Source organism: Rhea pennata, unplaced genomic scaffold, assembly GCF_028389875.1.
Source record: "Rhea pennata isolate bPtePen1 unplaced genomic scaffold, bPtePen1.pri scaffold_32, whole genome shotgun sequence".
NCBI classification, from domain to species: Eukaryota; Metazoa; Chordata; class Aves; order Rheiformes; family Rheidae; genus Rhea; species Rhea pennata.
In genome coordinates, this window is record NW_026907679.1 from 2,658,500 (window position 1) to 2,727,908 (window position 69,409).

The window sequence follows — 69,409 nt, forward strand, 5'->3', positions numbered from 1 at the left end:
TTCCGAAGAAACCTCCTGCGGTTTCTTAGGCACAAGCAGCAGGCACCTGACTTCAGGTCTCTCCTGAAGGCTTGCACCTCCTGAGCTGCTGTGGAGCTCTGCAGCGTGCAGGAATAGGACGACACAACGTGGCTGCAGACAGACAATTTCAGCAGGTGCCACCCCCAGGGCCCCCACCTGCTGCTCCTGCAAATTCACTCCAAGGTCAACAGCCCGGACACAAAGGACTTTGGCCCCTTCTCTGCTGGAGCCCCCCTGCCCCCTCTCACAACTGCTTGATTTTGCCTGTCTTCACAGCATTTCCTGATTCTCTCTGCAGTGGACACTGAGGATTTCTTCTGCTACTCAAGACCTGTGGCAACAGTTTGGGAGCTGATGAATCAGCAGGTGTCACCGCTTGCAGGCAAGAGTGGGCCTCCTGGATAGCACAGCCCCGATCCCAGCAGCATGCGCTGGTGCCTCCCACCAGTGGGGAACCTCTGGGGCGCCTGCGGCTTGAGGCACCACACTGCAGGGCTGTGACGGAATGGAGTGATGAGAGATGAGATGGCACTGCAGAAACTCTCACTGCTGGTAGAACAGTGGGGAACTGAGTGATGGAAAGGAAACCAAGGCAGTTGTAGGCAAGACTGAATCCTGACTGGATCAACAGATGATTGGGCTTGCAATTGGTTTAAGCTGTGACTTCTGGGGAGAACAACAGTGCGAACTATGAAAGATTAATGCCACCCCCCAAGGTGTGGACCCTGCTCTGGGCAGTGGGACTTCCCCCAAGATTCCACCCAGTGAGAAGTGGATGCCTGCACCGCAATTCCCCCGTGACTGATGGGGCATCTTAATTCAGCCGGCTGGGAACAGGAAATTTGTCCTTTGGCTTCTAATGGGTCTGCAATCATGTATGTGGATGCTTCACTTATATTTCTTTATTAATCATGGACTACTGCAGCAGCAAGGTGCTCCCCAATTAAGGGAGGGCCCTGTGGCAGCTTACAGGGAGTTTATACAGGATGCCTTTATCCAGAGAATGTTACTTTTTTAAAAAAATAACAACACCTACCATTTCATTATCAGGGATAGGAGTACATAATACTCTTACCAACTTCTCTACTTTGGTTGCTGTAAACTATGTCTTTATTTTAAAATGTTCTCTCTGCCAAGGACCTAACATCTGTGTCTTCTTAAGAAACACCTGCTGCAGGACATGAGTTCCACCAAGGACAGGCATTTTGCTCTACTAACTCATCACAAAGGTATAACCCTAGACATCCCCTTGTGCATAAAGGCTGCAGAGAGAACAGAAGTTGCATTGTGCCTACCACCCCCAATCCCGTGGGGCTGCAGCAAGGAGAAACTCCAACAGGAGAACCAAACTGGCAAAGAGCTGGGCAGAGACAGGCCTGAAATGGCCCGATGCATTACCTCTACCCAGGAGAATGAATACTACTTTGGAACCACTATAGAACTATAGGAATTAACTAACCTCCCAGAGCTTTACCTTCTCTGGAGCGCTTTGTGCCTTATTTATCATATTCCTCACTTGATGGAAGCCTAAATGCTAAGCTCTTCAGAATGCTCAGACTGTTTTGTTTTTTGGTTTCTGTTTTGAGTATTGGCCTTAGTAACTGTGTAGGTGTTGGTTCAGTTTGACTCAGGCTGTGCAAACATTGTTGTGGGAAAGGAGAGAACGAGGCAGAATACAAGCAGGGGGCCGAAGAATGATGCTGAGCATATTAAAGGAAGAAGGAGAGGAAGAAGTGCTTGGACTAGCAGTGTCAGAATTTAATTCCTGGAGAAGAATCCTCCCTTTGCAGTGCTGGCAGCTTCAGCAGGTACCTGGAGCTACAGACCTCTGGCTTTGCTTGGTTCAGGTGCGGAAAATGTGGGGCTGTCTTCAGCCACAAATCTCCCAGGGGGCCTTTTCCAGTGAACCAGCACTCCTAAAGGAAGGGGGGGAAAAGGCACAGTGAGAGCTGAGAAGAGCACGTGACCTCCAGAGCCATGACTTCTGCCTGGGAAGGCAACTAAGGCCTCTCTCAGCAGCTTGTTGCATCCATCAGCCAATGAGCCATGCTGCCAAAACCCCTCAGCGAGCAGAAGGAGAGGCAAGGCCAATTCAGACACAGCACACGTTGACCCTGGCCTCCCAGAGCTGCCTTAAGGAGCAGGGAAAGATTCCACTTCACCACTGCTCTGCCAAGTAGAGATGCTGCAAATGAGCAGCTGCAGGGCATACTGCTTCCTCACGTACCAGTCCAGCCCCACTTGGCAGAGAGGGATCACAGCTGTCTCTACCTTCCTCTTGAGCGGGGCTAAGAGCACCTACCAGCTCTCACAGGACTTTGAGCACATGCCCCTGAAGCTCTCGGGGGGCTCTCTCTGGGGCTGCCTGCCACAATACAGTGCGGCCCACCTTCTGCTACAGCAGGGTCAACTTCTGCCCAGGAAGCAACTCAAAGGCACAGGTGAGTAACTTACAGTGCTCATCTCCAGCCAAGTCTTCTCCAGCAGGTTGCCATGGTCTTCACAGGCTTGGAGGCCCTGGTTGAGGCACAGCAGGCTCTGCTCTTCATTCCCCAGCATCAGGAAAATGTAGGCTTTCAGGTGGTAGACTCTGGGGTAGAAGACGGGGCTTGTGGAGCACCGAGAGAAAACCTCTTCGGCAAGCTGCCGAGAAAACAAGAGAGGTACATCAGGAGAAGTCAGAGAGCCCAGCGATGGCTTGGCACAGAGAAGGGCGCCAAATCCCCAAAGAGAAAAACCAGCCACAAAGAAAGGAGGAGTGCACAGCTAGCAAGGCTGAGGTACCACACAAATCTCTCCTGAGCCCTAACACCTCCTATGGAGCAGGCATTTCAGCAGGGCTCACTAGCTCATGGCTGAGCAAGGCTCTTCTCTCCCGTTTGGGCCAAACAGTCCCGCAAGGGAATTCTCACACGCCCAGGAAGACTGCCTTCACCCGACTGCCTTCTCGTCCCCCTCTTGCTGACACCTCTGTTACAGGAGTCTTTAGCCATGTTGCTCCCTAAGCCGCTACCCTCTGGCACTACCCTGACTCCATCCTGTCGTGGCTGCTTCTACCTGCACAGGTCAACCCACTGCTGCTAGCAACACAGCTTTCCCCAGAGGGCCCTTGCAGCATGCCCCTCCCCTTCCTCCGCATCCCTCACCCTTAGAGCCCTGCGGCAGCTCTCACGGGCCCTCCACGAGCCCTGCTCCATGTCCTTTTTCAGCACCAGGCTATGGCACTCCAGGAGCCGGCTGCACGCTTGGCTGGCCACAAGGCAGGCGCCAGTGCTCTTCAGCAGCCTCTTGGCCTTTTCAAAGGGCTTCTGGAAGTTGTCCCACTGCCCAAGCCTTGCAAATCTACATTGTCCAGAGGAAAAGAGGAAACACAGACAAACACACACTCAGGCACATTTTGTAGAGATGAGCAAGTAACCAAGAGGTCTCCTAGGCTATAGGCTCCAGCCCCAACCTGGCTTCCAGAGGCAATGCATCCTCTAGGACAAGGAAGCTACTGGGGGCGTGATGGGGGGCTGAACTGCGGCGTGTTGTAGCTGCTCCTGATAAGCATCACTGAGAGCACTGTATTGTAATCAGGCAGCAGTAGCTCAATTCCTTCTCTCCCGCGTGAACTTGGTGTTCTCGTCTCCCTGCTACATCACAGCTGAGCAGGAATCTACTGCTGTCCCTCCCGACAGGGTCCTCTCCGCTCCCCTTCCCTCCAGTTTGCTTGACCTCTTTATAAACGTGTGCGCATGCATGTCTGTTTGTGAGCCAGCGCCACTCAGCACTCCCCCACAGTGATGAGCGAGACCACAGGGAAACTGCAAGGACTGGAACCCAGTCCCTTGCAGGCACCCAGGAGACACAAGCCATGCTAGGCAGGAGACTGGGACAATGGCTGCCTTCTCCCACAAACACAGCATTGCTCCAGGCCCTCGTGCCCTCTCCGAGCCAAGCTCTTGCACTTAGGCACCATTCAGCCTGCATCGCTTTCCTGCGCTGAGAGAGAGCCACACCAGTCCCCCCCCAACATTCAAGGGGAAAAGGAAGGCTGTGGCTGAATGCCGCCAAGGCATCCTTCCCTGGCAGGCCTCCACAGCAGCACAACCTGGGCCTCCTTGCCAGCTTGTTCATCCTGCGTGGCCCCCTGGCCCCTTTCACCACCGTGCTCCAGAAGCAGCCGCCTTGGTGGACATGGGATGGGGGCATGTGATGAACGCAGAGCTCCCCCTTTCCCGGCCACAGCCACTGCCTGGGCCTCTCCCCACTCAAAGCAAGTCTCCAACTTACCAAAGAGCCAGGGACGAATACAGTCCAAGCAGGATGCTGCTCTGCGCCTGGAGAAGGCAGTTGGCTTCGTTCTGCTCCACGAACCTCCTGCACTCTTCAAAGGACTTATACTGCCACCCTGCAATACAAATGTCTCTCAGAGAAGCAGCAAAGTAGCACCTCCCTCCCTGGTCTCACCGTGCCTCAGGCATTCAGAGCAGCAGAAAGCTCCAGCGCAGCTGGCAAAGTTCTTGGCAGGCAAAGCACTCACAGAGCAACAAACCTCACAGGAAGCAGGCAAGGGCTGCACTTCTACCCTAGCTCCTCAGGGCTGTTCAAGTGCACGGAACTGCCCTTGAACGCAAGGGCAGAGAACATCAGGAAGGAAGCAAGAGAACTCCCAACTCCCCTGACACCACGTCTTGCCCTTGAGAAATCTGCAGCTTTCTAGCACTGCACAAAGGCACGCTGCCACTGAGCAGCAAGGACAGCGACCCCAGAGCACAGGCTCTTAGGTGCCTCCTGCTCAGGCACATGCCAGCACTGCTGGCCCTGCTTCCTGGGGAGCCAGAGCAGAGCGAGGTGGAGAAGAGCTTTCAGAAGGGGCAATCTCAAAACACAGCTAGGAAAGAGCATAACTAAAAGCACTGTCAAATTACTCTTGGCTCCCATGTTAGAAACGCAAAAGGGGAAAAAAATGACGAGGATGCAGGCGAAGAGAGAAATGCGCACAGCGGAAAGCTCTGTGGAGGAAATATAAGGATTGCTGGAGGCTCTGGGGTCATTGTTCTCTCAGGAGAAAAACTGCTTTGGCCAGCACAACTGTTTCCGTGTTTCCAGAGGACAGGGAAACCTGGCAGAACTCTTGTGTTGTCCACTCCAGTCTCTAGAAGTCTTGTATTGACGGTGCACTTCTGCTTGTGCTGGGAGGGCTCTGCCTGTTTATACCTTGCACAAAGCCCCCAGCTCTGGCCCACAGGTCCAGGGGGGCAGCATTGCCTGCCCAGCAAACAGGCTCTCGGGGGCCCTCCTCACTGAGCACTTACCAGCATCAAGCAAGAGGTCTAAGCAGCAGCAGAAGAAGCATGCCTGCCCAACGATCTCATCTGCTCCAGACACCTGCTCCTCTAGCCTGCGCAGCACTGCCTCACATTCCGGGTACCTGGGGAGGAACACGACGAGCCTCCAGGGAGCCTCTCCACGGGCTGGGAGCCCAGGCAGCAGCTCCAGACACTTCCCACTCCCCTTCCCAGCACCTCTCTCTCCCTCGTTTTCCCTTCTTTGCTCTTCCTCCCAACTCCGTCCCACTTTCTCCAGCAGGCCTGTTCTCACCCAAAGGTCCCTGACCCCTGACACTGCGCAACCCCCACTCTCTCCAGCACCCTGATTACCTCATCTGCAGAAAGAGTGCCGTGAAGAAGGTCCTGAGAACCACGCAGCCCAGGTCAGGCTTCTGCAGCTCCATGCAGAGCCTCTCAGCACGATAGCCTGGGAAGAGAACAAGCAGACTTGCACCGGCTCTCTCGGCAGAGATGCCTTCTTGCAGGCGGCGGGGGCAGTACCTACCTACGTCGACGGACAGAGGCAGATTTCCCAGGCTGAGGGTCAGATGGGACAGGGCCTGGGCAAAGCTGGCTGTGTTTAATACCCCTCCTCCAAAGAGCTGCACCTCAGCGCTAAGCTGCACGGCCGCCCGCCCGTATTGCAGCCACTCTTCCCGGCAGCCCAGGTTCTGGCAGCACAGCGCATATTCCAGGTAGGACAAGAGGACCTAGAAGGGTCCAAACACGACAATGCACACGACTCTGTCTCTCCAGGGCAATTCCCTGGCCTGGAGGGGACAGGCCACAACCCAACTGCCAGCTTCTCTCTTCCACTCTCACAGCGCGCACCCATACGACCAACTCTTCTTCCTCCTGCCACTGCTAACTGCAGCCGTGCCAAGACAGGGGCCCCCGGCCTTGCACACCAGCATTATCAAGAGCCACGAGGAAACTACAGAATACACACAGTGGTGCTGCCTTAAAGCCAGAACCACCTCCATGCTCACAATTAGGAAACAAATCCAACGCGAGGGACTACCAAAAGCAGCAGCAACCCACACCCTCTGGAAGTTCATCCAGAAAAGGGCAGGCATACGCACATCTTTGGGCTCTTCTTGCCGGGGGCAGGCCCTGCTGGTACTCTTGCCAGGCCAGGGAAAAGGAGCCGCGTCAGGGCGGGTCTGCTGCTGCAGAGAGAAGGCAGTCACGTGACTCGCATCCTCGGACTCCTCGGCCGTGTTCACCTTCATGAGTGCTGCCAGGCAGGAGAGCCTCCGACTGCCGGAGGTGCTCTCCAGGCTGAAGAGCTGCCGCAGTAAGGACAGGCAGTGGCTTTGCCGGAACAGCCAGGGGAGCCTCTGCCTCCTGCCACACAAGGGAAACTGCTGGGCCACAGCCGCTAGGCGCACTGTGCCGAGTCCCACGGGGCGGGGGAAGCAGGTGGATGGAGGAGACGGCTGCACCTCCTTGCAGAAGGGCAGCTGACGCAGGCACGGCCGCAGCGATACAAGCGGCAGAACCAAGGAGCACCACCCAGGAAACGTGACTGCTAAAGACGGTGTCTTGGCACTACAGCCTAGGCAGGCCAAGCAAAGCTGGCCTCCGGGAGGAAAAGGGGCCTTGCACGGGAGGCCTGCGCCTGGCTACAGCCTCTGAGCTTCCTCCCTCTCACAGCTCACCTCCACTTACGCCGACAGGCCCACCTCCTGCTCCTACCAGCACACTCCCTTCCCCTCCCCACACTCTGCTCCCCACTAACACCTCCCTGCTCTCACCAGCACCATCCCCAAGCCAGCACCCCAGTAGCTGCCCAATACAACCCACAGCTGCTCCACCCATTAGCCTCCAGCTCCCTCAGCAGCTTTCCCTCTGCCTAGAAGAGCATTTGCTTTCCCTTCTGCTTCTTACCCTGCCTCCTGAGGAACAGAGCAGTCTCTGTTCTTCTTGTGAGAGGCATGCTCTGACTTTTCCAGCACAAGCTGCAAAGCGGCGCCAGTGGAGGTCATGGGGAATTTCCTCTTCAGCAGGCTCAATGCCTTCCTGATCGTTGTCGTCGCCAGCTCCGTTTGTCCCATATGGTAGCAGACCTGCACAGCAAAAGGGCTTTGAAGGCTGTCCCGTTTGGCACAAAAGCTCATCCCCAGTCCATCAAGCAGCCCCAGGCACAGCTGGGAATCCTGAGCCTCCCAGCTACTGGGAACGCTAAGAACAGGGATACTGGGAAGGCTCCCAGAGGGCTCCGATTCAGCACATAACCAATAGCATGTCTCTGGCGGAATCAAGGCCAGGACCTCAGCTGGTTTTGGCCAGGGGACAAAGGGGCCCCAGGAAAGCAGGCTGAGAGCAGCCACAGTTAGGTGGGCCAGGGAGAGCCTGCCCCACCCCACCCTACCCCACAGGAAAGCATTCAACTCCACCCACCGGGGGAGCCCACCAAAACCACCCTGTCACCTTACCTCTCCTTTGAGGCTCAGCAAAGTGGCTTCTTCAAAGCAAGCAAGCGCGTTTCCCTTCTTAACCACCAAGGTCCTCAGCACTTCTGCTTTCTTCAGGTTCCAGAAGGCCTTTGAACAAGCACACAGAGAGCAGCTGAGCATCGCTGCCAAGCCTGTCCCCAGCCCCAGCACTCCCAGGTGCCTCACCTGCATCTGCCCCTGGTGATGCCCACCCAAGCACAGTCATGCTGCATCTCACACCACACGCACAAGCACTCCTTTGCACCACCTCCTGGGAGGTGCACATTGCACCAAGGGGCTGCTTCACGGCCCCGTCTCTCTTGCCACAGGAGAGGCAAACAGGAGGCAAACGCTGGGTCTCCCTCCCACCAATTCATCCCCGAGTCCCCACAAAGGCAGGCCCCCAGGCAGGCCCTATTGCAGTGGGGAAATGGGCTTGCCCAGGGCAAGGCACTTGAGAGGACTCCACGGGCAGTGGGCTCTGGCAAGCACGGCAACTCACCAGGTAGTTGTCGGAGACGTGCAAGTAGGCAGCCGCACCCTCCAGCAGATAATAAAAGGCTCGGGCGTCATTGCCCACTGCCATGTAGTGCTGAGCCAAGGGCACAAGCACCAAGTCCACAATGGCCTTGCAGCTGCAGGAACACTCCACACCCTGCATCCAGTGGGTCTTGCTGGGCACCTTGGGCATCCATTCGGTCTTAGCCAGAAACTGCTTTGCCGCTCTGGAGACAAGATCACGGAGAAAGAAGACACCAAAGCACACACCAGCGTCACCAACACCGCTCCTTCAGCGTACGTTAAAGACAGGTTCTAGCACAGCACGAGGCCACACGCACGAAGGCACCATGCGGGAGCCGTGTGTTGCACAGCCTTCCCAGGCGTGCTGAGGGAGCTCGCTCAGTCCTTCTTTCTACCCCACACAACAGTGACCTGCACCCAGAGTTCCCTGGGCCCTCCCAGCTTACAACTGACACCACTGACTCCGGAGCAGGCTGCAGCCCCCCATCATTGCTATGACTTCCCCCTGTGCTCCTTCCTCCCTTCCGCTCTCGCCTTCCCTCCTCCCTCAAGACCTTTGGCTCTCCCCGCACGGCAAGCAAAGCCAGGACAACTCACTCACACAGCACGCTTTGGCAAGATTTGTTCCCTGACATTGCGGGCACATTGACCAGTATATGCTGGGCACTCTGAGGAGCCCTGGGGCCCCAGAGCACAGGCACAGTGGACTCAGGCAGGGCAGAACCGGCACGAGAAGCAACAGCTCCCCTTTTCAGCAGTGGCAAGCCATTCCGTTGGCCATAGCTGTAACAAAGCGGCAGGAGCACCGATCCTGTTGGCGCCTTTGCTGCCCCGGCTCTGGAGGAGCACTGCTCTTTCAGGCAGGCAGAGAGACCAGCTGGCATTTCTGTCCCCTTCCACAAGCCACCCTGCCTCCAGGGGCTGCTTTGCCCCTGCACAGCTTGCAACACTGCTCTCTAACAGGTAGAAAGCCAGGGCTGCTCCCCTCCAAATCACCATCAGCACTGGGATCCCACTGGCTTCCCCAAAGATACGCATCCCCATGGCCATCTCAACCCAGCTGCCTCTCACAGGCCTGCTCTTGCCAATGCTAGACTCACAACGGGCAGCCCAAGCGGGGAACTCTGCTTATCTCCTCTGCACACCCTCACCCCACTGCCCCCCAAAATCATCTTCAAAACCTTGGCTCCTCACCGAAAAATCTCCTCCAAGCAGCTCTTCTCTTTTGGTACACCACTTGAAGCATCTGCAAAGAAAGCATGGCATTAAACACCTCCTCACTGCACATGCCGTAGAGCTGCTTCTTGCCATTCTGTAGCACCAAGGGAGGAAGAGCAGAGCCAAAGGCTCTGGCGGCAGCTCCCTCTCCAGCTCCTTCCCTGACATCTGCCTTCACTGTGGGGCTGAACTCCAGACTTAACCCAGCTTCACCAAGTGTACTAGACACACTAGCTAATACACCTCAGCCTGCAGAGCCACGCGTGCACCTCTGCCAGGAGACGGGCTGCCCTCCCGTAATTCTGGGAAAATGCAGGTGGACACACAAGGGGAGAGAGGCGCTTCGCTGTGCACAAATCATCGCTCTCATTGTGGAGCTGTGCTCAGTGGAGAAATGAACTAGTCCTACAACAGTATCCGCCTTGCACTGGAAGCATCCCCACGCTTGCGTGAAACAAATGTGCGGTAGGAGTGGGCAGGACCCAGGCTCCAGAGCAGGGCACACGGCATACCCGTAGAGGCGGGGAGCTCGTCCGACTTCATCTCCTCGCTGGTCACCAGGGAGGCCTCCCAGTTGCACCAGTAGCAGTCGCTGCCATGCTCCTCACAGCTCTCGGCCTCCTGCGTGCTGCCCAGGGCCAAGCGGTGGAAGGCAACAAAATCGCCTCCCCCGCAGCACTGGCACTTGTGCGCGTGCCTCTCCAGGAAGGCCACACACTTGTGGTGCAGGGCCACCCTCTGTCCCTTCGGCCACAGCTCGTACGCAGCCTCCTGCAGCAGCGGGGCGCAAAAGGCCAGCACGCCAGACTCCAGCCTCGCCCTCTGCTTGCTCTCCTCCACGGATGACTTCTGGGCATCTGAAAGGCAACGGGGCTTCCCATCAGCCAGAGTTGGGGCCAGAGCTGGGGCCAGAGCTCATGCATGCCATAGCTGCACCATGAAAGACAGGCCTTGGCGTAGGCCCTTGGCAGGAAACCAGCGCTCCTGCATTCAGAGCCTCCGGGCCAGACAGCAAAAGGGCCCACCTTGCCTTCCTCACACTAGCACGGCCAGCGCAACGGGCTGCTGGCCTGCTCTCCCTGCCAACAGGCTGTGCAGCTGCGCTCAGGCGGCAGCTGGGGATGCTGCCAGCAGCAGAAGCAAGACACAGCCAGCTCTTTCTGCCCACTCTGCAAGACACTCCCAGCCTCCTACGCTCCCCCGGCGCTAGGGGACAATAAAGATCAACGCACACTAAATCCCTCATCTGCACACAGCGGGAGGCTGGGTCAGCAGGTCCGGGCTTTCGTACTCCCTCTCCTACATGGGCTATGAGCCGCGCTTGCAGGCAGGGCAGCGGAGGGACTCGCAGCACCTCACTGCAATATTGCCCTCCAGCACAAAGCACAAAGCACAGGCTCCTCAGAAATGGACTTGTCAGAGCTTTTAACAACCCATCCCTAACTCCCCGGGGTGCCACGAGCATTACACACCTCCTCCAGGCAGGGAACATGCTCTGGGGAGCCCCACCAGGGACACAGACAGCGGCAGCAGCAGCCTGCAGTGCTCCCAGGCTCCCCTTACCACCTCTTACCGCTCTCCTCCTCCAGAGAGGTGCCTGACCCCTCGGTGGGAACACTGCTCTCTTCTGCCCCCTTGGCAGCATTCAGCCACTTGAGGATGTTGCATCTCACCAGGGCATTCAGCGCCTTGTTCAGCTTGGCCCTGCTCCACCCGGGAAGGATGTGGAACAGCAGCTCCGTGCTGAACAGCGGCCCTAGGATGGCTGCACATTTCAGAACCATCTGCTCCAAGGGCTTCATGCTGTCCAGCTCAGCCAGCGCAATCCCTGCCAAAAGCAAGCCACACGTCTCTCCCTTGCCCACTCCCCACCATCACAGCCTGCATTAGCTGCAACACTCGAGAGGGTAGATTCTTCCCTAGGGACCCAGCCCCTTGGACAACTGCAACCCAGGGCACGTGTCTTCAAGATGCCTCTGCTCCTGCTTGACTCACAGGAAGCAAGGACGCGGGAAAGCAGAGATGCTCAGACGAACGCTCCCCCACCACGGATGAGCAGGGCAGCATCCAGCACATGCATATGTCCGGGCATGCAGCTTGCCAGCTCTGCGCTCTATTTATGTGCACAGGGCACACAGACAGAGAGCTTTTCCTGCACCGCCGAGGCCAGCTCAGAGCTCCCCACAACCCCGCATTTCCCTTGGTCACACAAGACTTTCCCCTTCTTGGGCAAAGCAGCTCCTTCAAGAAGAACACTTGGACACGGGGGACATTTCTGCCACCTGCATTCGGCCAGGGCTCGGCTCGAGGGCAGCCATGCTCATTCACAGCTTCCCATCCAGCACCCCCTAGAAATGGGGCGATTTCTGGGCCAGCCCAGAAAACAACAGGCAAAGAGAGATTCGGAAGATGGATTTGCTTGGGCTTCAGTGCCTTGAGGCCCGCACGAGCAGGAGAAATTACAAACAGAACAATGAGGTGCGAAGCCTAGTTCAAAGCTCAGTCGGAGCCATGACAAATATCCCCTGGAAATGCATTTTCTCTTGCTGAGAACAGTCTGCTCCCAATACCTTCCTTTCTCCGCCCCCTGCCCACCCCACCCCACTCAGCAGACAACATGCAGGTTTCTCTGCGGACAATCCCACGGCACCAAAGCAACCTGCCCAGCAGAGTCCCAGAGGGGAGAGGCTCAACTCTGCAGCACACCAAGGTCCACACTCTCCAGCTCATGCCCTGGCAAAGGCACCCAGCACTGCTGCCAGGTGCCGCAGCGCGGCTCAGCCCCTCACCTTTCAATGTAGGGGGAAGTACAGTGTTCTGCAGGGTCACATCTGCTCTCATGGTGCACACCCTGCGGTCCTTCCCCGCGCTGGAGCTCCGTGCTGCTGCGGTGGTTGAAGCCTCCGTTACAGAAGCTGAGCGGCACAAGGGAGCAGGAGAAAGCGATTAGCAAAGGGAGACAATTCATGTCATGACTTCCTGCTTGCAAACACTCCAAAATCCTCCTCAGCGGGAACAAGGCCTGCCTCAGGTGGGCTGATGCACTTGGCCTGCACCAAACATGCTCGCTAAGACGAGCAAAGCACTTCCCTTGCATACCTTTGTTTCATAGCCCTTCCCTAACATTAGCTGTTGCCAGGCAGTTTCCCCAAACACTCCCAAGTCAAAGGCTCCAGACCTCCTGACTGGGGAGGCAACGCCTCAAGACAGAAGGCAGCAGTGTTGCCGTCATCCCAGAGGCAGGCACCTTGCCAGTGCAAATGCAAAATCGGGGGTCACTCAGGGCTGCTGCCAGAGCCATGGCAAGCTGGTTGGCATTCATCCCTAGGTCGTGTTACCACTGCCACCTTCACTTAGTAGCACCTTTGGGGGCTTTCACACTTTGGCATTCAAGTTCCCAAGGCCTGTGCCTCGCCTCTGCTGGGTTTGATGTCAGACTTCTTGGCAAGTGACCTTCTTTGCCTTTTGCCCAGGGAAATACACGCACATTCCAATGCCTCTTAAATAACATGCCTACATCGGCTAGAGAGCAGAGTTCTCCAGGGCATCCCAAGAATTTGGGCGGCGACTCAAAGGGCCAAAGAAGGGATTTTCCACAGCAGCACCTCCGACGTCCCCATGAAAATCCACCCGCGTGGGGCATGCTAGAGGCAGAAGCAGCATGCCCCGCTTTGTGCCTAGCCGGGGTCTCGTGTTTAATCTCTCGCTCTCTTTAGCCAGAGCATGCCCAAAGCCAGCCTGCGGTCAGGCTGCTCTGCGCCTGCCTGCCCTCGCCCCGCACATGGAGCTTCATAAGCGGCTGTGCTCAGGGACAGAAATTGCTCTTTCCCACCCCTTCAGGCAGGCTTCAAACTACGCTTTGGCCTATAAGGCAGAGGAGAAGGACAGCAGGGGCTCACAAAAGCCAGAGTCCTCAGACCACCTGCTGATGAAGAAGTTTCTTCTAACCAACAAACGCGGTGTGCGGCAGGAACATAAAGTGCACCAATACCATGTACCCATATAGGGAAGAGCCTGGCCCCAGCAGGAGCTCTCCTTGAAGCAGCAGACCAGGCGTTGAGGACTCCAGGCATCCATTTGCCTTCCCTTGCCCTCAAGTGTTTTCGCTAACACACTCAACTCTTCAGGCCCTCTGTCTGGTCCTCTAAATGCCTCCCACCACACATCCCTCAGCTCCCTCCAACCTCAACCCTTCAGCATTCACCCCTAGCAGGCCTTACAGCACCTGGCACCATGTGTCACTGACGGACTCAATCCAGCCCCGTGGCTGTGCACAAGGAACATTCCAGCCACAGGACTCACCACACTGGCCCAGAAGAAGCACCTGTGTGCTATGAGTTCACGACAAGACCAGCACTCATCTGAGTGCCAGGCAGCGGCTCTGCTCCTCCTTTGAAATTGGCTGCCACGGCACCCTTACTTGTCCTCTCAAAGACACCAGAACTCCCCGGCCTCGGCTTGGGCTGTCCCAGCAGCAAGGCCTGTACAAACCCACACCTGATCCACACCATGCTCTGTATGGCTGCAAGAGCTGACAGTGCCAAGTTCACAGGGGAAGCCTCGGGCAAGAATGCGCTGGGGAAAATGCACCACAGCAACTAGGCAGTCGGCCACAAAGGTGCTTACTGAAGAGGCTCTCCCACTTGTCCTCTCGTTTCTCATCCTTCCCCAGTGGGTGGAACAAGAGCATGTCGTGGCCAAGAAGGTAGCGCAGCAGTTCCTCACAGTAATAGGGGATGCCGTAGCTTCTTTGTGTCAGCAACCTGCAAAGGAGCACATCCAGCACTCACTGACACAGGCAAAGGCAGGCGCACACGCACACTTTTCAGGTGGGCGCTGAGCCACTCGGGCAGAACACAGAAACCAATGTCTTCACCACAGCTCCACCTCACTTCTGAAAGGGCCACGACTCCCACGGGCTTTGGGGCCTGAGTCACCCGGAAGATACAGCCTTTGCTGGAATCCTCGGGAAAAGCAGTGCAGATAGAGCCCCAAGCAAGCCTTGTCCTTCGTGTCCCCAACAGCCTAGATGCTCTCCGGCACTGGTGAGAACCTTTGCCCCGGTGAATCACCCCACAAAGCCTCAACGCGCAGACTAATGCCTTTGCCACCCCTGAGCCATGCCAGCGTGCAGGACCACTTCCTTCCTGCCTTCCAGTGCAACACAGAAGGCTGGACACCTCCCATGCTCTGTGCCTAGGCAGCTGCCCACTCGCAGCTCACAACTGCCAGTATGTCCCACTGGCTAGAGGCACTGGCCCTCCTATAAGCTCTGCACTGCCTTTTCTAGGGCTTCACTCCCTTTGGCTCTCTGCACAGCTTCAAGCCCTCAGCAAGAGCTCACAGGCCCTGCCTGTGACTTACGTCTCTAGATCCTGGGGCAGGCTGACAACTCCAAGCGCCTGGCAGGCTTTCTGCACTACAGCAGAAGGCTTCAGCTCTCCCAGATGAACACAACTGGTTTTCGGCAACTTCAGGATGTCTACGGCAGCTTGGCAAAGCCTCTGTCTTCTGCAGTGACTGGCAGTGAAGCTCATCACCATGAAGATCGAGACATCCCTGAGCACGCTCCACATAAGACTCCAGGAGGGAGAGTCGATGCAGTGGGCGTTGTCGATGACAAATACAACGCCATCTTCTTCAACAGTCTGAAACAAACAGCTTGCTCTGGAGGGGTTGTGATGGGTTCTCAAGTAGCTTCCATAGCAGCAACTTTGGCCTCTTTCTCTCCCTCTCCAGACAGAGGGGGAGAGAGAGAGACAGAGAGAACGCTCTGAAGCCTCTTTCCTCTCCCCAGCTACTTAGGCATTCAGAATCTTACTGACTTGCACTTTCTCTGAGACTTTAAGGCCTCTTGTGCAAAGTAGGACAGAAGAACCTTGTTGCTCCTCCCGAGCACGTGCGCACCAACTTTATGGGAGGAAAGGTATCGGGGGTATGGGCAGGGGTGCTTGGGTCTGAAGGGTAAGGACTCAGGTACATCGTCCTCCCGCCAGCTCCCACCACTCTCCTCCTGAAGCCTCCGCCTGTGGCATTGGTGTCTTCCTCTGACCCCCGAGGGAGAGAAGAGCTCACCTTCTGGAGCACTTTCTTCAAAACCAACTCCAGCTCCATTTGCCTTTGAGTGCCACTCATCTGGGAAACTGCCGTCGAGAGGGGAAACTGCCCAGAAAAGCACAGTCATAGAGAAACAGCCTTCCAGGGCTTGCAGCACACCTACCCACCACACAACACCAACCCAGCAAAATGCCTCTCCTGGCCTCACCATCAGCCCTCTCCCCAACACAGCTGCAAGGAGAGAACGCAGTGCGGATACCCCGGGGAGCTGAGAACAGAAGCCCTCTGCTTATTCGCTTGTGATGGCAGTCCCGGGAGACAGCAGACCACTCACACAGCACTCAGCTCAACACAAGGTCATCAGCCCCATCTCCAAGCTGCTCTTCAGAGCCTTTTGCCCACCGTGCTCCGGAACAGAAGCCTGCGCTATATGCCCCTGCTCTTCCCTCCAGGCAGCCAAGCGACTCCCCACCAGAGCCTCCGAACTACAAAAGCTCACAAGCAGCCCTTTGCCAGGGCCAGAGAGGGCCTCGCTCTCACCTTAATGAGGAAGACGTCGTTGAGGAGGCAGTAGCTGCTCTCTGCCATCAGCCCTTGGAGCTTTGCCTGCAGCACAAGCTGTCTGGCACTGCACGATTGACATGCCTGCAGGCCCAGAGCCATGGCCAGCACCATACGGAGGGCAGAGTAGACCTGCTTAAGGTTTAGCTCTGTCAGTTCCACGGCCACCACCCTGCCACGCAAAAGCAAAAGGGACCGAGATTCAGAGAGCAACGCAAAGAGCTGCAGACTTCCAAGGCAAAACTGTCAGAGAAGAGACACATCATCCAGGGCTGTCTGCAAGGGAGCTCTGGACATACAGCCCCAGACGGACTGTTCTTCCGCACACCTCCAAGTGCTTCACAGAGGGCCAAGCTTTTCCCCGCTTCTTACAAGGAAAAGCCACAGAGGGGCAATTGCTGCCAAGCCCCTGGTAGAGCCACCACCACACCCGGTGTCTCCACAGCTCTCAGCACCTCCCCCTGCACAGCAACTTGCCAGCTGAAGAAGCAAGGACTGAGCAAGTTGGGCCTTTGTGTTTGAATGCCACAGCTTTGCCATCTGCCTCCTATACTACGGGAAGCCATGGCTGACGCAGTGGCCTTTGGGGATAAAGCCCAAGGACAAGCAGCCTTTCTCTGGCAGCTCCACCACACCACTCCCGCCTCCCCCAGCATCTTTCTTCTCCTTACTCTCCAGCTGCATGAAAAGCACACAGCTTGGGCTCTTGCCAGCCCTTGCAGCCTGGCCTAAGTTTGCAAGAGCAACAGCCCTGGCTCCACAAGCCACTTCCAGCTCCCGCGAGACCTAGTAGGAGAGCGTGCAGCTGCTCCATACCAGCGGCTCCAGGAGGCTTTTCAGGGATGCTGCAGGCCAACGGCCAGCAGCACTAGCAGACGGGCTCAAGGATGCCACGAACATCAGTGGATGGGCAAGGGAAGTGTCCCACATGTAGCGCTCCAAAACACTCACCTGTGGCCAGCAGCCTGGCCCAAAGATGCCAGCTCAGTGAGTAAATGGCTCTTTCCAGAGCCAAGCACACCCTCAAACGCTAGGATGCTGCTTTCACGACAAGTCCTGTAGGCTTTCAAGGCACTTTCAAAGAGGGCAATCTCATTCTCGCGACCTGTGAAGGCAGACAAAAAGCAAGCTGCTGTAGCGAGCTCAAAAGCCAACAACCTTGGGCAGCCTCCCCTCTTGCTGCCACTGCACCTTCCCTCCACCGCACCTGCGAGCCTGCCCGCACCCAGGGCTCCTTCCCACCCCAACAGCTACAATTCTGCAGCTAGGACTGCCTTAGGGCACTCACAGCCCCACCTTCCTGCTGGAGCCTGGGAGCAACTGCGTTCTTGAAAGCTCCTGACACGCAAACAGTGCAGGAAGGCAGGAAGCACTAGGCGTCTCACTCTGATTCCCACCTCCACTTCTGGCCCAACTCCAACCTTACGAACGAGCTATGAGCCCAAACCTGATGGCCACTGCAGGAAACACCATCCCTTGCAAAAGCATCTCCATTCCCAGGCTGGTACTAGCAGCTACCAAGGGCAAGAAATGGGCATACACAAGAGCAAGGCATTCACCTACCGAGCAAGGGGCCGTACTCTGACCTCTCCTCCATAAGATCCAGGCCAAACATGCTAGCAGGGGGAGAGAAAAACAAAAGTCAGTGAAGGAGGCAGAAGCTGGAGGACAGAGAGTCATGCATGCAGCTGAGGACACACTCTTGCCTACCCGCTCTTCTTTTGAGCATAATGGCAGCCTGCCCACGCTCCCACCACCAAAGTTCACGCTCATTCAGGAGAGCAAACACCTGAATTCAGGAGAGCTCATTCAGGAGTTTGGTGCAAACACCAAACAAGCACAGGGAAATCTTCCAGCACATGGAGCACAAGGGCTTCTGACCACACCGGCACAGCACACACTATCAACGTGCAAGCAACAGAGGCCAAAACATCATCCAAAGAGAACCTACAAGCCTGGCCCAGAGGAACAGCTCCAGTTTCACCAGCAAGCAAGCAGGAAGACAGGCCCGGCCACCCACACTTTCCCAGGGGACCAGCATGGACCCAAGTGATTTCCAAGAGCTTCCTGCTCAGAAGCAGCCGAGATAATACCCCCTGGGTGGGTCACAATTGCCACCGCATTGCCACGTGCATGTCAGCAAGCAAGCACAGGGCAGAAAGCAGAGTTGCAAGCCCTCTGGGCCTACGGACTCCCGAGAGCCCTCTCCACCCCTACGCCATCACTCCCACTCTCCCAACAGCAACAGGCACCAAGGGGGACAGGCAAAAAGCACAGCCGTGCTATGGCTTTCCCTCTTCCCAGCCACAGCGGTGGGAGGCCTGGGGAGGGCAGCAGCTTGGCCTCTTTCTGCACAGCTCCTCTTTTTGCCCAAAGCTGCACCCTGGGTGCCTCCACGCCCCCAGGGAGCCTGCTCAAAGAGCACACTCACAGCTTCTGCGACATCCCCAGGTACTGATAGACAGTGCCAGGATCGCCAACCCCCTTCATCTGGGCATTCGGCAGCTCCTTGAAGTAAGACCGGGGCAGCCGGGACGCTGCGTAGGTCGCCACATCGCAGGACACCAGCCCCGGGTAGTGCTCCATCAGCCGGGCAGCCAGGTTCACCTTCTGGCCCATGACTGCCACAGAGAGAGAGCACGCGTTGACGTCCTCAGGAGAGCAACCCACACCACCCTTCCAGGCTGCCGGCTGCATCCCCCGCAGCACAGGCCAGCACAAAACCCTGCTGAGCACGAGCGAGAGCAACAAGGAGGCTCAAAGCCCGTCCCCCGTCGTACGGCGGGACCCGCTCCGCCTCCGCCGGTCCCGACGCGTTGGCGCAGGCCAAGCCCTCGTCCTGGCCCGGCGCCCAGGGCCCACAGCTTCTTCCCCGACACTCTGCCTCTTCCTGTCAGAGACGCGGCCCAGGCACCCGCTCCGCAGACGGACACCTCGTACCTGTGTACTCGTGCCTGACGCGGTGGCCGACGACTCCGCAGAACGCCGTCCCGCTGGTGACCCCCACGGACACTGCCCTGAGGCGCAGGCAGAGCAGCAGGGATCAGCAGCGCCCGTGCACAGTCCTGCCTGCCCACCGCCGCCCCTTCCCCACGTCCCCGCGCTCTGCCGTCTGCCCCGGCAGCGCAGGCCTCGGGGACCGGCAGAGCCTGGCAGTGGACACGCCAGCTTGAGCGGGCTGCGCATGCAGAGCAGCCAGGCGCTCTGGCACCCCTCCGCACCCCCCGCCCCAGGCCGTCCCAGGCAGCACGCCTCCCCACTCACTCGATTTTCCCCAGCCTCCTGGAGCAGGCGGTGGAGATTTTAATCGCGCTTTCCAAGGCGCAAACGCTCTCGCAGGGCAGCTTTCCTCCAGGGAGGCCAAACACACACAGCAGCGTGCAGCCCTGCCGAGGACAGAGGCAGCACACCTTGCCGCAACGCCTGCACCAAACCCTTCCCGCCCTGAGACTCCAGCCTCCGCCGACCGCAGCAGAGCTTCAGGGCAGCCCCAGGACACAGGGTACCGCTCCCAACGCCGAGGCAGAGCTGCTTCCCCTCTCCCCACCGTGCGAGAGACAGAGCCGCTTCCCTCCTCTCCACCACCACCCTCGCCCTCGTGCGCGGGGGCACTGCTCCTCCACGCTCACCTTATCAAACATGGAGATTTTGTTGATTTCGCCCTTGTGAGGACGGAGGATCTCCGAAATCAGCACGCTGCTGTCCTGGATAGCCTTGCAGATTTGCGTTAGGTTGACCTTGGCAGCAAACTACAGCTTCACAAAGAGGCAGGTGACCAGCCGCAGCTCGGATAGGCACGCCAGGGGCTGTCTGTCGTCAATCTGGAAGACAGCAGCGGGCCACCTCCACCAGCCAGCTCGCCCTGGGCGCTTCCTGCCTGCAGCAGATACCAAGGCAGAGCGCACAGAGCGGCAGCAGCGGGCGCTCTCAGAGGAATGCAGAAAGCCTCCTCGCAGTGCAAAGCAGGCGTCAGCCTGTGCGAGGCAGACACGCAACGGTGCAAGGCGGCACTGGGCATGGATGGACACAAGGGGCCACGCTCAGTAACGCTGTCACCGCTCCGGAGGCATCCCTCTCTTACCCCGGGGCCATGGCCAGAACAACATCAGTGGAAAATGCAGAGGGCAATCCACCCCACCCTCACCTCCGGCGCTCTCTGCAGGAGCGCACAGTCGGCAGGTTTCTGGCCCCTGCAGCACTCCTTTCCCAGGTTTTTGCATACGGGGGCATTTTCTTTGCCTTTCCTGCTGCCTGGAGAACTGCCGCTCTGCAACACACATCTCCTTCTCCCCTCCCTCTCCCCCAAAAGGCACCTCCCAGCACTCGTGGCCATACCTTGCGCAGGACACTGGCTGGGATGTACTTCCTCAGCACCTTCCCCTGAGCACGATGAGGGGCCAAGGTAACCGCAGGCCTCAGGACACCTACGCAAGGAAAATACACGCGGTCACTGGCAGCAGGGCGCTACGAGCCTGGCTACGAGGGCCTCGCAAAGCAGGGGCTGGCACTGCAACTCGGGGAGCAAGATCCTCCGCCCTTTGCCCGTGTGTTCCTCTTGCAGGTGCTCAGCCACAGCAGTCCCCTGGAAGCAGCCAGTGCCTCTGCTGCAGCGCAGCTGCGCCCCAAGCACAACCACTAACTAACTGCAAGGGGGAGAGGGCAGAGGCCAGGCCCCAGCGGCCCCTCCGCAAGCCAGTCCCCATCTTTCTGGGCAGGCACAGAACAAGGCAAAGCCGGGGCACTCACCTGGCATTTCAGGAGAACGGCAGTTCAGCTGGGCTCGCGTGAACTTGGAGAAAAGGTCTTCGCGCTCCGACACAGACATCCGCTGCACGCCTGTAACCTGGAGGCACACGCAGCAGAAGCACTGCCATCGGCCTCCCCAGGAGTCCCAGGGCATGCTTCCTACCCTCCCTCCATCCCGCCCTCGCTTCCCAGAGAAGAGGAGGAGATCTCCGTGTAGCAAAGCCACCTTGCTGGATTTGCACCGGGACAAATGCTGGCATCAGCAGCACACGAGCTGTGCAGCCATCAGCCATGCACCCCCGACGTCTACAGAACACCGCCATGACCCCAGCAGGGCCAAACCCTGACACTCCCTCCTGACCCCACCGCAAACCCAGCAAGCACAATCCACAGCTAACCCTCGGCTGGAAGGGCAACAGCTACAGCTCTCCACCTCCGCTTTACAGCTACAACCCCCACAACGCCCAGCTCCTCAGCCTTCGCACACCTTCCTCCCCCACCACCAGCTCCAGGTGCCCCAAACAGCTCTAGAGGCCATCTCACCCACCTTCACAGCTCCTTGGCCTTTCACTCTCTTGCTCTTCACCTGGCTCTGGTTACAGAGCTCCCAGCAGCTGGCTGACAGGATAATATCACTTGCACTTGCAAGGTTTTGTGCCTGCCAGACTTTACCCACGGCCTTGCCAAGGATCAGGAAGTGCTGCTCCTTGCGGTCTCCCACAGTCAGCAGCGACATGTGCCCTGCAGAGATCCCTGGGGAGAGACAAGCACGACTGAGGCGCAGAGGCTCCTCCTCTCAGCTGCTTCAGCTGGAGGCACCCGTCCTTCATTACGGAGTCCAGCTGGAGTGTCGATGGGGAGGGGGTACAAAGCGGGGCCTGCCAACAGAGGGGCCTGAAACGGGTGCCTAGAAAGAGGCATGTGAAGCTGACACTGACAAAGTCTTCACAGCCACAGCACGCCAGAGGCCCAGCACACCAGCACCTTTGCTGGCCATCTGCTCAGGGTGCTCAGAGCACACAACAGCCTTCCAGGCAGAAGGTTTCCACTGGCCCCACAAGGGATCACCACCTCTCCCCCAGGCGGAAAAGCACCCTGTGGCCCTGCACAAGGCCATGGAGCCACACACGGCACAGCTAGTCCAGCACACTCTGTACCTATCTTCAGTCGGAGCTTCAGACCCACGTCTGTGTCACGGACGCTGTACTTCTCCTGGATTTGCTGGCAGCACTGCAGCACCAGGCTGATGGTGTCTCTCAGCTGTGTTTCCCTCACTCTCCACAGCACCAGTACAGCATCCCCTGCAGAAAGCAGGGGAACGGGGGAAGGCTCTCGTGAGACCTGACGCTCCCTGAGCTGCACCCCCTGCACGGACAGCAGGAACCGGCAGGCGTGCTGAGGAAGATGCACTCGTCGGAAGGTCTCCTCCTCAGCTACAGCTCTCTGGCACAGGGATGCCTTCCCCTCGCCCAGGCCAGCTACAACAGCAGCCATGCCCACAGAGGATGAAGGTGCACAGTGTGGCTACAGGAACACGGGCACCTCCGCAGCCGGTCCCACTCAGGGCAGAGATGAGAGGCCTCTCTCATCCCCTCCTTCCTACCATGCTGCCTCAACCCCCAAGCTCCCAGGCTGCCTCCCCAACACCTCCACACCAGCCCTGTCCCACTGCAGCTTCCCACTTGGGGCCCGTGATGGCAGCTCCCCAGGAGCACCTGCGTGCCAACAGAGCCTCCCCTCTGGGCTTTGCCAGCTCACAGCTCACTCTGTCCTCTCCCCTAGCATGCATCTGCAGTGGCAGCAGACAGAGATAAATTTCATTTAGAAATACATACCTGCAAACTTCAAGATGTCTCCTCCAAAGCCCAGCAGCTCTGCAGGCGAAAGAAAGCAAGAGAAGAGTGGCCTCTACGCCTTCTCCAAGCAAGCCACAGAAGCAGCCACTCTGCCGCCCAAGCAGCAGAAGGGCAGTGGTGCCTGGTGGGGCACCATTCAGGAAAGCACAGCTCCAGCCCCGCCTCTACACTGCTCACAGGCACCACAGCACTGGTGCCTACGGTACTGGGCACTGCCCAAAGGAGCTAGTGAAGATAACACACCCGTTTCTCAGCACCAGTGTCCCCCATCACAAGAGCCCAGCTGCTCTCGGTGGCCCTCAGCACCCACAGAAACCCCCAGCACACGCAAGGAGGCTGCCTAGCGCACCTCTCTGCTCTCCCAAAGAGCAGCCTCATGGCACCGTCCCAGACAGTCCTGCAGAACGGCACTTACCCTCCACAATGTCGCCCATGTAGTCATTGAGCGTTTGCGTTAGCTCGTCCGCACCCCGCTCGAGGCTGACGCTCTGGCTAAACTTCTCCGTCAGAGCAGTGAAACCTCAAAGAGGCACAAACAGGCAAAGAGGAATCAGCAGGTGCCTACATGGCCACCAGCTTCACGCTCCCACCTCAGAGAGCGTGCGCATTACATCGTGCCCTGACCTGGCTTGTGACAACAAGCCCGGACCACCCAAGAGAAACCACCACTCTCGCATTGGCCACTGCTCCTGGCAGCGTGCCTTCTCCCACACCACACAGCCTGGAGCAGGGGCCCCTGGCCCACGCACTCTTGCAGCCTGTGGAGGAGTGCCTAGCACTGGGTACCTCTGCTGAGCTCAACTAGCAAACTCCCGGCCTCTTCCAGGCCTCCCCTCTTTTGGAGCCCCTTGTTCCTCCTGACGTCAGCCACCTCTGAGCTCTACTTCCCCCAAAGTGGAAGATGGCAGCAGCAAAGAGGCCTCCTCTGATGCATTCTCCACCAGCGGTGGCACCGGGGCTCCCAAAGGCCCAGAAAGTCCCAATGCCTCATGTCTCTGACTTCTTCTCAACCCCCGCCCTTCACAAGCCTTGGACCCACCTGAGACGTCCGCAAAGAGCAGTACTCCATGAAAATTCTGAACGCAACAGGCTTCGTGCCTCAAGTCCTCAGATAAAATGAGGTCGGGGACGTAAGCAGCTACTTCCCCGAGTTCTGAGCAGTGCTTGGACCTTCTCTCCCAGGCACAAGACATCGTCAGCGCCCTTGCGGTACACAGGGTACCTCAGGAGAAGATGACCGTGCCCAACCGGGAGCAGGCTAGCACAGCACCGCGCAGGGTTGCGCAATAACCCGGGGCCTTGGGAGGGGCTGCTGGCCCCCTGCCACCAAGGGGCAGGTCACAATCAGCCGGCAGTGACATCGGCCACACGTCACCGATTGCCTCTGTGCTGTCATCAGACAAGCGAGCCAGCTAACAGGGACAGCTTCTGCACGTCATCGCTGCCCTAGCAACTGCAGCACGCAGCGGGGCACGTCCTAGGTTGTTATGTTGTGAAGAGCAAGTGGGTCTTTTCCAGAAGGTGGGGGACAGAGCAAACCTCCAGGCACAGGGCTCCTTGGAGGCCAGGAGGAGATGGACAGGGCTGCACCAGCAGCACAGCGGACGGGCATGTCAGAGAGGGGAGGAAAAAGCTGAAAGACGTGGCAGGAGGCAGCTCCAGACCCCTGCTATGTAAAGCTTCCACGCCGCAGGGACACCCCCTCACGCTGGGCACCCCAGCTCACAGGCAGCCCAAGGCTCACTGCTCCTTATGGGAAGGTGAACCGGGGCTGAGGCTGACACCCTCGCGGGCGGTGCCCTTGCCCTTACAGAAGGCCTCTGGGTCACACAGAGGGTATTTGTGCTTCTGGAGAAGCGTCAACAATTCGAATATCTGTGCACAAACATGACTATCACAGACAGAACTCCCAAAGCACAAGAGCTGCTTGAGAAAAACAGGAAATCATTTGTGAGGAGAGATGGGCAGCTCATTCCTGCTGAACTAGTACCATCCGAATCAGTTTCCTCACTGCCTCCTGGAGCTCCTTGTCCCTCATGCTATAAGTGAGGGGGGTCATGTTTTGAGACACCAATGAGTGCTGAACAGTCAAGATAGAGGAAACAGCGCTCAACAGCAGGTAGAACTGAGTACCAAATATACCTTGGGGCTCAATCAAATGCAAAAAATCCTGATGATCCTCATCTCTCCCTATAATTTTCTACAAGTCTTGCATGGTTAACTGAGTAAGTTTCAGGAGCGTAGCTGAAAGATGGAGATTTCAATAATATACATGATCTTTATGCTTTTAAAGTTTTTTTTATGATTATCATTCTTCAGCTTCCCAATTCTGTGTTTGATCTAGAGTGTCTCCTACTGAAGTCAGGGCATGTAGGAAAAGCAGTATCCCAGAGGTCAGGCACTGCATGGGCAATCTTCCTCCCCATCTCCCAACACTGCCATTGCTCTCATCAGCTACCTGAGTCTTACATCACTTGTCTTAAAAGCTAACCTTCTTCCACGGAAAGCAGCAGCTGAATATTACAACTCATATGCCTCATTTCCCACCTGCTTTCCTTAGACAACTAGCCACATATAGACACAGATTGTTTTTTTCATTTAATTGCAAAAATATAATAAAATAAAGCACCATACAATTTCATTAAAAAATAATCAACAGTATGCTAAGTCCAAGCTGCCTCTGAAGAGGTAAAAGTTACACAAGGGACAGAGCCCTACTAGAAACATTTTGGATAGATGAGAATGGTAGATAGAGACACAATGCCAAAATACAGGTCCTGAGGCATTGCACAGCCTTACGGGCTCTGCATGGAGCCTGGGCAGCAGCACTGCAGCGTGGGGGCATGTCCTGAGAAGCCCAGGGTCAAAAAAGTGGGAGATGCAGGGAGCTGCGACTGTACAGCCCCCCTGAAAGAGCCAGGATGCTGGGGGGGATCCTGGGTCCCAGGGTTGCACGCAGGGGAGAAGCATTGCCCTGAGGTGATACTGAAAAGCCCACGGACCTACTGAGGTCCAACATGAGAAATACCTTTCCACAGGCTCAGTCAGAAGGAAACCTGGCCAACATTCATGGGAAATGGGAAAATGTCCCCTGGTTTGCTGCCCAGGGTCCTGAAGAAAGCCCTTCAGAGGACGTGTGTTAAGGACCTGTTTCCTCTTGTCTGGCCTATCATCTCTCTCTTAAGTGCCTCAGACCCAGAAACCTTGCTGAGGACTTCTAAAACCAAAGAGCCTGCTTTGGTGCCTAATGGAGGAAGACGATATCCTACCCCATATTATCCCGCATTCTACTTCTACAAAAAGAGCGACCCACAGCAGAAACACATGCCTTTGATCTTGTCCTTGAAAAAGGCCAGACCCCAAACCAATCCCCAAGGCCCAGGGAACTGCACAGGTCTCCCCAGTGCAGTCACCTGTCAGTGCAGGGCCACAGAAGTGACCTCTCCAGTGCCCCACCTGAGAGATTTCAGAGCCTTTGGCATCATTTGGAGACGTTCCTGAAGGATGTACTGGAAATTTTTGGAACATGACTGGCATGAGGAGCAGTGACTGATCCAGAGGACATGAGGGGAAATGTCTCAGCTCTCTCCCTGGCTATGCCATCTACATGGCAGTGACCTATTAAGCCCCCCCAAATGATGCAAGCAGGGGTCACAGCGGGATATGCCAAATCACAGGGAGGTCTCCCCAGTGACACAGCCATGCCCTCACTTCCCACATGAGCACTGCTCATGTGCTCCCCACTGCTGCCTGTTGGAGCTGGTCCAGGGTTAAGGAGGGGGAAGAAGATGTACATTGGGCCTCTTGTTGACAGTCAGAGGAGCAGGGATGTATTGGAGAGGATTTTGGGGTGAGGAGACAGGAAGGGCGACCTTTTCTCCAGCTGGGCAGATGAGCCAAGGGCAAGGGGGCAAGCAAGGTGGAGGACCCAGCCCATCAGCCAAGACCACTTTTCCTTCTTCCCAATGCTCCTGTGATTCTCCACAAAGGATAAGGGCATCAGGAACTGCTGCCCCAGGTTTTGCTCAGATGGTTAACTGCAAAAAATGGCTCTTGCTCTTGAGCTGTGGGAGTAGCTGGACAGGGTGTGGATGCCACAAGAGCCCTGCCTGAGGGTCTGATCTGTCTTAGGGGACAAGGTGGCAGCCAGGATTCCTGGGTCCTGTGGCTGGAGATGCCCTGAGCCCCAGGGCTCCTGTGGGGCCAGCTCCCTCCTCTTGTGGAGGGTGGGGAGCAATCCATGGCCAGGTTTCCCTGGGAGTGGGTCTGCCTTTGGGATCTGGCTGTGGCCAGTGTGGTGGTGGTGGCGTGTCCTGCAGCTCCTGTGGAGATCTCAAAGCATAGGCCGAAGGTAGTCCTCTCTTGGGGTACTAACTGGTATCCGAAGGGTGTTTTGCTGCCCTATGAGCATTATGAGGCCAAGAGGCTGTTAAGGAGCTGATTGAGCTACAGAGGAGGCAAGGGGAGCTGCAGGCAGCAATACCTGTGTAACCAGGGTGTGGGCAGGGAGGTCACAGCTCTCTGCCAGCGCTATGACAGAAAATAACTAGTATCAAATCAGTTCTTTGGCAGCAGCTGACAGGCCAGCTGGAGGCACATGGCTCCACTCTTGATGATGAGGTCACTTCTGCCTGAGTACCTGATAGGCCAGCTGCAGGAAGAAGGCTTGGCTGGTGATGGTGAGGTCACTTGTGACTGCTGAACTGATTGGATCACAGCAGAGCTGTGCCTGGAGAGGGGACTGTGAGGTGACTTGCAAATGAGCAGCTGATGGGGCACCAGCAGGTCCATGGCTGGCCATGTGCTTTGGAGCTCATTTCTGCATGAGCAGCTGAGAGGTCAGCATTTGTCTCACAGAGGGGGAAGTTATCGTGAGGTGCCTGCTGAATCAGAGGCTTGTTGACCAGTGACAGAGACATGTCTGTGGTGGTGACTGTGAGGTCATCTCCTTCTGAGTCCCTGAGAGGCCAGCAGCAGGCAGGTAGGTGTGGTTGTTGATTGGGAGGTCTCTTTTGTCAGAGGACCTGCTAGGCCCGCAGTAGCAAATGGCTGGGGAAGTTATCTTAAGGAAACTGATGACTCAGAAGCCCCGAGGCCAGCAGCAGGCACCTGCTGGGAGTATGCACTTGTAAGGGCATGTGAGGCAAAAGAGAGTCAAGATCTGGCATGGTGAGCCTCTGGGAGAGCTCTTGCTCTCTGCTTCCTGGCAGTGGGAAGTGGGCAGGTGCTCGGCTGTGCCTGGCAGTACATAGGCAGCACCTGTTGCAAGGCCTTAGAGGACACAAGGGGAATGGAAGGTCAGGAGAGTTGGGCTTTGTGTGTGTTGGGGCCCCTGGTGGGTCAGCTGCCTGCTGGCATGTCTAGTCCTGTCTCTTCTGTGTCCCTGCTGCAGAGGCACATGTTGGTTCTGTGTGGCATCAGAGGGTGCAGCATGTCACAGTGGTGGCGTTCCCTGTGGTGAGGATGGAGGTGTCCCCACTGTTGTGCTGCTCTGATCAGGAGATGTCTGGAGAGCGCAGTGCTGGGTTTAAGGAGCCCCACCAAGATGGGGAGATGGGAAGTGCTCCGAGGTGAGATGTGGGGGGAAGCTGGGAGCACCCCACCACACCAAAGCCTACTGCCATTTCCCAGCAGTCTGCATTCCTGTGCTTCAGACTGAAAGGGAGGATGTCAGGACTTTGAGATGAGGCCTGCTTGGGCACCAGACCCTGAGGGACAAAGCCTCCTCTCACTGCTGGGGCAGGGTTAATTATGGTGGTCTACACTTATCTCCTTCTGTCAGGACCTTGGGAGACAACACCTGCTTTCACTGCTGGGGCAGTGTTAATCCTTGTGGACTGGAATTAACTCCTCCTTACGCCAGCTGTGGGCTCTCTCCTTGAGACCACCACTGCAAGAGTAAAGCAATCATTCGCAGTCACTCAAACTCTTTACTTCAGGGCTGAAGAGTGCTCAAGGCTGCTAGCCTGCCGCTGGGGATGTTCAGCCACTCTCCCCACCCCATGACTATGAGTACGATCATTGATGGAGGAGAGTAGAACCGTGCAGCAGCCAAGAGCTGGGGACTGTGACTGCATGAAGAGAACTGCAACTGGTCTAGCAACTCCCCCTCCACCTCCACCTTAAATGGGTTGGCTCCAAAGGCCGTCTTTGACTCCTCACTGGTGACTGTGAGTCTGTCAACTTGTGGAACCGCTCGGGATGGGGACGCCCTCTGGCAGTTACTCCCTTGGGACTCCGTGTACGTTGGTCGCTGAGGCAATGCATGGGTAAGATCAATTACATTTGTTTTGTCTAGTTCATTTGTTTGGGTCGTTACAGTTAGTGTAAATGAGCTAGCTTTGCCTGTTTATTAAGTAGTTACCATTAGTATAACTTGTAGTGTAATTAGAAAATAAGGATTCTAGTTGAGCTAAGTTTCTGTTAATAACAGTTGTTGCTTTGCATCACTGCAACTTGTGCAGTAAATTCTGATGCTTGAAGCAATCTGTGGAGTCATGCTGTAAATCTTCATCTCCCCCCTCCTCACCCCCCTCGCTCCACCCCCACCCCTTCCTCCCCATGGTCTAGGACTGTAGTCAGTTGTCTGTCGACAGTAGAAGAGATGGGTTTCCCTCTCCAGAAGAGCAATGGAGCGGAGCTTTCCCTGGGGGAGTTGGAAACACAGAACAGCCCTGGGTGACACTCAGCAGGCAAGCCCTCTGGAAGAGCATGATTTGGATAGACTGGTGGGCACAGCACACGTCTTCCAAAGAAGCCCCGGGAAGACCTTCCAAGTGGGAGCACAAGGCCTCCCCAGAATATTGCCTTGCAATGCCACTCTGCTTTGTGGAGTGCCTTGTGCTGGGCAACATCCAAACAAAGAGGTCCACAGCTGCACTAAGCACATCCTTGGAATTCTAGAGCCACACAGCTTCTCAGGGAGTCAGTGTTTGGTTGCTGCTGAATTACAAACAGCACCCTTGGACATCAGCATCATGAGTAAAGCCTTCTATCCCTGTGGTGCCATGGCCAGGGTGGCAGATGAACAGGGAAGGTTGCTTCAGATTAATCAAGTCTTTGCAAGCGTTTTTGCCTTTCTTCGGACAAGCTATCCAATTTCCTGGGTCATCTGCCTCATCCATTCTCCTACCTGGAGAAAGGAGGTGCTCCACAGGAAAATCCCACACAGCTCCTTGAAAGACCCAACCAGTTGTGCTCCAGCCCTGAACAGTGTGCTCCCTCCAAGCTTTGCACTAGCACCAAAATATGGCACCATGCACCTTTACATCAGCGGGTCCCCGTTGAGCTCTCATGCACCATTGTCATCCTGTGTGCAAGCCACTTTGTTGTGCAGCTTGTTGCACAACTCTGCAAGAGCTGGACAAGGCATCTTCCTGGCCCTCCCTGGTGTCTTGTCAGGAGACTCAACTGGATATGTGTAGGCCCATTTTCTCATTGTAGCTCTGCCATTGTCAGGGTACAGCAAAGGCCAGCTGTTCCCTCTGGGACTGGGAGCTGGGAACCAAAAACAGTCACATGGTTGGCATGGCAGGGACATCAGCCGCCAGGGCCTCATCCCACAGTACCCACCTGAGGCGAGCGAGACAGGCCTAGAGATGGTAGCCAAGTTCAAGCATGTGTCCAGATCATCCGGCGTGTTTGTGGTGATGAGACAGGTTCAAGATCAGGCCAGGAAAGCAATCTGCAGGTCAAGGTCAGGATGAGGTGTGATGAGGGTCATGAGGGTTGAACCCTCATGGATTCACATTCCAGTAATCTGTAGGTAGATCCCACATCAGGCCAAGAGGTCTAGCTATGGCTCAGAGTCCACAGCAACAGTGTCCAGGGCCGGGCATAGGATGGCTGTGGCTGAGCAGAAGACTTGCCTCAGTAGTAAGCAGATATGCCCAGCTCTGCCTGCAGGCCATCAGCTCAGCTCTTTTGAGCCTACAAAAGGCTCAGATGTACTCTAATACTGTCGGTCAGCACCTGGTGACCCTGCATGGCATGCACCTTTCGTGTTGCACTTTTGATGTCACCTGGGAGGCGTGCCATTCTCAGTGAGGCCTTCAGCCTGTGGATGGTGCCCAAGGGAAGGTGAGGAGGTGATCTAAGAAGTCTGGGAGATGTTGAGACCAGAGAAGGCTGCAGAAAGAAGGAGGGCAATGTGTTTATGACAGGCTGATGAGGCAGGTGCAGGCACTGGGAGCAGGAAATAGGAGGAGGTGGGAGTAGAGGTCTAGACTGGGCGTACAGGAGATTGGGCAAGGAAGGACAGAGAGGGCAAGGAGGCAGTGGCAGGGGTGAGGATTCAAAGGGATGGCAACTTGGAGAAAAGGGTAAAGAGGAAAAGAAGGTGATGACAGAGAGAGAGGACTTCTGTATGGCCACATGTTGGGCCATCTGCTTCAGGAGGTGCGGACCACCTCTCTTATCCTGGCCGAGTCATGCCAGAGGAGAGCTCCAGCCACTCTGATCCCTGCCCTGGACCAGCTCAGATCCAGGAGACATGAACATGCCTTGGACACAGTCTGCTGAGACACCCCTGCTGCCCCACGAGGTAGGCTTGGGGAAAAGACCGACCCTCCGAGCTCTCCAAAGAGCATGACAAGCCCCGTAGCCAGGAGGGTACCGGCACTTCCTGACCGTGCAGATGCAGGGCCAGGCTCTTGGGCCACAGCCAGCACATGCAGCAGCACAGCTAGGAGAGGACAGCCCTGCACTTTCATTCCATGCATGCAGGGACAGCTGACAAGTGGCAGCTCCTGATGGAGCCTCAGGCCTGCAGCCTTTCCAAATACACGTTGCTTTGCGCAAGCCAGCACACACTGGGGATACAGAAGAGATGGAAGTGCCTGAGCTCCTGCTGCAAACATGCCCCAGGGCAGAGAGACAGTGACCTGCAGGGCACAGCTGATGTCTTGGTGCTGCAAGTGCAGGCGGTCCTGGCCTGAAATGGCCCAGAGGAGTCTCAGGAACAGGCTGTGCTCAGTGCTACAGGGGAAGGCGAGAAAGCCCCAGGGACTGCTGCCAGTCTGTCCCGGGGGAAAACTCCTTCCTGACCCCAAAGCTGGTGGTCGCCTGTTCCCTGTGCATGTCAGCTAGGTCTGCTTTCCAGCCAGCCCTGGGAGGGGGCCAGGCCCACCAGGGGACAGCAGCACTGCCCAACCCCTTTCCTCTCACAACCTGCAGCCACCTGAGGGTCTTCAGAGAATGGGGGAAAAAAATATCCCTCAGACATCATAGTGCTGGGGGGAAAATAAATCTTTCCTGGACCTGGCAGGAGACCACAGGGTGCTCCAAGGGGTTGGCTGAGAGCTATGACACTGATGATGACCTTTTGGAATATCTTCACATGCCATTTATTGCAATGTCTGGGTGCTGCATCTGGCACCGAAGGAGCTAGGTGTGAGGAGCTTTGGAATGGTCACCAGATACCGAGAATGGATGTCCTTGTTCTTTATAGGCCATTGAGTCAACCTTTTCCACTGTTCTCCAGCTGAAAAGGCCTGGTACCCTTTGGGGCCTGTAGGTGGGTGGAGCGCTAATCCTCCTGCTAGGGGTTTGTGGCAGTCCTAGAAGGACCAAGGTTACAGGCAGCTTTGAATCTGAGCCTGCTCGGAGCAGGAATTGGGTCAGACAACCTCCAGAGAACTCTTCCAACATAAATTCCTCCACCATCCTGTGGCTGCACAAGGGCTGCATCAGTGGTGAGATTCAGCCTGTTGCTTTCCCATCAGGAAATGCCTGATGGCAGGAAATGCCAGTCTCTGCTCCCAGAGGAATGGCTGCTGAGAGTGGTGGGAGGTGTCCCTGTCCTTTCCCACTGGAGGCAGGCACAGGCCAGCAGTGCCCAGCAGTGCGACGCGAGTATGGGAACAAACCTGTCGTCAAGCCTGATTGCCTTGACCTCTTCGGATCAGCTCAGTGGATGGGGCTTAGAGGAGACCTGGAGCTGGAAGATGCTGACCTTCCGCTGCTTCTCTGAGAGTGAAAACACTGCCATTGCTGTCACTTGGCACTGCTGTCTATGTCTTTGGTGGCATCCCAGGCAGAGGAGGAACTGCATCAGCAGCCTTTCTGAGGTGCAGACAGCTCAAAGGCCCACTCTTGTGGCAGCTGCTGGGCACTGCAGCAGGACTCTTGCACTCCAAGGGTGTCGTACCCCACAAAAAACCTTGCTGGCACCTTGCCTTGTCTCATCAAGCTGCAAGTATATCCTCTGAAGAAAGGATGCTCTCAGGGCCATATCAGCAGGGGACCTCTCCTGCACCCATCTTGCTGCAGCCTACGACCAACACAGACTGGTGGGAGATGTCAAGCACAGGTGAGGAGAACTGGCACCTTGAAATGTCCCTTGTCCTCAGGGGGAACATTCGTGCCGTAATGGGGAAGGTCCACCAGCTTCGCAGCTGCAGCAACTCTGTGAAGCTTTGCCAGGGAGCTCAAACCTCCCATCTCCATCAGCCACTCAGCAGTCCTCCTCCCAGGGAGGCAAGGACTGTAGCTGCATCATGTGGGATAACAGCCATTTCCCGAGGCACTTTCAAAGACCCTTCTTTGCTGTCAGAGGTCAGACACTGAGGGCCACTTGGCTCTGCATGCTGGAAAACGTGCAGCACGTGGCACAATTAGCACAGGCCACAGTGTGGCCACATGCCACAAGGATCAGAGGAACTGCTCTTGCTAATTTTACTGAAAGCAGGAAACACTGCCTCAGAACACGCAGCATTAGACCTGTGGCAGGCTCCTGCCTCTAAATCTAGTCCTGCAACAAGACAGCAGATTCCTGGGCACTGCAAGCTTTATCCCAGTGGTGGCAACACTGGCCAGTAAATGGCTTCAGAAATAATTAGATGGCTCCTGGCTTTTCAGAGTCCGTGGAAGAGATGGGTTTCTGTCTGCAGAAGAGCAGTGGAATGAGCTTTCCCTGGGAGAGCTGCAAGCACAGAATAGCCCTGTGTGCCCCTCAGCAGACAAGCCCTCTGGAATAGCATGATCCATCCAACTGAGTAAAGCCCTCTGTCCCTGTGGTGCCATGGCCAGAATGGCAGACGACCAGGGGAGGTTGCCTCAGGTTGACTGGGTCTTTGCAAGTGTTTCTGCCTTTCTTCAGACAGTCTGTCCAATTTCCTGGCTCATCTGTTTCCTGCTGCCCAGAGGAAGGAAGTGCTCCACAGCAAAATTCTGCATAGCTCCTTCAAAGACCCAAGCAGTCCTGCTCGAGCTCTCAACAGTGTGCTCCCTCCAAGTTTTGCACTAACACCAGAACATGGCACCACGTACCTCAACATCAGCATGTCCCCCTGACCTCTCCTGCAAATTCCATGGCCACAGCTCCAAAGATGCAGCAGCCTCAAGAGAATTTCTCCCAGGCCCTTGAGTGCCACCACAGGTGGGAGATCGGGAAAAGCTTCCAAAGGGCAGCTCCAGACACCTTGCAGCACACCCTGAGGCAGCACAGCGCAGGATAAAACCAGCTGCTCAACTCCACAAAGGCAGTGTTCTCTCCACCTCAAAACCATAGTACAGCTTTGGCTTTGTCTCAGCCCTGCTGAAGGTTGTCAGGTTTTGTGTGGAAGGAGGCTGTTGTCAACAGCTGAGCTGATGGTGAAACAGCTGGGGAGGACTCTTCTAGCAGGAGTGCCTTGGAGGAGGGGGTGACTCCAAGAAGAGCGGGGAAGTGGTGGCCTGTGATGTCAAGGAAAGTTGCTGGGCCATGTGGGGGAAAAGCAACGTGGGCGAGAGAGCAGCAGGAATGCAGGGAGCTGTAGCGTGGGCTGCACAAGGAGCCAGTGGAGAGAGTTGGGGTGAGGATTAGCAGGCAGAGCAAGAGGGGTGGCCTTGGAGTGTCTCTGTGCTCTGGAGTGCCTGAAGAACGGCAGCCTGGAGAGCTGGAGCTGGAGAGAGGAACCTTGGTGGTGCTGCCCAGCTCTCAGCTGCCAGGCAGGCTCCAAAGCTGAAAGCAGAGGCTTGGAGGCAAGGCCATGGGGATGGGTGTGCCCATTGGGACTGCCAAGGCGTTGTGCTGGGGGTGCCGCCAGCGATCCCCGGGGCTTGGTGAGGGCTGTTGCCACGGTGAGCAGCAGGGCTTGGTGATGGTGGTGGCATGGTGCCTCCAAGGCCCTGGTGATGGGGCGGTCTGCATGGGGACTGTGTCCCTGCTTGGAGCAGAGCCCCTGGGGTCCTCCCTCTGAGGAGAGCCGCTCCCTGAGGAGGCAGCAGCTGCCCTTGATGCCGGAGCAGCAGGTCCCCAGCAGAGGATCCTGCAGAGGCACCAGGAGCAGCAAGCAAACGGCTGCTGCCAGGCTGCACACGCACTGCCAGGCAGGCCAGAGCACAGGGGTGAGGTGACCCATGGGGCTGGAGGCAGGGGCAGGCAGCAGGCATGGGAGCTGCCCGGAGAGCAGCCAGCTGGTTTGGCAAAGGAGCTGGGGTGAAAGAGGCAGGCAGGAGCTGCTGCGGCCAGGTGGGAATTTCTTGCTGGCCCTGGGGATTTTCCCTGGGACAAAGCACAGCAACCTGCATGCTCCAAGGCCCCCATGGAGCCCGTGAGCTCTGCGCTGAGGGGCAGAGAGCAGCTGTGGGCCCAGCTCAGCCAGGCCGCGTGCAGCCAGAGCTGCCCTTGCACACAGGCCTCAGGTTTCCTGCTCTTCAGCAGCCACTTGCACCAAGACAACCGCCTCCACCCTGTGAGTCCTTCTGCCCACAGGTGGCCAGCAGCAGCTGCCCGCAGCAGTGCAGCACAGCCGGAGCCCAGCTTGCTCCCACTGAAGGCACAGGCTGCCTCGGCTGCCCAACGCACGGGGCTCATGGGCTTCTGCACATGTCCCCGCAAAGGTGCAGAGCTGAGCCGTGACGCTGGCCTTGAAAGCCTCTGTCTGAGTCCCTGAAGCTGCTGATAAGCCAGTGGGAAGTGCTGGCCAAGCGCAGGAGGTGACTGCCTGCCGGTTTGCTGACTGCATGCTCAGCCTGGCAGCCTGCAAGGACATGCCTGGGGCTGTCCAAGGCAGCTGCCATTTCTATGGGGCCTCTCAGTGACTCCACTCTGACGATGCTGGTTAGGGAAGAGCCAACTGGACTAGCATGATTGCTGCTGACAATCCCTCCCTCCTCCTTGGATCTGTGAGTGTGCAGGATGGACAGAGCAATGACAGGGCATTTCACAGAATCACACAGAATCACAGGATGGCTGAGGTTGGAAAGGACTTCTGGAGATCGTCTAGGCCAATCTCCCGGCTAAAGCAGGGTCAACTAGTGCATGTTAGACAGGATTGCGTTCAGCTGGATGTTGAATATCTCCAGAGAAGGAGACTCCACAACCTCTCTGGGAAACCTGTTCCAGTGCTCTGCCACTTTCACAGGAAAGAAGTTCTTTATGTTCAGGTGGAGAATTTCACATTGCTCAGGATATGTTCAGAGGTGTCGTTAGACCCAGACCGCTCCCTCTCCTGAGAATGAAGAGCCCTGATTTGGTGCCTTCTTTGGTTTGGCAATTTTCCTTTTATTGACTCCAGTTGGTTTTGAGAGTCTCCACTCCCTGGACATCCCAGGCATACGCTGTCCCTGAAGATGCCCTCTGCTCTCCCAGTGGCTCCATACTCCCTTTCAGAAGAAGGCATCTGTTATCAGCCCTCTAATATGTGGGACAGCTGCTAACAGAGACTTCTTTGACCGTTCACCCTCTCCAGGGACACTGAGCACCCATAAGTGAGTGCTGAATTCAGCCCTCACTCCCTCACATATCACTTGAAAGATCTGATACCCCTTAGTCCATGGAAAACCTAAGCACAACAACAGGGCCCTTCTGGGTGCAATTCCCTGTGAGCATTCTTGGCTCCAGCTTGGGATGAAGAGCCCAGCCTTCAGGCACGTACTAAGCAGATCTTTTACTACAAACATGCTACTTGGGAGGCCAACGCCGACACAGTGACACAGTGATAGGCCAGAAGGCCTCTGGATCAGAGACACGGGATTTGTGTTCCTGCAGAAGCAGATGAATTCAAACATTCATGCACAAATATGACTATCACAGACAGAATTTCCACAGCACAAGTGTTCTGCAAGACAAACTGGGAATTGCTTGTGAGGAGACATGAGCAGCTCCTTGATGCTAAGCTTGTACCAGCTGGAATAATTTCCTCCTGCCTCCTGGAGCTCCATGTTCCTTATGCTGTAGATGAGGGGGTTCAGTGTTGGAGGGACCACTGAGTACAGAACAGCCACCACCAGATCCAGAGCTGGGGAGGGGAAGGAGGGCGGCTTCAGCTAGGCACAGATGACAGTACTAACATACAGGGAGACCATGGCCAGGTGTGGGAGGCACATGGAAAAGGCTTTGTTCCAGCCCTGCTTGGATGGGATCCTCAGCACAGCAGTGAAGATCTGCACATAGGACAGCACAATGAGAAAAAAAAAAAGGACCTAAAGACAAAAAAGACACTAACCACAATAAGCCCAACTTCCCTGAGGTAGGAGTCTGCACAGGAGAGCTTGAGGATCTGTGGGATTTCACAGAAGAACTGCTCCACAGCATTGCCTTGGCAGAGGGGTATTGAAAATGTATTAGCAGTGTGCAGGAAGTAGGAAGAACTCAACTCTTTTCCTTTCAAAATGAAGATAATATAGAAAAGTAAGAAAAAAAGGAATGAACAATTCATAGCCGTGACCAAAAATACTCTAGGAATGATGAAATAATGCACATGGGATGGTTCTTGGTGCTAAAACTGCACCCGTTGAAAAAGTTTTCTCAATGCATCCTGGAGCTCCTTGTTCCTCATGCTGTAGAGGAGCGGGTTCAGTGTTGGCGGCACCACTGCGTACAGAACAGCCACCACCAGATCCAGAGCTGGGGAGGAGAAGGAGGGGGGCTTCAGATAGGCAAAGATGACAGTGCTGACAAACAGGGAGACCACAGCCAGATGTGGGAGGCACATGGAAAAGGCTTTGTGCCGGCCCTGCTCAGAGGGGATCCTCAGCACAGCAGTAAAGATCTGCACATAGGACAGCACAATGAAAATGAAACACCCAAAGATTAAACAGCCACTAACCACAATAAGCCCAACTTCCCTGAGGTAGGAGTCTGTGCAGGAGAGCTTGAGGATCTGGGGGATTTCACAGAAGAACTGGTCTACTGTGATGCCTTGGCAGAGGGGTATGGAAAATGTATTAGCAGTGTGCAGGAGAGAATAGATAAAGCCACTGGCCCAGGCAGCTGCTGCCATTCTGACAGAAGCTCTGCTGCCCATGAGGATCCCATAGTGCAGGGGTTTGCAGATGGCAACATAGCGATCATAGACCATGACAGTGAGGAGAGAATGCTCTGCTGCAAATAAGTAGACAACCAGGAAGACCTGGGCAACACATCCAAAGTAGGAAATGGCCCTGATGTTCCAGAGGGAATTGGCCATGGATTTGGGGACAGTGGTGGAGATAGAGCCCAGGTCAAGGAGGGAGAGGCTGAGGAGGAAGAAATACATGGGTGTGTGGAGATGATGGTCACACAGTACAGCTGTGATGATGAGGCCGTTGCCCATGACAGCAGCCAGGTAGATGCCCAGGAAGAAGGAGAAGTGCAAGAGCTGCAGCTCCCGTGTGTCCATGAATGCCCGGAGGAGGAACTCGTTGAGGGAGCTGCTGTTGGACATTTGCTGCTTTGGGGCACAGGGCAACTGTCCAAGGGGGAAAAGACAGTGAGCACTGGTTGTCTCTGACAAAAACTTTCAATTTTTCTTAGAAATACTACCCCCTTAGCCACCCACCCCACAGTATAGACAAATTTCTTTTCTCCTTCTCAGGAAGACCTTCGTTCAGCTCCTCAGATTCAGCTCCAGCTGAGTGTGCTGAGAGGAGCAGAAGTCTGTCCTACTTTACACCAGGCGGTATATGGGGCTGGTTTGTGATATCTCTGATTTTCAGAATTGATGTCAAAGAATGTCGACCTGTAATGAAAAAGATCTGTTAATATCCTCACACACAGTTCTAAAGAGTTCATGATGCAGCAGAGAAGTTTAGCATCTTTTACAGTTATTTGTTTGCAGATTTTTAGATTCTTCCATCACATCTGGTTAGTGGTCTTTTTAAGGATAGATGTTTTTCTTGCTGCAAGGATGAACATTAGAAGACGAGAGAGGAAAACGGGCTGTCTGCTGCTTAATGCTGGGTCAGGAGTGCTGTTGAGTCCACCTGCCTTGCTCTCAGCTGCCCTATTCTCCACTTGCATTACCCAAAGGATTATTTCACCCACAAGTTACTCTAAAAAAAGACATTGAACTCTGACGAGATCAGGGGAGGCTGGTTTCAAAGCACAGATCTAACTCTGCTCTCTTTCGCAGCACGAGGTGGAGATGTGATGGAGAGAACAGAACGTTGCTCCTGACATACCTGATTCAACCAAGGACTCTGTGAGCTGACTGCCGAGAGTGGAGGAAACTCTCAACACTTCCATTCTAGCCGAGGAAACGCTGGGTTCACTTCAGCTGCACACATACGAAGGTGCTCAGCAGCATTTTCTGGTGTTAGTACCTCCTGAACTACTTGAAAGGGATCTCCAGCATTGCTAAGATCCAGTGGGAGAGCTGTGTCCTTCTGGAGGGCAGCTTCCAAACCCAGCAGGACACCATAAGTACTCGCTCACATGTCCTGAGAACGGAATCTCCGAAAGGGAGAGTCCATTCATTCCCCAGACCCTCAAATCACATTTCCCAGCACCCTGGGATGAGAACAGGCCATGGGCACCTCAGCCCTCTGCAGACACCTCCATGGGAGGACCTCAGGGTGGGTGTCTGAATTTGTAGCTGAACCTCCAGCTGACAGCCATTACAAGAGCAGAAAGGGAGAGGGAGGACCACGGGAGAGTTGCCTGAGTCCAGCCTGCCACAGTGTTTCTGTGGGCACTTTCCTCACATTCCCTGAGCATCTCTCAGCCGCCTGGAGCTGTCCCCACTGGAAGCTCTTCCTTTGTCCCCACATCTGTCCCCTGTCAGTGCTCCCTGACCCCATGCCACCCACGGGGCATTTGGCTCTGCCCTACAGAATCCTTCTGGCCAAAGGGCCCAGCCCAGGAGCATCTCTGTGTGTGCAAGACCTAAGGAGCAGGTGAGACTAAGCATGATGAGACTGGTGAGGGCTGCAACGGAGATATTGCTGCTGCTGGCAGGTGAAGAGGTGGCTGAAGGAGCTTTCTGGGGTCCTTGTAGACCTATTGGTCCCTCACAGGAACACTGCAGAACTCTCTTCCAGTCACCTAAGCCTAAACCGTCCCTCTCAGTTTTTGCTCTGCCAAAGATATAAAACAAAATCAGAGCCTCCGGAGAGTGCATTCCCTTTCAGGCAAGCCTGCCATGCATGTTAGAAACCAGGAGAGTGATCCGTAAAAAGCCTTCCAGGCCCAGGATGGGCTGGGTTCAGAAGACCCCTCCTGGAATCTCAGTGGTGTTGTCCTGCAGCCAGAGACTTACCGTGTCAAAGGCTGTGAAGATTTTCCCACAGTGAGCTCTCCTCTGGCCTCCCACTCCACACTGCCTTTCACTTCTCATCTCATGTCCACAGTCAGTGCCTACAGCCTAGAGCCCTGCTGCTCTTGGCAGAGGAGCTGCTCCTGGACACCGCTGTCTCTCAGTAATGCTTCCAGGTTGCCATGGGCTCCCTCTGTCCCAGGAGCCCGGCCCCACTCAGGAGCAGGGGGCAGCTGAAGACATGAATTTCTCTGTGCCTTGTGCTCCATTCTCTTGGGAAATCATCCCTGAAGTAGATTGAAATAATCACCGACGGTCCCTCTCTAAGCCCTAAAGGAAGAATGATTCCAGCATTACAATTTATTTCATCAGAGAATGGTTATCTGCAGGAGATGGAAATCTCCCACTCGGGAAGCCCCTGTTCTGTCTCTTAACTAGGCAGGACACCTAGAAAGGGGCAGGAAGGGAGCTCGTTTAGCCATGGTTCAGGTATTGGTTCTGATGAGTCTTTCAGGGCATCGCATGTCTGTTTAGAAGCCCCTGAGCTGCAGTGGGACTCAGATCCTTCCCATGACCTCCACAGGCACAGAGAAGGTGGGATTCCCCTTGCCCGAGCAGAAGTGTGCACGACAGAGATGTTTGCCTATGAACTCCTTGTCTGAACTGCCGTTACAATCACTGGAGATGGCGGGTGGGAGTCAGTCCCTCACCCACAAACCTCTGGTGTTAATTAAACAGACAGAGTTAAAGAGACAGATAAGAGTTAAGATGACAGTTGAAGTATCTGTTTGCTCTGATGGAGCAACTATGAGAATCACATCCTTCTGGAGCATGAGGTGGGGGCCAGGTGGGGAATTTCCTTGGCCATGACACTGGATGTCTAATGCTGCTAGAGCCCCACTCACTACAAAGCTGAGACACAAGCCGACCCCTACAGTGCAAAATCCTGATGTGATTCAGTGCAGACTCTTGATTTAATGACGTAAAATAGGCTGGCAGGTCCATACCGGATGCCTGGGTTGTCCAGCACCACTGTGTATTTCTCGCAGATACAGCGTGGCACCTACAGGAAAACCATGCCCCTTTGGCACGTGTGCTGGGCAAGTGCCCCAGGGCATCTTGGGCTTCCTACCTGTGCCCAAACAAATGAATACTACCTCTGCCCTTAGGCACAGTCAGTATTGTCCACATCCAAGCGTGCTGTGTAAATGGGAGGCACATCACACCGGGGTCTCCACTCCAGTCTCGGCACTCTCACATCCTTCTAGCTCTCCTGTCCCTGAGCCTCTTCTCACCCACCCAGATGATATGAACAGGGACTGGGCTAATGATCTCCCCAAAGTGGCTGGATCATGGGCTTTCCAGGGCCTGGGAATTCCTCAGTAGCACCCTGTGCTTCCTGGAGATCAGTTCACCTCTGACACAGGTCCCACGATGCTGCAGAGTCAGCTCAGGCAGCAAACCCATTCCTGAACAGCCCAGCTGTGTTTCTCCCTGGCCTCGGGCACTGCAGGGTTTGCTCTCTTAGTGGGAACATCCTTTCACCATAACATTGCCACCTGCTTTGTATGCCAGCATGTCCCTGCTCTGAAGTGAGACCATCACGTACACTGTGTCCTTGGCCCTTGATAACAGGTTTCACCATCACAAGTCTGACTGAAACATTGCTAGAATGACTAAGGTGTGGTGAGATCACCCGCATGACTGAAAGGAAGCAATTGTAGGGTAGAAGGTCTTCAGGAGAGAACAAGGGAGAAGATGAGGAAGGGGGATGTCCTTTGTGTGAAGGAGCAGTTCACATGTGTGGAGCTCTTCCATGGGAGAGGCAAGTGTTTGGGTAAGCACCAGAGTCAGGGTGACATTGTGATGGGAGCTAGACCACCTAATCAGGGTGACGAAGTCAATGTAATGTGAGAAATTCTGTGGCTCACAGGCCCAAGTGATCTTGTGGGACAGGGAGGGAGATGGACTTCAATCTCACAGACATTCTCTGGAAAGGTGAATAGCAGATTGGAAGCAGGCAGGGAGGGTTCTGGAGGGCACCAGGGACAGCTTCTTTGCACAGTTGCACAGTGGACCAGTACTTGTATTTCCCTCTGTCTGCAATTCCAACGGGGAGGAACTGATCAAGGATGGGACAGTCAGTGTCATGCTTTCCTAGAGTGACCATGAAAAAGCAGAGTTCTATGTCCTGAGCAGAATGAGGAAGGATAGCTGCAGAGCTCAGAGCCCGGACTTCAGAGAAGCAGACTTGGGCCTGCTCAGGGGACTGGTGGGGGGCCAGGAGCTCAGGAAAGCCAGCAGGTCTGTAAGGACAGCACCTGCCAAGCACAAGAATGGGCCATAGTGATACTTAGTAAAACTAGCAGAAATCTTGGGAGACTGGTTTCGCTATGCTGGGAAATCAGGACTGAGCTCCAGGCAAAAAGGCCACACGTAAGAATTGGAAGGAGGGAGAAGCTAAAAAAAACAAAAAAAAAAAACAAAAAAAAAAAAAGAAGAAGAAGAAATCAGAAAAATTGTCCAGCAAAGCAGGGATGGTCTTAGGGAAGCCAAAGCTCTGCTAGAATTGCACTTGCAAGGTGCGTCAATGGCATGAAGAAGAGCTGCTACCTCTTCAGTTACAGCAAAAGAGGGAAAAGGAAAATGTGGGCTCACTGCTGGTTCGGGCAAAGAATCTAGTAACAGAAGATGCAGGTAGGTCTGAGGAGCTCTGTGCCTTCTTGGCCCCACTCTCCACCAACAAGGTCTCCTGGGCTGTTTTGCCTGGAGTCAGGACTTAAGAGGAAAAAACAGCCAAGGTGGAAGAGGGTTCAGTGAGCTATTATTGGGAAGAACTCAACCCCTACAAGTCTCTGGAACTGGATGGGCTGCATCAGAGGACACTGAGAGGGCTGGCCAATATTGTAACAAGGCCAGTCGTTATCCTCTTTCGAAGGCTGTGGAGATCAGGGGAGGTCCCAACAACTAGAAGAAGGAATATGCTGTGCCCATCTTCCAAAAAGGCCACGAGGACAACTTGGGGAGCTGCAGTCCCTTCAGTCTCATTTTGGTGAAGAGTGTTTCGTGGAGTGAGTCCTCTTGCATCACATTCCTGGGCATGTGAAGGAGAAGGAGGAGGAGGTAATGGATTTACTTAAGAGAAATCATTCCTGAGCAGCCTGGTTGCTTTCATGAGAAAAGCTCTGTACTTGTGGAGGAGAGGAGAGGAGAGGAGAGGAGAGGAGAGGAGAGGAGAGGAGAGGAGAGGAGAGGAGAGGAGAGGAGAGGAGAGGATGTTATTTGCTGTGATTTAACTAGGCGTCTCATGGTATCTCACACTATTTTCTTGCATACAAGTAAGTCATTACACTCCACTGGGTAGACAGCTGGATGGGTAAAAAGCTGTCTGGATGATCAAGCTCAGAGGGCTTTTGTGAATGGGTTTGGCTTTACCTGGAAGCCAGTGACGAGTGAAGTATGCAAGTGTCCATACTGGGACTTGTCCTGTTTAACAACTTTGTCAGTGACCTCGAGGACACAACTCTCAACACATTTGCAGATGGCACCTAATCAGGAAAACGGTCATAAGCTTCAGGGCTGCCATCCAGATGGATCTCAGCAGGGGAGAGGAACGGGCTGCCAGGAACGTTGTTTTGACTGTGGAATGGAAGCTATGGCCATGCACAACATCATCATTTGATGTCATTCATTCTAAAATAAACATGAATGCACGTTGAAACCAGGTCCAAGAATCCTTTCCCAGGATGCATTTCTCTGTGTGTCTGATCAGATGATCGACACTCAGGCAGTTCTGGTCCTCCCCCACCCCCAACACGCACACGTGAGCCAATGAAGCCCGGACGATTAAAGAAGTGAAAAGGTGCCTGTGTGCATCTTTCTCCAGGGGACATGGTGCTACCAGACAGAGCCGACAGGCCCAGGGAAGGAGCTGCCAACTTCTCCAGAGCATGTGTTCCTGCAAGGTCCAGGAGAGACCTTTGCCCGTACCCTGGCTCTCCAGCTGCAGGCTAGACAAACCCATAAGAATGTTTTTTGTTTGTTTTACCTAAAAGGATGGACAACACATTTCCTTGATTTTGAGTCCCTTAAGGAATACTTTTAAATCAACATGACTGAATCTTGTTGGATCTTTCTGGTGGAGGCTCAGTCCTTCCATTTGACCAGTAATAACAACGCACTTTATTGGAACTCTAGTACTGAGTTTCAGCTTTGTAGTTACTTCTTCCATGTACTGATATAACCTTCCCTCCATGAAGAAATGTTTCTCTACCGTCTTTTATCCCAGCCCTCATTCTTAAAACAGTCAAGGCTGTTTACAAGGACCCAGCAACTTGAATCCAAAGGACACTGCAATTTACCTGTTGCAGTTAAGAAAAGTTTCTTCTTGTCTAGTAGGCATTTGATGAGGCAGTTCATCCTCAGAAGCCTGAACGTAATTACTCATCTTTCTATATTGCACCCTCATTTAAAATGTGGTTAATGCCATCTGAAAGACAAGATCTGTTTGTTAACTTCCCTGCATAGTCCATGTTGAAGGTACTTGCACTAGCACAGCCTCCAAATTTGAGCTGAAAAACATTCTCTTGCATTTTGTGATTTAATGGGAACACACTATATTCTTGTCTTGACCTTACCACACAGCACAGCAGAATGAACGAGTATCTACAAAACTCTCCTGAATATCCTGATTTGGCTGAGTGTAACTCTCCTGTGGTGAAAATGCCTATTATTCTAAGAATAAATACAGATGATGATCAGGAATGCCTTCTGCAGTGCAGAGATACCCGAACAATACATATACTGTATATATGTGTATACAAATATGTGTGTGTGCATGTGTATACATACGTACACACATACACACACAGACACACACACATATGTGTGTATATGTGTATTTCCTGACAGGGCACTTGTGTAGAGTAACAGAGTCCCCACACAAGTGCAGGAACTGGGTTTTGGTAGCTCTGTGCTCTGTGTGGTTCATTCCTGCCAGCTGATCAGTGTTTCTATGTGCAACAGCAGCCTCTTTCTTTCAGGATCCAGAAAGTCCCAGAGAAGCCAGCCAAACCCCTACTTGCATGAACTCAGTGCTGAGTCTATGCAGTGGACTCCTGGCACCCTCCTAGATCCACAGCAGCAGGAGCCCAGAACAAGCCCCTCTGTCCAGCACAGCCTGGGGGTGGCTCAGGCCTCCCTGGAGAGCCCCAGCCCAGCAGTGAGCAGCCCTGCAAGGCCACCACATTTCTGGCCTGTCATCTTCAGGGACAGGAGTGTCCTCCCCAGCCATTTCACAGCCCCGTGGCTGCTGCTCAGCTGCTCGGGCTGCAGTGGCCTCACAGCTGCTCTGCTGATGCTGTTCCTGCTGCTGGCCTCTCCGGTGCTCGGGCAGAAGTGACCTCGCAGCCTACACCGAGGCCATGAACCTGCTCCTGGCCCAGCAGCAGCAGAGACACAACAAGAACATCCATGAACCAGGAGGCTGCTGGTGGCACAGAACCTCCAGAGCAGGAAGTGACCTCACAATCGGCAGCATGGCCGTGTCCCCTCTTTTGGCCTATTAGGCACTCAGGCAGCCGTGACCTCACAATCTGCATCCAAGCATTAGGCCTGTTCCTGTCCACTCAGCAGCAGAGACTGAGGTGACATCACAAGGACCTCCCTGAAACAGGATCCTCCTTCTGGCCTATCAGCTCCAGAGAAACATGTGACCTCCAATGAGAACCAAAGCCTGAGAGGCGTTGGCCTATCAGGTGCGCAGGCAGCAGTTACGCTGCAAGCACAAACTCCAGTCACATCCCTGGCCTGGTCTGGCTTCTCCTCACACAGAAGTGACCATGTCATTGACCCCCAGGGATGTGGGGAAGGTTTTTTCCCAGGATTTCCTTGCTTCTGCACTGGCTTCTCAGAGCTGGGAGAGGGCCCAGGAGGTAGCAGGGCCTTGGCCCCAGCCATGTGTCAGCACCTTCCCCTCGTGAGCCATGGGGCCGGTCCTTCCTCCTGCCAGACCTTTGACCAGTCAACTGGTCTCGAAGAGAGTGACAAGAGCCTGAGGTCTCCTTGACCATCCTGAGGACATGCTCCTCAGGGACTCCCAAAAGCACTGCTGGCCCCCAAGCACCTGGCCCAGGAAGTGTGTGTAGGGGCACTGTCACAGCCACAGCCGTTGCAGTGCCATGAGGATCCTGCCAGGCCTGTTCTTCCAGCACTTCCTCAGACAACAGGCTTGGGAGGACCAGGAAGGGCCACGTCCCACGTACGCCCATCCAGGTGGCTGAGGGAGCACCTTGGGGACTTGGTTTCCTTCAACACAAGGACATTCTGGGTGCAGCAGTTGAGCTGGCATTCGCTGGTGCCTTCCCCATGACTTCTGGAGTCGAGACCTCTCCCCAGTGCTGAGGAGCTAAAAAGGAAAATTTGGTGCACAGAGAAAAGTAGGGAAATACTGCAGGTCTCACTGAGGCCAGATGTTACGGGATCTGCTTCTGAGGGTGTTTCAGTGGTGGCTGTGATGTCACTCAGGTCCCTTGTGAGCCATATGTTGGAGGCATCTTGTAGCCTTCAGCCACCCAGGATTTTAAGGTCTCAGACAGAAATCTTTCTTTCAACACCCAGAAACACCCTCTTGTCTGCAAGGGATCTCTCAAATCCTGCTGCCTTCCATCTCTGAAGGAGTGTCAGGAGAAGACTCTCCTTCCCCCAGGTTCTGCTGGTCATAGAAGAAATGGCTTTACCAGAGAGGGAGTAAATCCACCCCTATTTGCAGATGTTTACTGGAGGGACTCTTGGCCTGAATCCCCCCTCTTTTGATTAATTTCTACTTTCTTCCTTCACCTCTCCCACGGAGATTTATCTTACTGTGTGGGATGTGCCATGAGTCCATGGCATGAGCAGAGGGAGCCATATCCATCCCCATGGCTCAGGGCTGGGATCCGTGGCAGCTCAGGAGGGTCCCTGTCCCTTGTTTTTTCCAGGCCTTTGCTGTGAGGCCTCGTGCACACATTTGCTTTCTCAGTGCACTCCCCTGGCTGCCCAGATTATCACCATGGCGTTTCCCTGCACTCAGCTCTTTCTCCATGGTCCTGGACTGTTATGCAAGCGGAAGAATGAAGTTCACAGTAGTCTGAGGTGGAACCACAGGAAGTATCACTGGAGAGCAGAGAAAGGTTCAGGTAATATATTGTCCCTCTCAGGACACTTAGTCCTAATCTCTTCTCTTTCAAACCAAACTAAGGCTTCATCCTGCAGCCACTGAAGCCAATAAAAAGCCAGTGCATCCCACACTAGTGTGCTGGAGCATGAGTGTGAATCCTATAAAAAATTCAGGCTCTCAAAAACATGCCCTATCACTAAATAATCATAATCCTGGCCATACCATTAGAGGTAGAGTAAATCAGGACTACCCCTCCCCCAGAGCTGTTCCCACTCTGAGCAAGCCTGGGCACATCTGGCTCCATCCACTTGGCAACTGCCAGCCAGGGGCTGGGCAATGGGTGTGGGGATCTGCAAGTTCCTGCTGCACCTCTGGTCCTTGGGGTGTGGGGAGAGGGATGGGAGATGGAGCAGCACATGGATGGTAGTAGATCAGCAGGGCAGGGGGCAGGGGACAGTGGGGGCTGCAGCGCAGCAGCTGTCATGTTCGTCTCACATATGAAAGTTGTGCACTGACCCCAGGAAGGAACAGGCCATTTCCATGCCATGGTGGCCATACCATACTCCCAGCAGGACAGGGACATACAAAGAGGGCACTCTGCTTGTCCTGCTGCTCAGCCATGAGGCTGGCACAGCTTTGCCTGAGGGACCTCTTGGTTCTCGGCCTCTGCTCTGGGAAGAGCTCATGGGGCAGCAATGGGAGAGCTCTACTGGGAGTTCCTCTTTAGCAGAAGAACAGTGGGGAGCATCGTGGTTCCCATCTGTGCCCATCCCTGCACCTGCACACGGCCCCATGGCCCCGCTGTGCAGGCACCACACTGGGTAGAGTGTGTTCCGGTTTGACTAAATGTCCCCTCCGGCACAGTTCCCATGACAGCCCTTGGTGCCCTGTCCACTCACAGCCCTCCTGGTTTCCCAGCCTCCCCCAGCACCCGGCCGCCTGCCTTTTCCCAGCCATGTCCCACATGGGGGTCAGCACACAGCCATTTCCCGGGGTCTGCCAGGGGCTGGACTGGGAGAAAGACCAAGCAGAGCTGGTTGTTCCCCTTGAGGCAGGCACAGAGCCCAGCAGGACAGAGCTGGTCAGGCAGCAAAACACACCCAGCAACCTGGGGGGTGTGGCCAGTGCTGGAAATGGCAGATGTGAGAGGCCAGTCTGTGACAAATGCCCGAGGGCACCTTCCTGGGGGGTCCATGCAGCCAAGCGCACAGATCAACCTCTTCTCTTTTGCACCTGGCTCCTCTCCTGGACCCTTTCTAGCCCAGAACAGCCCTCCTTGGCTCTCTCCATACCCCTTGCCCTTTCCACAGCCCACCTGGCAGAGCAGCCCAGGATGGGGGTGACCTCCGGCAGTGCCTGCTGGAGCGGGCTGCAGAGCCCTGGGTGCTAACACCAAAGCCACAGCCCACTGCAGGCACAGCAGCTCCAGGGGAGCAAAGGAGGAGGTGTCAGCCTCCCCACCATCAGCCTCCAAGATGGCACTGAAGCTGGCACTGGCCCCCAGCACAAGGACACAGGTCCCTTGTTCTGGTGTTCAGATTCCCTAGCCCCAAGCTGCCTGCAGACCCCCATGTCAGCCCCTCTCTCCAGGACAACACAAAAGCCCCCACCCTGGGGCTCCGCTGGCAGCTCCTGCTGCCCCAAATCCACAGCAGCCTGCCCTTAGTTGACATACAGAGAAACAGATTTATTTCTCGTTTATTCCTCCTTGACAGCACACAACTGCTCCTTTGCTCTTCTCCACTTGTATCCTTGCCCCTGCAAGAGTTTTTCCCCAGGTGAGTGCATCAGTTCTGGCCATTCCTGGACCCTCCCCTTGCTTGCTACAGAGCCCTGAGCTGGTAATGCTGCTCTGCAGAGCAAGCAGCCTGTGGGGACACAGGGCCTTGGCGGGGGGGGAGGGTCTCCACACTCACTGTGGTGGTCATGGTGGGAAGCAGACCTACCAGACAGGCATCATTGCACCTGATAACTCGTACCTAGGTGTCAAAGCAACAAAGCTCTGGTCACCAACAGAAGAACCCTGAGCCCATACTTTAGACCCTAGCAGATCACTCCGGGACTCTGATCTCGTCCCCTGGATACCATGGAGTTCAGAAGCAGAGCAGCAGGCCCATTTGTGTGGCAACCTCTTGTACATATTTTTGACTCCATCTTCTGCAGAGAGGCCAGACTTCAGAGATGTCACAGAGGAGATGTTCTTTTATTAAAGAAATGTTTTTCTGGAGCGCATGTCTGCCATAAGAGTGCCCATTTCATGGTCCTGTCTGTGCTCACAGGAGACATGTACATAGAAATACAGCTCTGCAGCCACCAGGTTATGAGAACTCCTGGGCCATATGCACACACCAGAGCACAGCAGGACAGTGTGGAAATCAGAAGCACCCCTGAAAAGAGAAAGAGCTGCTGCTGTGTGGATTTGTCTCCAGGAATGCTGCAGTCTCCACTCAAAGGCTGCAGTGAGGAGATGTCTTCTGTAGTAGTGTGGAGACAGTCCTGAGGAGCAGAGGGCTTGTCCCTACAGGCTGTATCCAGACTCTCCTCCCCTCCACTCTCACTCTAGTTTCAGTTTTGGAGCACTGGAGAGGGAAGGGATCAGCCCACAGTGACAGCTGGCTGATGCCCTCACAGGAGAGGGGTGTTGAGACCCCCCCCGTGACTTCAGCCAGGGGAGCTGAGCTCTCCTAGTGGTCATGAGGCACATGGTCTCAACCCATCCGTACTCATCTGAGATGGACTCTGACCCCTGAGCTCCCTTGATGTCATGCTGAAAGAGACACTGTGAAGGGAAATTCTCCTCATTCCATTGGGGGCATCCGGGGGAGCTCAGAGTAGCTGGCTCTGAGGTTCTCCCATCTCTGCTGATGGAGAGGGAAGTCTGTCTTCCTGCTTCAACGTGGTCTCTGTGTCAGACACAGGAGAGGGATTACTGAGGAGAAACAGGGTAAACGCAAACATTTTCCTTCCAAAATGAATATGATACAGAAAAGTGAGACAAATAAATGAACAATTCATAACCTTGACCAAAAGGAAAAAAATGGGAATGATGAGATGATGAACATGGGATGGTTATTGGTGCTGACACTGAACCCATTGAACCAATTTCCTCAGGGCCTCCTGCAGCTCCTTGTTCCTCATGCTGTAGATGAGGGGGTTCAATGTTGGAGGCATTACCACATACAGAACAGCCAACACCAGATCCAGAGTTGAGGAGGAGAGGGAGGGCGATTTCAGATAGGCAAATGTGCCAGTGCTGATGAACAGGGAGACCACGGCCAGGTGAGGGAGGCACATGGAAAAGGCTTTGTGCCGGCCCTGCTCAGAGGGGATCCTCAGCACAACAGTGAAGATCTGCACGTAGGACAGCACAATGAAAATGAAACATCCCAAAGCTAATCCAACAGTAACCACAAGAATTCCAGATTTCCTGATGTAGGAATCTGAGCAGGAGAGCTTGAGGATATGGGGAATTTCACAGAAGAATTGTTCTACTACATTGCCTTGGCAGAGGGGTAGTGAAAATGTATTAGAAATGTGTAGGACAGCACAGAGAAACCCACTGGCCCAGGCAGCTGCTGCCATTCTGACACAGACTCTCCTGCCCATGAGGGTCCCATAGTGCAGGGGTTTGCAGATAGCAATGTAGCGGTCATAGGCCATGACAGTGAGGAGAGAATACTCGGCTGAAATGAAAATGACAAAAATAAAGACCTGGGATGCACATTCTGAGTAGGAAATGGCCCTGATGTCCCACAGAGAACTAGCCATGGATTTGGGGACAGTGGTGGAGATTGTACCAATGTCCAGAAGAGAGAGGTTGAGGAGGAAGAAGTACATGGGGGTGTGGAGGTGGTGGTCACAGGCTGCGGCTGTGATGATGAGGCCATTGCCCAGGAGGGCAGCCAGGTAGATGCCCAGGAACAGCACAAAGTGCAAGAGCTGCAGCTCTGGCGTGTCCGCAAATGCCAGGAGGAGGAACTCATTGAAGGAGCTGCTGTTGGACATTTTGCTCCCTTTGGACACGGTGGACTGCAAAAGCAAGAAAAGACAGGAGAAGTCAGGAGAGAATTTTCTGATCAAAAGTCCCTTTCTCAGCCCCACCAACACAAACACAGACACACACAGACACACACACACACACAGAGAAAGAGAGAGAGAGAGAGAGAGAGAGAGAGAGAGAGAGAGATTGCTTTACTGCTTCTCAGGAGGACCTTCATTCATCTCCCTGTCTGGAGCTCCAGTTTGTGCTGGCTGAGTGTGCCAGGAGGAGCAGGGACCTCTGCCCATGGGCCCCCGAAGGATCAGTCCTGCTATAGTGTAGAGGGGCAGTTTAACATCACATCCAGTTCTGAGCCATTTTGACCACAAAAGCAATGGTTTCATTTTTGGGGGGCTTGTTTGTTTGTTTGTCTGCTCTGCAGGGCAGGAATATGCAACCTTTCCACTGCTCTCAGTGTGAAGAATGGTGAGTCCTGGGAGGCAAAAGCTCTCCCTGTGCCCTAGGACAGAGCTAGCACAGCTGCTCTCCAGCTCAGTCTCCACATCAGTCCCATTCCCAGCTGCCTTGGGCATGCAGCTCTCTCAGCTAAGGGACAGTCTTGACTGCAAGTTACCCTGTAGGAAACTGGCCTGTGCTGACAGTGGTGTCCACTTACAAAGCGGAAATCTCCAATCTCCCCTCCCTTTCTCAGCTCTGCTGATCTGAGAGGAATGGAGAGAATGTGCCATAGCACATGGCTCTGATGCTCAGAATAAGGACTCTGTGATGTGGCTCTGGTATAGAGCAAGAACTCAACACCCAAATTCTAGCCAAAGACACATAGTGCTTATTTCCACTGCTCACATGCAGCCACTGCCAGCAGCATTTCCATTTCCTGAGCCCCTCTGTGGCTTCTGCACAGTACATTCAGTTGTCATGAATGTCCTACAGAAGAGCTATGCCTTTCTGGAGGGCAGAACACAGCCTGGTAGCATGCCCCAGGGAGTGGAACATGTCTTAAAGGCATGGTCTCCTGCAGGACTGTCATCTTCATTCTCCATTCCTCTGCTGGGAGGGAGAGGAAAGATGAAGGAGGTTTACTCAGGGGAAAGTGTCTGCCCTGCAGGGGCTGGCAGAGAATTTTCTGCATCCCAACCACAGTTTTCTCTTGCTCTCTGAGCATATCTGTGCTGCTTGGAGATGTCATTGCTGGGAGCTGTTCATTTGCCCACACCAGACACCATCCCCCCCACTGTGATCTCAGCTCTGCCCTACAGAAACCTCCAAGCAACAGGAAACTGCCCAGGGGCATCTCTCTGTTTGTAGAGGCTAAAGAGCAGACGAGAAAATCTCCAACGAGACTGACAAGTTGATGTTAGTGCTGCCTGTAGGCTGAGGAGTGGTGAAGGCGTGTGCAAGCCTATTCATCGTTCAGTGGTGGTGAAGGGGCTTAGCCCCTTGTTTAAACCTGACTGCTGCATTACCATTCCCACCATGCAGAGACAAGTCCTCTTGAAAACTCCACTCTCGGAATGTCCTCATGGTGAGCTAGAGCTGTGAGCAGTCTTGACCCATGCAGCACCCTCTCAGCAGGAGAATGAGCCTGCTCTGCCAGAGGTCATGCCTCTCACCCATAGCTTTTCCCCACAGCACTGTGGGGAGCTCCCCAGGCAGGCTGAGTGCTGACCCTTGCAGGTGGCAGAGCCGCTACCCCAGGCGTGCAGGACCCTAAGATGCAGGGACACTGCTCTGAATTACAGTCCATGGAGACATGTGTGCACACACTGCCTTCACACCCCTGCAGCCATCCATGGGAGAAGGTAGCAGGGCACCCTGTCCCTCTGAGGCTGTGGCAGGGAGTCCCTGCCCTGAAGCATCTTCCCCTCCACCTATGCACTGGAAGAACCAGGAGAGAGATTCAAGGGCTGGGCTGGGTTCAGAAGACGCTCCCAGGAACCTCAGTAGCATTGCCCTGCAGCCAGGGACTTACCATGTCAAAGGCTGTGAAGGTTTCTCCCACAGTGAGCTCTCCTCTGGCCTCCCACTCCACACTGCCTTTCACTTCACTCTGCCTTCTCTCATCTTGTGTCAGCCGCAGCAAGCGGTGCCCAGAGCCCTGCTACTCTTTGCAGAGCTGCTCCTGCACACAGCTGTGTCTCAGCAGTGCCTCCAGGTTGCCATGAGCTCCCTCTGTCCCAGAAGCTGGAGCTGAGCCCCTGCTCAGAAGTAGGAGCCCAGCTGAAGGCATGACTTTCTCTGTCCCTTGTGCTCCCTCCTCCTGGGAAATGTTCCCCAAAGTAGTCTAAAATAATCATGTATCGTGCTTTTTTAAGGAGCAGAGAGAAACTGATTATAACATTGCAATTTAGTTTCTCAGAGCATGACTATCTCTGATAAGTGGAAATGTTCCACTGTGGAAGCCCCTACTCTTATCCCTTAACTTGGCAGGACACCTAGATGGGGACAAGAAGGGAGTCCATTTAGCCATAGTTCAGGTATTGATTCTGATGAGTCAATGTGGGCATCACATGCCTGTTGAGAAGCCCCTGGGCTGCAGTGGGATTCAACAAACTTCCATGAACTCCACAAATACATACGAGGGGGGGATTTCCCTTCCCCATGCTGAAGTGTGCACCACAGAGGTATCTCCATGAGAGCTCCTTGTCTACGCTCCCTTTGCAATCAGTGGAGATGGAGGGGGGGAATCAGCTGCTCATACACAAACACTTGGTGACAGTTGAAGACAAAAAATTGGTGCAAGGCATGTACCAATGACGACTTGCTTTGGTGAAGCAACTGAGAGACCCACATTCTCCTGGAGCATCAGATGGGGCCAGGTGAGGAATTTCTTTGGCCATCTGAAATGACACTAGATGCCTGCTACAACTAGAGCTCCACTCACTGTGAGGCTGAGACACAGGTAGAGTCCAATGTTACGAACAGCTGTCTGCCAGTTCCGGGCAGATACTTCATTTAATGACACAGAAATGGGGTGACAGGGCCACATCAGATGCCTGGGGTGTCCAGCACAGCCACCTGTCTCTAGCACATACAGCATGACACTTAAAGGGAAACCATGTCTCAAACACTTCTTGCTCTCCTCCCCTGAACCTCTTCTCACCCCACTAGATGGTACAAAGAGGGACTGGACTAATGAGGATCTCAGGATAGGTGGATCGCAGGCTGCCCAGGCCCAGAGATTTCTTCAGTGGCACCTTGTCCTTCCTGGAGATTGGTTCAAGAAATCTGTCAAATGACCAACAGTGTCACAGAGCCAGCTCAGGCAGTCAGTCCCCTTCCTGGCATTCCTGCACAGCCCAGCCCTTTCTCTGTGGCCTTGGGCACTGTAGGGTTTGCTGTCTTTGTGGGAACCTCCCTTGACATTCCATTACCACCTGTTGTCCATGCCAGCGTGTCAGCACTTGACACCAAAGCCTTTGCATAAATGAGGTCCTTGGTAACATGTTTCCTCATGACAAATCTTTGGTTAGTGACACAGCTGAGGTGCTGAAGCAGACAAATATGCAAATTGCAGACTGGGTGAGTGGACTGTGAGTTGGATTGAGAACCGGCTGAAAGGCAGAGCTCAGAGGGTCATCATCAGTGGCACAGAGTCTAGTTGGAGGCCTGTGGCTACTGGAGTTCCCCAGGGCTCAGTACTGGGTCCCATCCTGTTCAACTTCTTCATCAATGACCTGGATGAGGGGACGGAGTGCCTCCTCAGCAAGTTTGCTGATGATACCAAGCTGGGAGGAGTGGCTGATAAACCTGAGGGCTGTGCTGCCATTCAGAGAGACCTGGACAGGCTGGAGAGCTGGGCAGAGAGGAACTTCATAAAGGTCAATGAGGGCGAGGGCAAGTGCAAGGTCCTGCACCTAGAGTAGAATAAGTTCATGCACCAGTACAAGCTGGGGGCTGACCTGCTGGAGAGCAGCTCTGCAGAGAAGGACCTGGGAGTCCTGGCAGACAACAAGCTGACCACGATGAGCTAGCAATGTGCCCTTGTGGCCAGGAAGGCCATTGGTCTCCTGAGGTGCATTAGGAAGAATGTTGCCAACAGGTCGAGGGAGGTAATTCTGCCACTCTGCTCAGCTCTACTGAGGCCACACCTGGAGTACTGTGTCCAGTTCTGGGCTCCCCAGTACAAGAGAGATGCAGAACATGTGGAGAAAGGCCCGGGTAGGGCTATGAGGATGATCAGAGGGCTGGAGCATCTGCCGTACGAGGAATGGCTGCGAGAGCTTGGCTTGGTTAGCTTGGAGAAGACTGAGGGGGGATCTTATCAATGTGTCTAAGTATCTGAAGGGAGGGTGTCAAGGGGATGAGGCTAAACTCTTTTCAGTTGCCCCATGCAAAAGGACAAGAGGCAATGGGCACAAACTGAAACAGAGGAAGTTCTGCCTGATTATGAGCAGGCATTTCTTTCCTGTGAGAGTGACAGAGCAATGGAAGAGGTTATCCGGAGAGGTTGTGAAGTCTTCTTCTCTGGAGATACTCAAAACCCAACTAGATGCAATCCTGTCTAACATGATCTAGGTGACCCTTCTTGAGCAGGGGCTTGGACTAGATCATCTCCAGAGTTCCCTTCCAACCTTACCCATTCTGTGATTCTGTGATTCTGTGTCTTTAACAAAGCCTTTTACACTGTCTCCCTCAATATATTTACATAGAAGCTCGGATATTAAGGACTGCATGAGTAGGCAACTAGAAGGCTGAAAACTGGTTGGATGATTGGGCTCAGAGGGCTGTTTTGAATAGAGTAATTCTTTGCCTGCAGGCCAGAGAGAAAGGGAGCAGCACAGGGTCTCTCCTGGGACCTGTCCCGTTTAACACTTTGAGGAGTGGCCTGCAGGAGGTAACAGTCATCACATTAGTAGACAACTCCAAAGTGGGTGAGAGGCCCCAGCCTTGTGGCTGAGGGCTGCCACTGAGAGGGCCCTGGACAGGCCGGAGGAATGGGCTGCCAGGATGGAGACTCTTTATGCCGAGAAGACAAGAGGCAATACCGTCTCATACAAACATCCCATCTGTGTGCATTCTTTCCCCGTTGGCCCTGTTTTTGCTTGCTTTGTACCCTCACCTGGTATTTCTGAGATTATTGTCCTGTAAGTCCTGTTTCAGACAGAAATTACATTACACTAGAATCTCCTATTTTTAACTTTGTGCTGTCCTTCAGTTGCACTTGCTGTTCTCTTCTTAGAAGCACCACAAGTCAGTGAACCATCTGCACACACACATTAACAGGTGACACAAGAGAATTTCAGTCTGGAGGACCTTGAGAAAACTGAGGATTCAGCTGACAGAAACCTTGTGAAGCTTCTCAAGGAGAAGGGGCAAGTCCTGCACCTGGGGCAGGATAACTCCATGCTTCAGGGCAAGTTGGGACCTCAGCTGAGAAGTGCCCCTGAGGGGAAGGGCCTGGGTGTTATGAGAAATGCTACGTGAGCCAGTGAGGCACAGTCATTGCGAATAAGGCCAAGTGATTATGGGCTGCATGAGGAGAAGTGTGGCCACCCACACAAGGGGAGCCATTATTCCCCCTCCACTCAGCCCTGGGCTGACGATAGCTGGAGTAACATGTCCCTGAATGGGTCTCCCACGCACTTTTTTTGGTGGTGAGAAGCAGCACAAGAAAGGGAAAGAGTCACAATCTGCAGCTTGGGAGGTTCAAACCAGACATTAACAGGAATCAGTGTCACTCGAAGAGCAGTGCTGTGGTGCTACAGGTCACCCAGAGGGAGGCTGTGATCAGCCCCTGGCTCTGTGTTCCAAGGAACAGCCAGTGAGGATGGAGAGACATCAGTAACAGGGGGGAGATCCCGAGGTGGGAGCAAGGTGGGGAAGCATCTTGAGTGTCTACTGTCTGCAGGCACCCAGCAGCAGGCATGGGACAGTCTGGTGGAGACAGTGGAGGGCACTGGCATGCTGAAGAGCCTGAAAGAGCAGAGGTCTTTGTTCTACGGCTGTTGTCTCAATCACTGAGGCCTACCAGGAGGCTTCATGACCTCACTGTCCCCTTGCCCACCAGAGGACCCCAGGAGGTGTTGTGTCATGGTTGGGCACTTGAGCTTGCACATCCCCACCTGCACACTGCCCCCAGGAGCAGCCCTGGGCAAAATATAGGGGAAAGGATCTCCCTTCTCAGGAGCTGGGTGTCTGCGATCGGCCATTTTGCTTGATAAAACACATCAAGGAGAGATTCGGCATCAGAGTCACCTGCATGTTGCCTTCGACTACCTGTAATCAGTGCTTCCAACTTTCTGCTCTAATCAGCCCCCAGCGAATCTTTCTTGCTAACAGCCCTCAGTGGGACCCATTAATGCTCTGTGTAACTTTGGGTTCTGCTTCTGACTTTAACTTCTTGAAAGTTTTGTTCAGTCTCCTCTTAGTAACTGAGGCAGGTGGACTCAGCACCAAATACACCATGGGGCTCATTAAAATGAAAAACTTCCTGATGAATCTCTTCTCTCCTCATAATCTTCTTCAAGTCTGGTAAGGCTAATTGCAGAGGTTTCAGAAGTGTAGCTGAAAGTCGGAGACCTTCATAATATGAAATTATTTCTGCTTCTAAATTTTATTTTTATTATTATTATTTCCCACTTACAGAGTAAGTGGCAGGAGCATTCTCCAGGTGATACTGATCCACAGTGTCCCTCAGTGAAGTCAGGACACGCAGGAAAAGCAGTGTCCCAGGGGTCAGATGTTGTACACATAGTCTTCCTCTCCATCTCCTCAACCCTGCCATTGCTCTCATCAGCCACCTGGGAATTCCATCACCCTTGCTAAAGCTAAAATGTTTCCACTAAAGTCTGTAAGGGATTTGTACAGCTCATATGCCTCAATTCCCACCTGCTTTCCTTAGACAACTAGCTACAAATAGACACAGTGGTTTGGAGTTTTTCTTTTCTTCTTTTGATTGTAAACAAACAAAACATAAAGAATGATATAGTTTCATAAAAAATAATTAAAATCCTCCACAGTATGCTAAGTCTGAGCTGCCTCCAGTGAGGCCCACTTCCCACAAGGAGAGCTTTACTAGAAATTTTGGGGATAGAAAGGAAATGGTAGCTAGAAACACAATTCATGACTTGGCTAAAGGGAGAGACTAGTAAGACTTGGAGCAAGCTCGAAACTCCTGAAGTGCAAATCAGTAGCTTCGTATCTGAATGAACCAAGAGCAACGAGAGGTGGAAAACTGGAAACAATGGAAAATTGCAACGTCCAGCTAGTGATGTTAGAAAATATCTTTTTAATCAGGGCATGTGGAAACAGAAGAGAGAGCCATGCAGCTCCTGGGGGTCCTGGGCCTTGCTGGGGGTTGTGCCGCTCTCGGGGATCCCTGACCAGGCTGTGCTGGTCTACAAAAGTCTGTGCTGAGACAAGGAGGAGCAGGAAGGTTGGTGGTAGGGACGTTCCCCAACACCAGCAGCTGCAGAGGTGGGAGCTGGTCACCTCCCAGATTTCTGAATGAGCCAAAATGCAGGTCCTGAGGCACTGCACTGTCTTACAGGTTCTGCACTGGAGCCTGGGCAGCAGCCCTGCAATGTGTGGACATGTCCAGAGAAGCTCAGGGTCAAAAATGTGGGAGATGCAGGGAGCCAAGGCTGTCCCTTGAGAGAACCAGGATGCTTGTGGGTACCATGGACTCTACCCAGGGGAGAAGCACTGTCCTGAAGTGATACTGAAAAGCTCAAGGACGAGCTGTGGTCAGGAGATGAAGAACATATATTTCCCCAGGCTCAGCCAGAAGGAAATCTGGCCAAAACTAATGGGAAATGGGAAATCTTCCTAGGTTTGATACCTGGCCTCACCCATGGCTTGGAGCACAGCAAGCACAAGGGTCCTGAAGAAAGCCCTCTGGAGTATGCATGCTAAGGACACGTTTGCTCTTTTCTGAAGTACCATCTCTAATTTAAGCTCCTCAGACCAAGCTGAAGACTTCTAAAACCAAAGAGCCTGCTCTGGTGCCTTATGGGAGAAGGCTGCATGCTGTTTCATATTATCCTATACTCTGCTTCTACAGAAAGAGCGACCCATGGCAGAAATCCATGATTTTGATCCTGTCCTTGAAAAATGCCAAAAAAACTCCAAACTGACCCCCATGCCCCAGGGAACTGCACAGGTCTCCCCAATGCAGATACTTGTCAGTGCGGGGCCACAGAATTGGCCTCTCCAGTGCCCCATCTGTTAGATTTTAGAGCCTTTGGCACCGTCTGAAGACATTCCTGAAGGATTCATCAGAACCTTTTGGAACATAGCTGGGATGAGGAGCAGTGACTGCTCTAGGACATGAGGAGAAATCTCTGGGCTTTCTCGCTGGCTGTGCCATCTCCATGGCAGTGACGGGCTGAGCCCTCCGATGATACAAGCTGAGGTAACAGTGGGATGTCCTGTATCACAGGGAGGTCTCCCCAGTAACACAGCAGTGCCCTCACTTCCCCACAAGTTCTGGGAGGTGCTGGTCACTGCTCATGTCCTCCCCGCTGCTGCCCTTTAGAATTGGTCCATAGGTAGGAGTGGGGACAGGAGGGAGTAAGACCCTTTGGGCCACTTGTTCACAGGTAGAGGAGGAGGGACACATTGGAGAGAAGTTTTGAATGACAAGACAGGAGGAGCATCCTTTTTGGCAGTTGAACAGGTGAGGCAAGGCCAAGGGGGCAAGTGAGATGGAGGACTCAGACCACCAGACCAGATCACAATTCCTTGTTCCCGGTACTACAGGGGCTACTGGGGTAAGGGCTTTGGGAGCTCCTTCCCAAGGTGTTGGAGAGAGATTATTAACAGCAAAAATGGGTGTGGATCCTGGGCTGTGGAGGTGGCTGGCAAAGGTGGGGGCTGCCACAAGAGCCCTGCCTGAGGGTGTCATCTGGCTCAGGAGACAGCGTGGCAGCTGGGTCCTGTAGCTGGGGCTGCCCTGAGCCCCAAGGCTCCTGTGGGGGCAGCTGCATCCCCTTGTGGAAGTTGTGGGGAAATATATGGTCAGGTTTCCCTGGGAGTGGGTCCCCCTTTGCGATGGGGCTCTGGCAGGAAAGGAGTCCTGTGTCCTAGAGCTGGGGCATCCTGCAGCTGCCGTGGGGCTCTAAAGGGCATAGGCAGATTTTTTTCTCTTTTAGTAACTGCTATCTAAAGGATGTTTTGCTGCACTATGAGCATTGTAAGGCCACAAGGAGAGTTGTGGAGGCTGTTCAGGAGCTGGCTCAACAGTGGAGAAGGCAGGAGGGGCTGCAGCTGGCAATGGGCATGTGGTCGGGGTGTGGGCAGGGAGGTCACAGCTCTCTGCGAAAGCTATGCCAAAAAATGACCAGTGTCAGATCAGTTCTTTGGCAGTAGCTGACAGGCAGGCAGGGGGCACATGGCTCCACTCTTGATGACGAGGTCACTTGTGCTAATGAGGCAGAAGCAGGTCCATGGCTGGGCTATGTGCTTTGGAGCTCACCTCTGCCAGAGCAGCTGAGAGGTCAGCATTTGTGTCATGGCCGGAGAAGTTCTCGTGAGGTGTCTCAGAGGGTTATTGATCTGTTACCTGATAGGCCAGCAGTAGCAAATGGCTGGGGAAGTTATCTTGAGAAAACCTTTCCCATGAAAGCCCTTAGAGCAACAGCAGGCACCTGCTAGGGGTATGTGCTTATGAGGGCATGTGAGGCAAAAGAGAGAGATGAGAGCTGGCCTGCTGAGCCCTGGGGAGAGCACTTGCTCTCTGCTTTCTGGAGGTGGGAAGTGCCCGGCTGTTCACAGGCAGTGCCTGTCGCAAAGCCTTGGAGGACTAGAAGGGAATGGGAGGGCAGGAGTGTTGGGCTTTGTGTGTTTGAGGGCCCCTGGTGGGTTGCTGGCCTGCTGCCATGTCCAGTACTGTCCCTGGTGTGTCCCTGCTACAGAGGCGCATGTTGGCTGGCCACCCTCCGTGATGCATTGGGGCAGCGTGTGCAGCACATCACAGCAGCTTCATTGCCTGTGGTGGAAATGAGGGTGTCCCCAGTGCTGGGCTGCTCTGACGCGGAGCAGGTGTCTGGAGAGAGCCGGGCTGTGCATGGGGAGCCCTGCCAAGATGGGGAGGAAAGGGTTAGACAGGAGCATTTGTGCTGGGGCAGTGGCAGTGGGCACAGGAGGCAGCGTTAGGCAGTGTTCGAGAGCAGAGCAGCAGGCACAGGCCCTCGATGAGCAGGGGAGGCACTGCAGGAAGTGGTCTCAGCACCAAGGCAGGACGGAGAAGGTGCAAAGCAAGGTCAGCAAGTAAGGCCAGAGGAAGGCCAGGAAGAGATCTGCGTACCAAATGGAGGTGCAGCTGCTGAGTGCTTCCGTCAGTGGGTGTCCTGAGATGTAGGCTCCACTGCCCCCGGATGTCCTGCAATAACGTCCTGCTCGATAGGCATCGATAGCCCTGCTGCCCACGCAGGGGTGTGTTTGTGGCCAAGGACGGCCTCCAGGGAGCCTGCAGAGAGCCCTTGGCTGCAGCCAGCTGTGAAGCCTGGCAGACTGGCAGGGGCCCGGGAGCCTCTGCCTCTTCTGCTGCCTTTGGGCGTTGTGACTGCATTGTTGGATGACAGCATGGTGACATCAGGAACCTGGGGCCACACCGCAGCCTCTCCTGCCAGGGGTCTGCTGGCCCAGCATCAGCGGGAGGTACAAGGCCCCTGGGGTGACAGCCCTCATGCAGTCCCTGTCACCAGGACGCCAGGGCAGCTGAGTCTCTCCGTGTGTGGCCATGCATCTCCTGTGGGTGGCCAGGAAAGCCTGCTGGGCTCCTTTCTCTGTGTCCTGTGCACCAGGGTGGCCCTGTCACCACAGAAAGCGCAGGAGTCCAGCCACATCCTGGCATGGTGAAGTGGCTTCTCCCACAGGTGCACAAGCAGCCACGTAGATGAGCAGAGCTGGATAGTGTACCAGCAGCTGGACAGGGGGTACTTACGGGCAGAGGTGGGTGTGCTGGAGGTAAGGGGCAAGCTAAGTTCTTCTAGGCACCACAGCATGGCCTAAAGTGCCCTGGGTGCAGGTTCCTCTGCCTACCTGCCTGCCTCACAGCAGCAGCGCCAGTGCCCGAGCCAGCATGGTTCTCTGTCTTCAGGACAGAAGAGCGGCAGGTCCAGGAAAGCAGTGCTCTCTCTTCTAAACACGTTTCTGATGGGTTCAACCTCTTGAAGGTTGCACAGTGGTTACTGTGGCTGTCAGCAGGAATAGCGGGCACTGAGATTGCTGCTGCCAGGCCTCCCAGCTGCTCATGTATGCGGTATGAATCACTGGTGCATAGGACTCTCCAAAATGTCAGGACCTAAGCAACATCTCTGCAGTAGCCTCCTGAAGCAGGCACTTTCTGACTGACCAGCTGCCATCAAGTCTGATGAAGACAGTCAACTCATGGAGCTAGGGTGTGCTTACAGGTGTGCTCACAGGTGTGCTCAGCTGTCTGGGTGAGGTGGAACTCAAGTCAGCTTTCACATTAAACTTTCTGACATTGATGTAGGTGACCAGAGACTGAGAACCTTTTGCCCTAGCCAAGCTGGCCAAGCACACATGAGGACATTTATCTGGTTAATGGATAAAGCATTTTGTGAACAACATTGTCCTGGCTTCTCTCCTCCACCTCTCTTGACAGTGTCAATGAAAGGAAATGGTAGTGAGCAAGGCTCTGGAAGCACAGAAGGTTGAGCCCTTTCTGGAGCTGGAGCCTGTAGGAAAGTTCTGATTTTCCAAGCATCTTGGGCAGTGCTGGGAGTGGTTGGCATAGGCGGCATTTCCTGCAGTCAGCCTCTCTACTAAAGCTGGCACTCAGCCCCCTCACAGCTCGGCAGGAGGTTTGTGCGGCCTTGCATGTGCACCATTGCCTGATTGTGTGAATGCCACCGTGTTGGGCAGCTCGTTGCACAACTCTCCAAGAGCTGGCCAATACCTCTTTTGGGGCATGCCTGGTCTTTCTGCAGGAGACTCAGCTGGATATGTGCGGACCCATTTTCTCATTGTAGCTCTGCTATTGTCTAAGCGCAGCAAGGGCCCACTGCACCCTTCAAGACTGGGAAGTGGGAGCCAAAGATAGTCACATGGCTGGCATGGGAGGGATATCAGCAGCCAGGGCCCCCTCCCACATTACACACCTGAGGCGAGCGAAGTAGGCCCAGAAATGGTAGCCAGATTCAAGGATGTATCCAGATCATCTGTCATGTTCATGGTGATGGGACAGGCAGTGAGTCAAAGAGTACCTTTTCTGGTATCTCACCTCCTGGCCTGTAGTGCGTGATCACCTCATCTAGCCCCTGCGCAGCCCAAGCTGTGCCCCATGCAGGCTTCAGCAGACACCATGCTCTGGGATCAGCCAGGGGTATCGTGTAGAAGAGAAGCCATGCAAGGCTGGCCTTTTCCCCTCCATCAGGATATAGAGACATGCAAAAGGATGGAGCTGGTCATGGACCACCCCACAAGTGGGGTGCATTACCAGCCCTGGAAGGGCTGGCCTGGAAGAATGCCATGGGGAAGCTTCCCCGCTCTGTGCATATGTAGGGAGAAGATCTGTGGGAGATCTGGCAGTGAGTCAGGGGACTGGCAGAGTGCGTGATCGCAGCCCCAGAGTGTGTTCTCTGCACACTGACCAAACTCCTGCCAAGGTCAGACGTGCATATTCCATCTTGTCAACAATGTCGAGCTGCTTCACAGCCAGTGGCTGCTCAAGCTGAGCACAGCTGAGATAAGGAAATAGTTCTGGTAGATTTAAGGGGTCCCTAGGGTACAACAAGCTGAGTCCCACCTGGGTTTCTGACTCATACTTTCAGCTGCCTCCCATCAGCAACCCTCCCAGGTAGTTCCCAAGCAGTTTATAGTGTAAGTCTTCTATTAAATCTATCCTGACTAAGCTTCCACGATCCTTATGTACCCACTCTATGCTGGTATCTGACCCTCCTTTTTCTTCCCTGTGGTCACAGCACGTAGCACAAGAAAAAACCTGAGCTCTTCTCCTCTGCACTTGCCATGTCTTGGTGCCTTTCCCAGGACACCTGCATCTGCCCTGCAAGCAGACACCTCTGTGCTCCCACACTGTCTTTCACATGCAGTAGCTGCCTGCTGGCATTTCTCCTCACCCAGGCCCTGTACTGCCCAGCTCAGCCCCTCCCCACCTTTTCCCACCTTAACCCTGGCTGTCTGCAGATCTTCTGGGCAGCCCTTCTACCCAGGACAGTGCAAGAGTCCTGGGCCTGAGGTGCCTCAGGCAGCTGCAGTAACACAGCAGCCTGCCTCACACTGACAAACATAGCAACAGGTTTTCATTTATTCCTCCTCACAAGCACACAATTGCTCCTTTGCTCTTCTCTACAGGTGTCCTTGTTCCCCAGAGAGCCTTTCCCCAGGTCAGTGGGTCGATCCTGGCCTGGTCTGCCATTTTCACACCCCTCTCCTAGGCTCTGCATAGGCCCTGGTCTGGCAGAGCTGTTCTGCAGGTAAGTCGGCTGTGGGGGCCCCATGCTGATCAGGGAGGCGGCTATTTGACCAGTATCACTGCATCTGAAAACCTCCCACCCAGAATCTCTGGCTGTGGAGGATGGATGGAGCAATCATGGGACATTTCACATTGCTCCGGATTTATTCAGAGGTGTCATCAGACCCAGCCCAGTCCCTCTCCTGAGGGACCTATGGGGCATTCCTTGCTTTGGCCCTTTATATTTACTTTACTCTGCTTGGTTTGGGGAGTCTCCACTCACTGCCCATTCCAGGCACATGGTGCCCCTGGAGATGCCCTATGCTCTCTGACTCCATATCCCTTCCAGAAGGATGGTCATCTGTCACCAGCCCTCCAATATGTGGGACAGTCCCCAGCAGACACCTCTTGACCACTCACCCTCTCCAGGCACCCTGGGCACTCGCAAGTGACAGTTAAATCCAGCCCTCATTCCCACACACATCACCCAAAAGAGATGATGCCCCTTAGCCCACGGAAAATGTAAGCACAAAAACAGGGCCTTTTTGGGTGTAATTCCCTGAGTGCATTCTTGGCTCCAGCTTTGGAAAAAGACCCCAACATTCAGGCACAGTACTCAGAAGACCCTCTTTTATTACAGAGATGCTACTTGGGAGGCCAGCTCTGACACAGTGATAGGCAGATTTACAGAAGGCCTCTGGGTGAGAAAGACAAGGTTTGTGCCTCCAGAAATGTGGGAGGAATTCAGACATTTCTACACAAACATGACTATCACAGACAGACCTCCCAAAGCACAAGAGATGCTGGAGATATAAACTGGGAATCAGTTGTGAGGAAAGATGGGCAGCTCATTGCTGCTGAACTAGTACCATCTGGATCAGTTTCCTCGCTGCCTGCTGGAGCTCCTTGTTCCTCATGCTGTAGATGAGAGGGTTCACTGTTGGAGGCACCACTGCGTACAGAACAGCCAGCACCAGATCCAGAACTGGGGAGGAGATAGAAGGTGGCTTCAGGTAGGCAAACATGATAGTGCTGAGAAACAGGGAGACCACGGCCAGGTGAGGGAGGCACATGGGAAAGGCTTTGTGTCGGCCCTGCTCGGAGGGGATCCTCAGCACAGCCCTGAAGATCTGCACGTAGGACAGCACAATGAAAATGAAACACCCTAAGATTAAACAGCTAATAATCCCAAGAAGCTCAACTTCCCTGAGGTAGGAGTCTGCGCAGGAGAGCTTGAGGATCTGGGAAATTTCACAGAAGAACTGGTCCACTGTGTTGCCTTGGCAGAGCGGTAGTGAAAAAGCATTTCCAGTGTGCAGGAGAGCATTGAGAAACCCACTGGCCCAGGCAGCTGCTGCCATTCTGACACAAGCTCTGCTGTCCATGATTGTGCCATAGTGCAGGGGATTGCAGATGGCAACATAGCGATCATAGGCCATGACAGTGAGGAGAGAATACTCTGCTGAAAACAAGAAGAAAACTAGGAAGACCTGGGCAGCACATCCCGAGTAGGAAATGGACCTGGTGTTCCTCAGGGAATTGGCCATGGATTTGGGGACAGTGGTGGAGATGGAGCCAAGGTCAAGGATGGAGAGGTTGAGGAGGAAGAAGTACATGGGGGTATGGAGGCAGTGGTCACAGGCTACGGCTGTGATGATGAGGCCGTTGCCCAGGAGGGCAGCCAGGTAGATGCCCAGGAAGAGGGAGAAGTGCAAGAGCTGCAGCTCCCGTGTGTCAGCGTACACCTGGAGGAAGAACTCACTGAGGGAGCTGCTGTTGGACATTTTACACCTCCTGAGCTTGGGGCACTGTCCAAGGAAGAACAGATAGACGCAATTTAGGACACACTTCTCTGAGCAAAGCTCTTTCAGCCACCCCCCCCTGCCCCCAAACACACACACATTAGCACTCCCCATCTCAGCAGCAGCATCACTGAGCTCCGTGGCTTAAACTCTGGTTTGTGCTGGCTGAGCTTGCCATGAGGAGCAGCAGCCTTTGCCCATGGGCTCCCGAGGAGTCAGCCCTGACCTACAGCACTGAGTATATACGAACAGACGTGACTAAGATTTATATTCCCAGTTCCAGTCAAATTTGATCCACTCCATTCTGAACAATGTAGGTTCATGAAGAGTTTCAAGGCTTTTTTTTTGGTTTGTTTTCTTTAGCTGACTTTGACCCTGTCACACAGGAGGAGGATTCTTGGAGGTAGAAATCATCCACACTTCTGCAGCACTCAGAATGACCATTTCTGATTCCACAGAGGCAAAAGGATTCACTCTGGCTTTGGTGTAGAGGGAGGAGCGCTGGCTTGTTCCCAGGTGCCCTCTGCCCCTATCTCAGAGGTGGAGAACAATTGCAAAAGGGTTTTTCATGTTACCAAAAAGGAAATGGCACTGTGGAGAGCAGAGACATCCACTTCCAAAGTGCCCACCAGCACTCTTTCCAAGGATATGTGTGTGTGTGTGTGAGGGGGGATATTCAGCCCTCCCCTTCTGGCCAGCAACACATCGGGCTCCTTCCAGTTGCCCACATGCAGTCTTGCATTTCCGTGTTCTCAGAGTCTAGGTGCTTCTCCCTAAGGCACCTAGGTTACACCCAGCTGCAACGGGACAGCTGTGCCCTTCTGGAGGGCAGATTGCAGCCCAGCCAGACACCCCAGGGAAATGGTTGAATGTCCTAAGGGTGTTGAGGATGTTCAGAAGAGAGAGTTGCCTCCTGTCTGGGCAACTGCATTGTCCAGAGCCCCAAAGGTTAGAGGGGGACTTGTGCATCTCACTGTCAAAGACATATCTTCATGACAGGACCCACATGGTCGGTGTCTGAACTGCATCAGAAACCACCCCCCCCCCATGCCTAGAGAGCCCAAGGGGAAGGACAAGGGCAGCATGGGCAGGTAGGAAAGAAACAGGGAGCAATGTCATGATATTTATGCCAAGGGAAGCAGGGACAGGGAGGAACAGAGAGACACTCAGATGTGTCTCCTCTCCTGGATGTCTGACTGCTGAGGAAATGACTCATGTCCTGTACCCCATATCCTTGAGGGACGACAGCTGTATTGGGTGGGAGAGGAGAGGCGGCACTGGAGTGGATAGTTTCCTCTCACACTTTGGCCATGGCTCTGCTGCCTAAAGCCGTCCCTGCAGGGAGCTGTGTCTCTGTCCCCACGTCTCTTCTCTCTCAGTGATCACAGACCCCATCCCACATGCTGAGCATTCAGCTCTGCCCTGCAGAAAGCTCCCGTGGCAGGGCACTGTCCAGGGACACCTCCAGGTTTGTAGAAGCTCAGGAGCAGGTGAAGCAAACCTAGCTGAGGCTGGAAAGGTGATGCTGACTCTATCTGTAGGCTTCAGGGTAGATGAAGGCATTTGCCAAGTCCCTCCCAGAACTGCTCCTCTCTCAGTGCCACTGTACTGCAGCCTCAGTATTCTTTTAAACCTGACACATCCAGTCCCATTTCACCGCACCCAAACAGAAAATAACTGAAAGCACCAACTCATGAAAGCACCTTCTCTTTCAGCTCTCCCCTGCCTTGGCATTCCTGGTGAAAAGTCACCTCTGGGTATGACCCCCAGCCCTGTTGCATGCACTAGCCTCTCCATGGAAGAAAGCACCTGCCCTACCAGGGGTCCCTCCTTTCACCCATAGCTTTCACCCTGCAGCATTGTGTCGAGCTGCCAGGCAGGCTGAGTGCTGACCCTCGCAGGCAGCAGAGTCCCTGTTCGAGGCACACAGCACCCTGGGGCACAGAGACTCTGCTCTGAAGGACAGTCCATGCCCACCTGGGTGCACAGCCAGGCTTCACACCCCTGCAGCCATCCCTCCAAGAAAGGAGCAGGGTGATGTGTCCCTCGGACCTCTCTTCCTTCCTCTGGCAGGGAATCCTTGCTCTGAAGCATCTCCCCATCCTCCACACTCACGGGATGGGATGGGCTTAGAAGACTCCTCCAGGAAACACATCAGCATTGCCCTGGAGCCAGAGACTTACCATGCAAAAGGCTGTGAAGATTTCTCCCACAAGGAGCTCTCCTCCGACCTCTCACTCTGCACTGCCTCTCACTTCTGTCTTCTCTCATCTCATCTCTACAGCGGCAGGCAGTGCCCAGAGCTCCTGTTGCTCTTTGCACAGGAGCTGCCTTGGGACACAGCCATCTCTCTGCAGGGCTGCCAGGCTGCCATGAGCAACCTCTGTCCCTAAAATTGGCCTCAGCACAGGACCAGCTGAAGGCAGGAGTTGTTCTGTCCCTTGTGATCCCTCCTCCTGGGAGATGTTCCCTCAAGTAGGCTAAAATAATCACCTGTATTCCCTTTCTAAAGAGGGCAGAGAGACTAATTCCAACATTGCCATTTCTTTCATCAGAGGATGGCTGTCTATGGTAAGTGGAAATGTCCTCAGCTGGAAGCTCCTCTTCTCATCTCCTAACTAGGCGGGACACCCAGACAGGGACAAGAAGGGAGTTCATTGACACATGGTTCAGTCAGTTTCGGCATCACATCCTGGTTTTGAAGACCCTGCGTTGCATTTAGATTCAGATCGCCCTATTCCCCCTGTGAACTCCACAAGCACACAGGAGGTAGGATTCCCCCTGCCAAAACTGAAGGGAGCACAGCACAGAGGTCTGCATGCGAGATCCTTGTCTCAGCTCCCATTCTAATCACTGGAGATGGAGGCTGGGAGTCAGCTGCTCACACACAAAGACTTGGTG

The 69,409-nt window shown here is 54.5% G+C and overlaps 4 protein-coding genes across 4 annotated transcripts; all 4 read right to left on the reverse strand.

The window, feature by feature from the left end:
- Window positions 1-1,772: 1,772 nt before the first annotated feature.
- Window positions 1,773-23,927, reverse strand: LOC134154551 (adenylate cyclase type 10-like). Its single transcript, XM_062601224.1, has 32 exons — window positions 23,774-23,927; window positions 23,150-23,254; window positions 22,714-22,752; window positions 21,426-21,631; window positions 20,879-20,975; window positions 20,468-20,556; window positions 19,762-19,881; window positions 19,397-19,518; window positions 19,073-19,149; window positions 18,564-18,753; window positions 17,696-17,748; window positions 17,084-17,237; window positions 16,112-16,304; window positions 15,590-15,676; window positions 14,879-15,162; window positions 14,141-14,277; window positions 12,304-12,429; window positions 11,088-11,342; window positions 10,027-10,371; window positions 9,491-9,542; window positions 8,277-8,499; window positions 7,775-7,882; window positions 7,227-7,405; window positions 6,527-6,683; window positions 5,842-6,046; window positions 5,667-5,763; window positions 5,322-5,437; window positions 4,297-4,414; window positions 4,104-4,190; window positions 3,168-3,363; window positions 2,476-2,664; window positions 1,773-1,937 (listed from the first exon to the last, which is right to left on the reverse strand). Exons 1-32 carry the CDS (start codon window positions 23,925-23,927, stop codon window positions 1,773-1,775), a joined length of 4,725 nt encoding a protein of 1,574 aa, XP_062457208.1.
- Window positions 23,928-37,436: 13,509 nt separating this feature from the next.
- On the reverse strand, window positions 37,437-38,363 carry LOC134154552 (olfactory receptor 14A16-like). The gene has a single exon (XM_062601225.1). It carries the CDS (start codon window positions 38,361-38,363, stop codon window positions 37,437-37,439), a length of 927 nt encoding a protein of 308 aa, XP_062457209.1.
- Window positions 38,364-50,397: 12,034 nt separating this feature from the next.
- On the reverse strand, window positions 50,398-51,333 carry LOC134154553 (olfactory receptor 14A16-like). Its single transcript, XM_062601227.1, has one exon. The coding sequence runs from the start codon at window positions 51,331-51,333 to the stop codon at window positions 50,398-50,400; it is 936 nt and encodes a 311-aa protein (XP_062457211.1).
- Window positions 51,334-64,769: 13,436 nt separating this feature from the next.
- Window positions 64,770-66,289, reverse strand: LOC134154554 (olfactory receptor 14A16-like; the record flags this gene model as incomplete). The annotated part of the gene is made up of 2 exons (XM_062601228.1): window positions 64,770-64,820; window positions 65,645-66,289. Coding segments are annotated over 2 exons (696 nt in total), but the record flags the coding sequence as incomplete, so codon positions are not given.
- Window positions 66,290-69,409: the final 3,120 nt, after the last annotated feature.

Coding starts and splice junctions, on each gene's coding strand:
- LOC134154551 (XM_062601224.1), bottom strand. CDS start 23,927: ATGTCTTGTGCCTGGGAGAGAAGGTCCAAGCACTGCTCAGAACTCGGG. Junction 17,749..18,563: donor CTGGGGATGTCGCAGAAGCT/GTGAGTGTGCTC, acceptor TCCCCCTGCTAG/CATGTTTGGCCTGGATCTTA. Junction 4,191..4,296: donor TATTCGTCCCTGGCTCTTTG/GTAAGTTGGAGA, acceptor ATGTCCACCAAG/GCGGCTGCTTCTGGAGCACG.
- LOC134154552 (XM_062601225.1), bottom strand. CDS start 38,363: ATGTCCAACAGCAGCTCCCTCAACGAGTTCCTCCTCCGGGCATTCATG.
- LOC134154553 (XM_062601227.1), bottom strand. CDS start 51,333: ATGTCCAACAGCAGCTCCTTCAATGAGTTCCTCCTCCTGGCATTTGCG.